Consider the following 72,089-nt stretch of genomic DNA (forward strand, 5'->3'; position numbering starts at 1 on the left):
CCTCAGGTCACGTGCGTCACACCTCACTCAACGCCTATATACAGTGGACCCCCGGTTAACGAACTTTTTTCATTCCAGTAGTATGTTCAGGTGCCAGTACTGACCGAATTTTTTCCCATAAGGAATATTGTGAAGTAGATTAGTCCATTTCAGACCCCCAAACATACACATACAAACGCACTTACATAAATACACTTACATAATTGGTCGCATTTGGAAGTGATCGTTAAGCGGGGGTCCACTGTATAATGTCTTTTTACCTCTGTATGTTAGAAGTGATCAAGGTCCCAGGACCGAAACGTTTTCTAATAAATATGTTATAGTGTTTGCTTACGTGTCTTTCTAAACCAACTTGTCGGTATTTATTACCAAGGTTTATACCACAAAAAATGTTATCTGTGGAGGCAAAGAAGGGAATGTATGAAAGTATAGCAGTACCAACACTTATATGGGCGTGAAGTTTGGGTTGTAAATGCTGCAGCGAGGAGGCGGTTGGAGGCAGTGGAGATGTCCTGTCTAAGGGCAATGTGTGGTGTAAATATTATGCAGAAAATTTGGAGTGTGGAAATTAGGAGAAGGTGTGGAGTTAATAAAAGTATTAGTCAGAGGGCTGAAGAGGGGTTGTTGAGGTGGTTTGGTCATTTAGAGAGAATGGATCAAAGTAGAATGACATGGAGAGCATATAAATCTGTAGGGGAAGGAAGGCGGGGTAGGGGTCATCCTCGAAAAGGTTGGAGGGAGGGGTTAAAGGAAGTTTTGTGGGCGAGGGGCATGGACTTCCAGCAAGCGTGCGTGAGCGTGTTAGGAGTGAATGGAGACGAATGGTATTTGGAACCTGACGAGCTGTTGGAGTGTGAGCAGGGTAATATTTAGTGAAGGGATTCAGGGAAACCAGTTATTTTATATAGCTGGACTTGAGTCCTGGAAATGGGAAGTACAATGCCTGCACTTTAAAGGAGGGGTTTGGGATATTGGCAGTTTGGAGGGATATGTTGTGTATCTTTATACATATATACTTCTAAACTGTTGTATTCTGAGTACCTCTGCAAAAACAGTGATGATGTGTGAGTGAGGTGAAAGTGTTGAATGATGAAAGTATTTTCTTTTTGGGGATTTTCTTTCTTTTTGGGTCACCCTGCCTCGGTGGGAGACGGCCGACTTGTTAAAATATAAACATACATATAATATATATATATATATATATATATATATATATATATATATATATATATATATATATATATATATATATATATATATATATATGTATATATAATATATATATACGCCGCATACTCCAATATGGGCCTAATGTACACAGTGTACAGGGTCCCGAACGATTCCTTATTAAGATGTCGGAATGCTGTTCTGAGGTTTGCCTGGCGCCCATATGCTGCAGCAGGTATCTGGTGTATATATATATATATATACAGTGGACCCCCGCTTAACGATCACCTCCAAATGCGACCAATTATGTAAGTGTATTTATGTAAGTGCGTTTGTACGTGTATGTTTGGGGGTCTGAAATGGACTAATCTACTTCACAATATTCCTTATGGGAAAAAATTCGGTCAGTACTGGCACCTGAACATACTACTGGAATGAAAAAAGTTCGTTAACCGGGGGTCCACTGTATATATATATATATATATTTTTTTTTTTTTTTTTTTTTCAAAAAGGCGGCCGGCTCCCACCGAGGCAGGGTGACCCAAAAAAAAAAGAAAGAAAATCCCCAAAAAGAAAATACTTTCATCCTCATTCAACACTTTCACCACACTCGCACATTATCACTGTTTTTGCAGAGGTGCTCAGAATACAACAGTCTAGAAGCATACACATATAAAGATACACAACATATCCCTCCAAACTGCCAATATCTATATATATATATCTATATATATCTATATATATATATATATATATATATATATATATATATATATATATATATATATATATATATATATATATATATATATATATATATATATATAGTCATGTGGTTTTAAATCAGAAAACTTTGATGCATAAGACTCAATCTGATGTGGTAGGTTGCTGACATTTACATGTCAGCAACATATCACATCAGTGTGTATATTAGTGTAGAATCCTACTCGTTACTCTCTCTCTTTCTGATACTTTATTCTTTACTTTCTTCTTTATTTTCAGGTACTCACTGATTCACTGGAGCTCTGCCTCAGTAGCCACAAACTAATTAATGTATAACCTCGTGATTTATGGAGGTCAGTTTCCTGGAGATGATGCAAATCCTGGAACTGCAGGTACCTGGAAAATTTGCTTATTCAAATAATTATTTTTTTGGGACATTTTTATATTACTATAATTGTTATTGTTATTATTACTCGGGTAAGTGCTAAATCCATATTCATTTTATTTCACGGGGAGAGTGCTAAACCTATAGGGGACATTCAGCACCCTGGTACATGGAAGAAATTCTATTCAAGGAAAGAGAATGTCTCCAGTTCTTTGGATCAAGAGCCCTTTCCTGCAGTAAGGCATACTTAGCTAAACCCATAGAGGTCATAAAGTGCCTGGGAAATAGGATAAGTTCAATTACTTCAATCAAGAGCCCCTTATCAGTATCAATTAACCTCCCTTGAGGGGAACATATTTCTTTAAATATTGCTATAAATTGCTTAATATTGACATACGTAAGAAAGAATGAACCAATTTTGAATGAATTACTGTAGTTAGCTTTCAATTTAGGGGTTGTGTACCTAGCAAAAACACACTGGATATCAAGGAAAATGTGAATAATTAAAAACACAGTGGGCACTAAGGAAAAAGTGAACATTTAAAGTTATCTACAAAATAAACTGTAAAAACCTTATACTGTATAACTGAATCAAGGGTATCACTAACCATGCAAATTCCAGAGTTCAGCTATATCAGTACAGGAGTCCTGATAACAGACTCAGACAATGTGCCAAAGGTAGGTTTTCTGAGCACAGTCAAAAACAAAATGGAGAAACTGGATATGGTGAAAGAAAAAGAGGTGGAAGAGTCAGCAGGAAGAAAAATAGCAGTATGACAGAGTGGAGCCACTTAATACATTTGAATTACTAACAAGAGTGGCAGGTTATGACTGTAGTGAAATTAGTGCTGTTGTGAAGCTCATCCACAACTGACCAATCAGTATCAAGGGCAGTAATGAAAGAATGACATAATTTGTTGATACAGTAACCAGTAAGAATGAGTCAGCATGGGTGACTGCATATCAGTCCAAGGAATGGGAAAATTCTTTAGACCAAAAGCCACCTTACCTGCACATCCTTTGAGGTAAAACAGCATAGCCAAGGATAAGAGGCCATACAATGTAACAAAGTTTTAGTTTCTTGCAAGTAGATGTATACAGGATGGAACTACAAGATCAACAGCTTTATCTAACTTCTCCTTGTACCTTGTACCTGAGGGAATGAAAAGCACTCAGGTTCACTCCGAGGGAAGAGCAGATCCAGTTCCCTGGATCAAGAGCCCTTCACCAGCATCAAGGAGAGGTGGAAGCAAAAGATGTACCAAGAGATCCACTAGGCACCATTGGTTACCTGGAGGTTATTCCGGGGATCAACACCCCAGCGGCCCGGTCCATGACCTTGGCACACTAAGAGAAAACACTATAAATGTCTGGGGCCCAAGACTTCAACAGCCCCCCACCATTCATAAGGAAAATTACCAATTAGCAATAGCTGCCTTCAAGAGGGAGCTGGACAGATACTTTAAAGTCGGTGCCAGATCAGCCGGGCTGTGGTTTGTACGTTGGACTAGGTGTGGCCAGCAATAACAGCTTGGTTGATCAGGCCCTGATCCACTGGGAGGCCTGGTTGTGGATGTGTTGATCCCCAGAATACCCTCCAGGTAGACTCCAGGTAGCAAGTAGGATAAGAGAACACAGGTGTGGATGTTAGAAAGGTATGTGGGCATTATATTAATATTCAGGAAAGTGCTAAACCTGTATTGATTTAGAACTGACAAGTCTCTTAGCTATGTTCATTGCCATAAGGTTGCCTGCCCATTATTTCACTTATCGATGTTGACCTGACACACCACATTGACTCCAAGGGTCTTAACTGTCATCCAGATCAGGCTGTTATATTGACTGGTTTACTTATTATTACTGTATTTATTTACAATAAAAGCACTAAACCTATAAGGTCAGAAATTATATGCCTAACTGTTCTTCACATAAGCCAGTAATCTGTGCTACCATCACATATGGACACAAGTATAAAATACTATGTATTATCATTTTACAATACAGTATACGGTACAGTCTTATAAAAGTTAATCTTCTTATTCCAAGAAAAATGAGAATACAGTATTAAGGCTAATAAAACTGTAAAATGTATAACAAATATTTATTTACAATATGGTATTTTACAAAGATACAACTTGACAATTACCCACTACAGCAGTGTCAATGAATATGATTAATAAAGTCACAATACCTTTATAAAAGTTTCTTTTTTGCTTATGTTCACATGTTACAATGAATCATTATCTCAAGGAAGAAGAGGTGTTTGACTAACCAGTGCCAAAAAACACCATATACACTAGTTATGCTGTCTGGCAACAGCTGATCAGAATACAGTATTTATTTATCTAGTAAATCCTTGGCTTCACTTAGTTTAGAGGAGATGTATGGGGAGCCTCCTCTATCTGGATGGTTAACCAGCATCATTCTCTTGTAAGCAGCCTGCAATGATTATTATTATTATCATTAGTATTATGAGGTTCACAGAATGCAAAAAATGAAAACATGAACAGAATAGTATGAATATAGTCATATTTAAATTTTATTTCATAATAAGGAGGAGATATGGAGTTACTAAAAATATTATTCAGAAGGCTGAGGAGGGGTTGTCGAGGTAGTTTGGTCAGTTAGAGAAGATGGAGCAAAATAGGATGACTTGGAGAGTGTATAAATCTGCAGTGGAGGGAAGGAGGGGTAGGGGTCATCCTAGGAAAGGATGGAGGGAAGTGTTGTGTGCAAGGGGCTAGGACATATAGCAGGCATGTGCGAGCATGTTAGATAGGAGTAGAGATGAATGGGTTTTGGAACTTGATGAGCTGTTATTGAATCTTTATAATGTAAAATATATTATCCAGAATGCTTAAATGAAAATAGAAATTTTTAAAAGGCATCACCAGGTAGCAAAATAGCACTAATGAAAAGTACTTTGGGTAAGTTAAAAAGTAAACTAGACAAATATATAAATAAGAATGGAGGGGTATGAGCAAGACCTGCCTAGCATGGGCCACTAGGCCTTCTGCACTGCCCCTTTATTCTCATGTTTTTAAAATGTCTGAGCCAAATGACATGACTAAAGTGACAAGATTTCAAGGCAAATAGGGTCAACAATTTTGACTTTACAAGTACACACTTTCTTATGAGTATTTAGATACTCACCTTGACTTTTTGAGAATTAGCATTTGGGGATACATTCAGGATGAGAGATGCTTCCCGTTTTGTCATCTTTGGTTCAAAACCACCTTTGTAATATTTACTGTTTGCCAGAGCCTGAAAAAAAGTTAGTCCATCTTAGTAACATAATACTTACTGACTGCTAATTAATGAGAAATTTAAGCAATTCTTTCAACACAAGCTCTTGTACAGTAATACAAATTATCTTACAACTAAAAAATAGATATAGTATTTGCTGTTCATGGGTCACTTACACTAGCACATACACACTCACATAAACATCTATACAAAAAATGATTTTACTGATATTTGTATATGTTTCTGTTAATAATAATTATAGGTAGTAGGTTGGTAGACAGCAACCACCCAGGGAAGTACTACTGTCCTGCCAGATAACTGTGAAACAGAAACCTGTAACTGTTTGGCATGATGGTAGGATTGCTGGTTTCTTTTTCTGTCTCATAAACACACTAGATAACAGGGATATCTTGCTACTCCTACTTACACTTTGGTCACACTTCAGACATGCACATGCATATATATATACATACATCTAGGTTTTTCTCCTTTTTCTAAATAACTCTTGTTCTTCTTTATTTCTTCTATTGTCCATGGGGAAGTGGAAAAGAATCTTTCCTCCTTAAGCCATGCGTGTCGTATGAGGCGACTAAAATGGCGGGAGCAAGGGGCTAGTAACCCCTTCTCCTGTAAACATTTACTAAAAAAGAGAAGAAAAACTTTATAAAACTGGGATGCTTGAATGTGCGTGGACGTAGTGCGGATGACAAGAAACAGATGATTGCTGATGTTATGAATGAAAAGAAGTTGGATGTCCTGGCCCTAAGCGAAACAAAGCTGAAGGGGGGTAGGGGAGTTTCGGTGGGGGGAAATAAATGGGATTAAATCGGGAGTATCTGAGAGAGTTAGAGCAAAGGAAGGGGTAGCAGTAATGTTGAATGATCAGTTATGGAAGGAGAAAAGAGAATATGAATGTGTAAATTCAAGAATTATGTGGATTAAAGTAAAGGTTGGATGTGAGAAGTGGGTCATAATAAGCGTGTAAGCACCTGGAGAAGAGAGGAATGCAGAGGAGAGAGAGAGATTTTGGGAGATGTTAAGTGAATGAATAGGAGCCTTTGAACGAAGTGAGAGAGTAATTGTGGTAGGGGACCTGAATGCTAAAGTAGGAGAAACTTTTAGAGAGGGTGTGGTAGGTAAGTTTGGGGTGCCAGGTGTAAATGATAATGGGAGCCCTTTGATTGAACTTTGTATAGAAAGGGGTTTAGTTATAGGTAATACATATTTTAAGAAAAAGAGGATAAATAAGTATACAAGATATGATGTAGGGCGAAATGACAGTAGTTTGTTGGATTATGTATTGGTAGATAAAAGACTGTTGAGTAGACTTCAGGATGTACATGTTTATAGAGGGGCCACAGATATATCAGATCACTTTCTAGTTGTAGCTACACTGAGAGTAAAAGGTAGATGGGATACAAGGAGAATAGAAGCATCAGGGAAGAGAGAGGTGAAGGTTTATAAACTAAAAGAGGAGGCAGTTAGGGTAAGATATAAACAGCTATTGGAGGATAGATGGGCTAATGAGAGCATAGGCAATGGGGTCGAAGAGGTATTGGGAAGGTTTAAAAATGTAGTGTTAGAGTTTTCAGCAGAAGTTTGTGGTTACAGGAAAGTGGGTGCAGGAGGGAAGAGGAGCGATTGGTGGAATGATGATGTAAAGAGAGTAGTAAGGGAGAAAAAGTTAGCATATGAGAAGTTTTTACAAAGTAGAAGTGATGCAAGGAGGGAAGAGTATATGGAGAAAAAGAGAGAGGTTAAGAGAGTGGTGAAGCAATGTAAAAAGAGAGCAAATGAGAGAGTGGGTGAGATGTTATCAACAAATTTTGTTGAAAATAAGAAAAAGTTTTGGAGTGAGATTAACAAGTTAAGAAAGCCTAGAGAACAAATGGATTTGTCAGTTAAAAATAGGAGAGGAGAGTTATTAAATGGAGAGTTAGAGGTATTGGGAAGATGGAGGAAATATTCGGAGGAATTGTTAAATGTTGATGAAGATAAGGAAGCTGTGATTTCGTGTATAGGGCAAGGAGGAATATCATCTTGTAGGAGTGAGGAAGAGCCAGTTGTGAGTGTGGGGGAAGTTCGTGAGGCAGTAGGTAAAATGAAAGGAGGTAAGGCAGCTGGGATTGATGGGATAAAGATAGAAATGTTAAAAGCAGGTGGGGATATAGTTTTGGAGTGGTTGGTGCAATTATTTAATAAATGTATGGAAGAGGGTAAGGTACCTAAGGGATTGGCAGAGAGCATGCATAGTTCCTTTGTATAAAGGCAAAGGGGATAAAAGAGAGTGCAAAAATTATAGGGGGATAAGTCTGTTGAGTATACCTGGTAAAGTGTATGGTAGAGTTATTATTGAAAGAATTAAGAGTAAGACGGAGAATAGGATAGCAGATGAACAAGGAGGCTTTAGGAAAGGTAGGGGGTGTGTGGACCAGGTGTTTACAGTGAAACATACAAGTGAACAGTATTTAGATAAGGCTAAAGAGGTCTTTGTGACATTTATGGATTTGGAAAAGGCGTATGACAGGGTGGATAGGGGGGCAATGTGGCAGATGTTGCAGGTGTATGGTGTAGGAGGTAGGTTACTGAAAGCAGTGAAGAGTTTTTACGAGGATAGTGAGGCTCAAGTTAGAGTAAGTAGGAAAGAGGGAAATTATTTCCCAGTAAAAGTAGGCCTTAGACAAGGATGTGTGATGTCACTGTGGTTGTTTAATATATTTATAGATGGGGCTTTAAGAGAAGTAAATGCGAGGGTCTTGGCAAGAGGCGTGGAGTTAAAAGATAAAGAATCACACATAAAGTGGGAGTTGTCACAGTTGCTCTTTTCTGATGACACTGTGCTCTTGGGAGATTCTGAAGAGAAGCTGCAGAGATTGGTGGATGAATTTGGTAGGGTGTGCAAAATTAGAAAATTGAAAGTGAATACAGGAAAGAGTAAGGTTATGAGGATAACAAAAAGATTAGGTGATGAAAGATTGGATATCAGATTGGAGGGAGAGAGTATGGAGGAGGTGAATGTATTCAGATATTTGGGAGTGGACATGTCAGCAGATGGGTCTATGAAAGATGAGGTGAATCATAGAATTGATGAGGGGAAAAGGGTGAGTGGTGCACTTAGGAGTCTGTGGAGACAAAGAACTTTGTCCTTGGAGGCAAAGAGGGGAATGTATGAGAGTATAGTTTTACCAACACTCTTATATGGGTGTGAAGCATGGGTGATGAATGCTGCAGCGAGGAGAAGGCTGGAGGCAGTGAAGATGTCATGTCTGAGGGCAATGTGTGGTGTGAATATAATGCAGAGAATTCGTAGTTTGGAAGTTAGGAGGAGGTGCGGGATTACCAAAACTGTTGTCCAGAGGGCTGAGGAAGTGTTGTTGAGGTGGTTCGGACATGTAGAGAGAATGGAGCGAAACAGAATGACTTCAAGAGTGTATCAGTCTGTAGTGGAAGGAAGGCGGGGTAGGGGTAGGCCTAGGAAAGGTTGGAGGGAGGGGGTAAAGGAGGTTTTGTGTGTGAGGGGCTTGGACTTCCAGCAGGCATGCGTGAGCGTGTTTGATAGGAGTGAATGGAGACAAATGGTTTTTAATACTTGACGTGCTGTTGGAGTGTGAGCAAAGTAACATTTTTTAAGGAAGGGGTTCAGGGAAACCGGCAGGCCGGACTTGAGTCCTGGAGATGGGAAGTACAGTGCCTGCACTCTGAAGGAGGGGTGTTAATGTTGCAGTTTAAAAACTGTAGTGTAAGGCACCCTTCTGGCAAGACAGTGATGGAGTGAATGATGGTGAAAGTTTTTCTTTTTCGGGCCACCCTGCCTTGGTGGGAATCGGCCAGTGTGATAAAAAAAAAAATAATAATAATAATAATAGTAATAATAATGACATCCTCTGCAATTCAAATGGCTGAAAAAGGCTCAGGCTTCCCAGTAAAAATGGTATTAGTATGATAAGTTCAATACAATATTACAATTTACAAACACACCTTGCCATCCAGTCTGGGCATGCCATTTACTGCATCTGCCATCTTCTTTCCCAAATTAGGTATAGTACGAAGAACAAAGCGAGCTCCAAAACCAAGAGTGGCCAACCCCAGGCCAGCAAGGATCACACCACTAGCCTGAAACAAAAATAACATAAAATGAGTTGGTATACCTTTGCTGTACTACATATGGTTAGGTTTTATATGTCTAGATTATACTTGATTAGATTATATCAGACTAATTATATTAAGGTAGAAGATATGAGGCAATGGGAAAAAAAAAACTAATGAACTTGCCAAATGTCACTTTTGAGAAGATTGCCTACAAATGTCTGCAACATGTTTGCAACAATATCTCAGTAACCAACCCTACAATTTTGATCAACATCTTTGTATACAAAACACAATTTTCACTAAGTACGTGTCACTCACTGGTGAAATTGTGTTTTCTTCTCAGTGCCTCATAGGTTATATTAGGTTATACTAAACTATGTTACATATATTAGGCTAAGTTGTACAGTAGCTACAGGATTAGGATATATCAGACTGAAGAACAAGATTTTATTCAGATTATTAACCTAGAGGGTCATTAATCTAAAATAACCCAAGAAAGCCTCTGTGGCTTATTTTCATTTGGGTCCTTTGACCCTCTGCTCCAGGATGTGACCCCTAACAGTTGACTGACACCCTAGTATTGTACCTACTTAATTCTAGGTGAAGAGGGGTAACAAGTGTAATGAAACATGCCCAACGTTTTTACTTTTCCCAAGGTTGAACCTAGGTCTTTCAGAAGTGAGCCAAAGCCCCCCCCCCACTTAAGCCACAAGCTCATGATCCTACCACTTCAACCATGAGCCACATTTTAGGTTATATTAGGGCAGGCTTTATTAGGTAACATGAAGGAAATGACAATTTTTTTTTGTGCAATTATTTTATTTCTTACATAATTTTTAATGATATTTGGATAAGTTACAGAGTTTTCAAAACACTAATGTCAGTGATTTTATTTAATTTAGGTTTATTTTAAGTTAGGTAGATTTGGTTATGCTATGTTAGCACTTGCCAATAATTTTATTAAATCTGAATATTGTAGAACCCTTGGCTGTAGGAAAATATCAGAAACTTCTGAACAATCGTTGACTTGGTAATGTCACCGAGATCACTGGCATCCTTATATTACACTCAGGGGGAACTGCAGAACTTGTAGGGGGCCATACAACACCTCAGGAATGGGAGACAAACATGTTTGCTCCCAGGAATGGGAAGGTAGGTTCAACTTCTTGGATCATGAGCCCTTCAAATTATCACTATATATATACGTATATATATGAAAGAAAATGATGGGCCAGGTCCCAGATTACACACAACCATAAAAGCACACTAGAGCAAAAGATATGGGAGGAAATGTAAAATAAACCCAAAGAAAGGCAGGGGCATCAGCTGCTCTGCAACTGCTTGGCTAAACATGCAATCAGTTGAAAAGCCTGTCTTAGGCCGAGTTGTGAGTAGAAAAACTCTCAAAACCAGTCAATTATACTGTGGGTATAGGAACAATAAGAGAACAAAATTAGCATGCTTGACTTATGCCCTAGAGATGGAACTGAATCCCCGTTATGAGGCTGAACATATGAGTAAGTGTCTTAACACTTACCACACCTGTTAGGTGGTAATGAATAAATACCTGGAAGTTGATAGATATTTGTGGGTTGCATCCTAGAGGAGGAACTGAACAAGGACCTCAATGGAAATAAGTTACAAAGGGTTAGGCTAAGTTATTAACTCTTTGGGGTTAATATGAATAGTCTTCTTTAATACCCTGAAACTGGTCACATGTGAGTCACTCTTCCCTTGAGGATGAAGTGTTTACAAACATCACAATATACTAGAGGAATAAGAAAATACTAAAACTTACCATACTTGGGCCGTGGATGACTACTTCTTTCTTCTCCTCCAGTGTGAATGATTAAACACGACTGCGTTGTATTATACGATAACTGTTGGGATCTCGAGCTTTCCATCCATTATTACACAGCGTGATAAAATTATTTTTTTCCTTTCTATTTTGTTGGGGTTTAGAGGGCGTCCACAACTTACGCCGTATTGAGTCCTATTTCCTAGCAGGTGAGACGCCGGGAGTTATTATAATGGGAGAGCGCTAAACCCGAAGGATTATACAGCGCATGTGGGGGGATGGAAGGTACTCAGGCTCAATTCAGGGAACCGGAGCACAGATCCAATTCCCTAAATCAAGAGCCCCTCACCAGTGTCAAGGAACCTCCTTTAAGGGGTAAACAGATTAGAGAGCATGAGAGGAGTAGAATGAAAAGCTTGAGAGTGACCTGGGACAACAAAAGAAGTACTTAGCATGAGGGAGTTGATGAAGAGCCTCTGAACAACTTCTGGAGGCCGGGTTCAGGAGAATGAGGTGTGAATTCTCTACACATATGTTGTTGTTTGATAATCTACGTAAATATTTGTATGTACCTGAATAAACTTACTAATTTACCTCCTCCTGGAATGAAGCAACTGGGGAAGGGGAACGAACCAGATAGAGAGCACTAGAGAAGAATGAAAATTGGAATAAGGGAGTTACGGAATGGCCTGCAGACGGTTTGGGTTCAGGATTTAAGGGTTTAAACTGCTCAGGTACTGTGTAACTTCAAATTTATTTATTTATTTATTTATTTAAAAATTTGAGCACACATACAGAGGTACAAAAAATACAGATAAGAGCAGCATGCCAAAGCCACTTATACTATGCATAGCATTACGGGCTGGCTTAAAATTAACTTAAGATGAACTAAGCAATGATGACATCAGTGATAAAACTTTAATGTATACAGATTACTATAAAGCACAAGTGAGTATTACAAAGACAGGTCATATGGTTGTATGCATTGTTGTACATTCAGTAGAATGGAGTATTCTGTTAGGTAGTGTATTTAAAAAATAATAAAGTTAGATTGGGTTTTAGGTTTATTCTCTATGAAGATTACACCCCTCAGGGAAGGTTCCTTGATGTTGGTGAGGGGCTCTTGATTTAGGGAATTGGATCTGTGCTCCAGTTCCCCGAATTAAGCCTGAATGCCTTCCACATCCCCCAAAGGCGCTGTATAATCCTACGGGTTTAGCGCTTCCCCTTGATTATAATAATAAACAGGCTAGATAACAGGGATATCTTGCTACTCCTACTTACACTTTGGTCACACTTCAGAGACACGCACATGCATATACATATACATACATCTAGGTTTTTCTCCTTTTTCTAAATAGCTCTTGTTCCTCTTTATTTCTTCTATTGTCCATGGGGAAGTGGAAAAGAATCTTTCCTCCGTAAGCCATGCGTGTCGTATGAGGCGACTAAAATGCCGGGAGCAATGGGCTAGTAACCCCTTCTCCTGTAGACATTTACTAAAAAAGAGAAGAAGAAAAACTTTATAAAACTGGGATGCTTAAATGTGCGTGGATGTAGTGCGGACGACAAGAAACAGATGATTGCTGATGTTAGGAATGAAAAGAAGTTGGATGTCCTGGCCCTAAGCAAAACAAAGCTGAAGGGGGTAGGGGAGTTTCTGTGGGGGGAAATAAATGGGATTAAATCTGGAGTATCTGAGAGAGTTAGAGCAAAGGAAGGGGTAGCAGTAATGTTGAATGATCAGTTATGGAAGGAGAAAAGAGAATATGAATGTGTAAATTCAAGAATTATGTGGATTAAAGTAAAGGTTGGATGCGAGAAGTGGGTCATAATAAGCGTGTATGCACCTGGAGAAGAGAGGAATGCAGAGAGAGAGAGATTTTGGGAGATGTTAAGTGAATGTATAGGAGCCTTTGAACCAAGTGAGAGAGTAATTGTGGTAGGGGACCTGAATGCTAAAGTAGGAGAAACTTTTAGAGAGGGTGTGGTAGGTAAGTTTGGGGTGCCAGGTGTAAATGATAATGGGAGCCCTTTGATTGAACTTTGTATAGAAAGGGTTTAGTTATAGGTAATACATATTTTAAGAAAAAGAGGATAAATAAGTATACAAGATATGATGTAGGGCAAAATGACAGTAGTTTGTTGGATTATGTATTGGTAGATAAAAGACTGTTGAGTAGACTTCAGGATGTACATATTTATAGAGGGGCCACAGATATATCAGATCACTTTGTAGTTGTAGCTACACTGAGAGTAAAAGGTAGATGGGATACAAGGAGAATAGAAGTATCAGGGAAGAGAGAGGTGAAGGTTTATAAACTAAAAGAGGAGGCAGTTAGGGTAAGATATAAACAGCTATTGGAGGATAGATGGGCTAATGAGAGCATAGGCAATGGGGTCGAAGAGGTATGGGGAAGGTTTAAAAATGTAGTGTTAGAGTGTTCAGCAGAAGTTTGTGGTTACAGGAAAGTGGGTGCGGGAGGGAAGAGGAGCGATTGGTGGAATGATGATGTGAAGAGAGTAGTAAGGGAGAAAAAGTTAGCATATGAGAAGTTTTTACAAAGTAGAAGTGATGCAATGAGGGAAGAGTATATGGAGAAAAAGAGAGAGGTTAAGAGAGTGGTGAAGCAATGTAAAAAGAGAGCAAATGAGAGAGTGGGTGAGATGTTATCAACAAATTTTGTTGAAAATAAGAAAAAGTTTTGGAGTGAGATTAACAAGTTAAGAAAGCCTAGGGAACAAATGGATTTGTCAGTTAAAAATAGGAGAGGAGAGTTATTAAATGGAGAGTTAGAGGTATTGGGAAGATGGAGGGAATATTTTGAGGAATTGTTAAATGTTGATGAAGATAGGGAAACTGTGATTTCGTGTATAGGGCAAGGAGGAATAACATCTTGTAGGAGTGAGGAAGAGCCAGTTGTGAGTGTGGGGGAAGTTCGTGAGGCAGTAGGTAAAATGAAAGGGAGTAAGGCAGCCGGGATTGATGGGATAAAGATAGAAATGTTAAAAGCAGGTGGGGATATAGTTTTGGAGTGGTTGGTGCAATTATTTAATAAATGTATGGAAGAGGGTAAGGTACCTAGGGATTGGCAGAGAGCATGCATAGTTCCTTTGTATAAAGGCAAAGGGGATAAAAGAGAGTGCAAAAATTATAGGGGGATAAGTCTGTTGAGTATACCTGGCAAAGTGTATGGTGAGTTATTATTGAAAGAATTAAGAGTAAGACGGAGAACAGGATAGCAGATGAACAAGGAGGCTTTAGGAAAGGTAGGGGGTGTGTGGACCAGGTGTTTACAGTGAAACATATAAGTGAACAGTATTTAGATAAGGCTAAAGAGGTCTTTGTGGCATTTATGGATTTGGAAAAGGCATATGACAGGGTGGATAGGGGGGCAATGTGGCAGATGTTGCAGGTGTATGGTGTAGGAGGTAGGTTACTGAAAGCAGTGAAGAGTTTTTACGAGGATAGTGAGGCTCAAGTTAGAGTATGTAGGAAAGAGGGAAATTATTTCCCAGTTAAGTAGGCCTTAGACAAGGATGTCTGATGTCACCGTGGTTGTTTAATATATTTATAGATGGGGTTGTAAGAGAAGTAGATGCGAGGGTCTTGGCAAGAGGCATGGAGTTAAAAGATAAAGAATCACACATAAAGTGGGAGTTGTCACAGTTGCTCTTTGCTGATGACACTGTGCTCTTGGGAGATTCTGAAGAGAAGTTGAAAAAATTGGTGGATGAATTTGGTAGGGTGTGCAAAATTAGAAAATTGAAAGTGAATACAGGAAAGAGTAAGGTTATGAGGATAACAAAAAGATTAGGTGATGAAAGATTGGATATCAGATTGGAGGGAGAGAGTATGGAGGAGGTGAATGTATTCAGATATTTGGGAGTGGACGTGTCAGTGGATGGGTCTATGAAAGATGAGGTGAATCATAGAAATGATGAGGGGAAAAGGGCGAGTGGTGCACTTAGGAGTCTGTGGAGACAAAGAACTTTTTCCTTGGAGGCAAAGAGGGGAATGTATGAGAGTATAGTTTTACCAACACTCTTATATGGGTGTGAAGCATGGGTGATGAATGCTGCAGCGAGGAGAAGGCTGGAGGGAGTGGAGATGTCATGTTTGAGGGCAATGTGTGGTGTGAATATAATGCAGAGAATTCGTAGTTTGGAAGTTAGGAGGAGGTGTGGGATTACCAAAACTGTTGTCCAGAGGGCTGAGGAAGGGTTGTTGAGGTGGTTCGGACATGTGGAGAGAATGGAGCGAAACAGAATAACTTCAAGAGTGTATCAGTCTGTAGTGGAAGGAAGGCGGGGTAGGGGTCGGCCTAGGAAAGGTCGGAGGGAGGGGGTAAAGGAGGTTTTGTGTGCGAGGGGCTTGGACTTCCAGCAGGCATGCGTGAGCGTGTTTGATAGGAGTAAATGGAGACAAATGGTTTTTAATACTTGACGTGCTGTTGGAGTGTGAGCAAAGTAACATTTATGAAGGGGTTCAGGGAAACCGGCAGGCCGGACTTGAGTCCTGGAGATGGGAAGTACAGTGCCTGCACTCTGAAGGAGGGGTGTTAATGTTGCAGTTTAAAAACTGTAGTGTAAAGCACCCTTCTGGCAAGACAGTGATGGAGTGAATGATGGTGAAAGTTTTTCTTTTTCGGGCCACCCTGCCTTGGTGGGAATCGGCCAGTGTGATAATAAAAAAAGAAAAATAATAATATGAAGATTACAATGTGGAGTTTACATTTTATAAAATACTAATTACAGAGAGGGCCACTATCGTGCTTAGCATGACTAGGCATTTCGGGCAGACTAAGAATAATTCAGACTATATTGATACAGGTTATGGAGTATATTGATATTAAGGCTAGGTAACTGCATTACAGTTTGTAAATTTAGCAATGAAAATGGTTTTGTCTTAGCTTGATACATAGTTTCTATTAAAGCTCCTATACTGTAGTGTCTCAGGCAAACTTGTGACTAGTTTAAGATACATTGGATTGAAGGCTTCATACTAGCCCCCTCAAGGAAGGTTCCTTGATGCTGGTGATGGGCTGTTGATTTAGGGAATTGGATCTGTTCTTCAGTTCCCTGAATTAAACTTGAATACCATCCACATTTCCCCCTCAGGTGATGTATAATCCTACGGGTTTAGCGTTTCCCCCTTGATTATAATAATAATAATAATTCATACTACCTAGGTGCTAAGTAAAAAGCATGTGAAATGGGTATCTTTATTCCCAAAAAGTTTCACCTACAGATTAGGCTCCTTTAGTCAGATACAGAAGTGACTAAATATGGAGACAGCAGAGGCAGTGGAAAAGTGAAGATGATGTGAGCAGGCGCTAAGCGTTGAAAAGATATCTGAGGTGGAGAAGTCCTTCAACCCTCTGGCTGGAGAAGACTTAAGCTTTTTGGCTTATCGATATTATATATCACCAGGGGCAGCACCATGGGGGGATGGGCTTGGGAGGCTTCATCCCCAAAATGAAATAGAATATATAATAACTGTTTCAAAACACAGCTAGCCCCATCCACTTCAAGCTAGATAGTCACTCCTAATCCCTCCCAAGCACAGAAATTTGGCACTGCCAAATTTAATATAGGTGAATTTAATATATTATACAGCCCAGGATCAATAAGACACTCATGACAAAATACAAGGTGTGTGGACAGAGAGAGGGCCATACATGAGTTTTATCTTAGTGTCCAAATCTCTAACCTGTCAAAGATGCCTCCATGCAAACCTTATAGGATATGGAAAAACACCTCATTGTTGTTTATAAGTTATCTGAAATCTTGATGTTGTATCCACGTTTTGTATTGATTAGATGTAAATACCAAACTGACAAATGTTTTATTGTTTTTATTTTTTAGTAGTAATAGATAATTTTCTGAGATTGTATTCTTACTGTACAGTGGTACCTCGGGATATGAACAACACAAAACTCAAACAATTATGTAAGGGTATTTATGTAAGTGTTTTTGTAAGTGTATTTTTGGGGGTCTTGGCTGTCCCAGATCTACAAAAGTTCTTAACATGAGGAAGAAGCTTGGTATTTCTAGTATCAGTGATAGGATTGTTGAGATTAACACTGTACTCTGTATTAGAATGTTGAGAAACGAACCAGACACTGTCACAATGAATCTTACCAAGTGTCTAGAGGTAAATACACACAGATCTAAATGGATTGTGAAAATGTGCAATTGCATTAAGTTTTATAACCTGCATGAACTGTATCACTATAGGCAACAAGAGCATTTCACCCCTCCGTGGAAGATGTGTTCATTTAATATCACATACCTACAAGTCCCTCCCAAGAAGCTCATTGCTAGTAATCCCTTCCTTAATTCTCTTGTTAGAGCAACTGCTCAAGAAGAAATTTCTCACCTAGCTGGTAGTAATAAGTTATCACAAGTTATATACACTGATGGATCTAAACAGGAGTCTTCTGGCAGGGCTGCATCTGCTCTTGTTGCCACCTCCCTAGTTAAGAACGATAATAAATTTGTTGAGTTAGGCATAAGAATTAACAACTGGGCATCTACACTGCAAACTGAATTGTTTGCAATCCTAATGGCGCTAAAGCTAACCTATGACACTGAGCTTGATTCTATCATCATTACTGATTCTATGTCATCATTGAAGGCTCTTGACTCATATAATGACTACAACAACATGCTCATTGGAGAAGCCAGGTATAGATACTCAAAAATTAGGGACAAAGGAATTAATGTACAATTGCTATGGATCCCATCACACATTGGATTACTCCTTCATGATAAAGTTGATATGTTAGCCAAGAAGAGTACCCAGAAGGAGAATGTAGAATATAACTTTGGTATAACTGTGTCTAGCATTAGGAATAATATTAGGAGAGAAGCAAATAATGAAAATGATTGTTATAGGAATGCAGTTAGAAGCCTGAGTAGATCTATAACCCACTATGATAACATGAATGTAGATAAGTATGTTTATGGAGCAACTTGCAATGTGAACAGACTGACTGATGTTGTAGTGGCCAGGCTTAGGCTTGGTTACAAGTACTTCTGGCAGTTTAGGAGACACACAGATGATGATCAAACTAAATGTAAATTATGTGATCAGGCATATGGTCACTCTCTTGAACACTATGTGCTTAATTGTCCACTTATTGAGGAATACAGAGACAGACAGTATAATAACCTATGTGACATGTCAAGATATCTTATTAATGAAAATAAGATACCAGATATACAAAGCAAATTTCCTAAATTTGCTTGTAACAGATAAGTGAACTATAGATATGTAGATATAAATCCATATGTATTCCTGTTAACCCTTTGGGGCCTAGTTCCTAGGCCTTTTGTGTATCCATATGCTCTCCCGCTACCTTCCACAGGATGGATATGGGGTGCACAATAAACTAGCCACTTCGGTGGCAAAATCTAATCTAATCTCTAATCTGAAACAGATTAATCTAATTTACATTATTCCTTATGGGAACAAATTCGTTCGGTATCGGCACTCGAACAACCTTCTGAAACGAATTAAGTTCGTATCCCGAGGTACCACTGTACTTTATAGAACAACTATACAAAGTAATTGTAAAATACAAAGTGACTAATAGTCCTTCCTAGTGATATAATAATGCTCAGTAGGGTCTGACAGACCCACTGTGACCTATAATCCTGCTTTTTTTTTTTCGCTACCACTCACAGGATGAGCATGGGGTGCACAATAACTAGCCGCTCAGGCAGTACATCTAATTAACTAACCTATAATACTGTTAAAGAATAAAAAGGCACAATACCATAACTGGAACAAACACAAATAATCCACACACAGGACTAGTTATTGGTCCAAGTCAGACCAAAACATCGTCATAAGTTTCATTCTCCTATGTGCGAGTTATTTGTGTACTATCATGTTATTGGCAGACTTGGATTTACACCACCCAGGTGCTGTATAGCTCTCACATTTTTGTTGTACTTGCAGATTTATACCACCCACATGCAGTTTAGCTATAAGGTACATAATGTTGGAGTTAAAGGTTTATACTGCCCTGGTGCTGTACAGCCCTCATGTGCTGGATTTAAGGGTTTACACAACCCAGATGCTGTATAACTCATATGTTTGTTGTATTTAATGATTTATACCACCCAGATAAAATATATCTATATGTTACGACACAGGTACCGGGCGATGTCCGAGATGCCTGGGTAGCCAGTTAAGCTTGTTGCACATTCCAGAAACATAAATGACGGTGTCAGTAAACTCTATTTTATCCGTTCATTTTTCACCCAGAATGTTACTCATGGTGCACTAAATAGGATAACAAGCCTAGTGAATTTGCTAGAATATAGCCAGAATGCAGCCAAGGTTCAAAGCAGGGAGACAATGCCCTGAAAGACAGTGGTTATATGGCATACTGCTGGCAGCTCGTGCATATGCCCCAGGGTATTATCCCAAGCATGCCTTGCAGCTTTAACAAGGCATTTTCAAGTAACAAGACATTGTTCAGCAACAGATACTCATAACCCAGCTGCCACTCACTGGTGTATAATAGCTGCAGCAGGTACCACCAGTGATGTTTCACCTAGCATCACAGCCTGCGTCAGGACACCAAGGGTCTATTCCCAAAAAGAGGTAATTTCAATTTGTCAAGCCCTAGTTTCCAAACCTGGAAAAATTTTGCATTGCACTGGGTGAAGCTCAATGAATGGTTACAGTTACATGCAGTAATGAATATCCCTGCATTGTGCCATCAGTTTTCAGAAAGCCATCAATGCCAAATTCCCAAACTGCAAGTGGATAACGTTACAGCTGGAATAAGCAGTGGATGCCGTAGGAGGCACTGTATGCAATGTTCCCTATGCTACTGTTATGTGGGATAAGTTTTTCAAAAGAATGCATTAGATTATGAATTTAGGTACCCCTCTTGTGATTACAGCATATCAGAATATATATATTGATGCATAAAATCATGATGGGCTTGAGCAAACCTATTTTGAATGGTAATAATGAGGCAGTTAATTTAAGTGCTAAACTTCTAAGGGTTGTACAGCACTGTGGGAAGTGATGGGAGAAAATAAGAATGTCATTGTAACTCAAACCCCAAAATGCATGATTTTATGGTAATTTGTTCGAAGACCATGGAAATGCAACTTTTACTGTACCTCGGACTTGGAATTGCCAGTGTGGTGGTGGGAAAAAGGATGGCGGAGGTTACTGGTTGGAAGGATAAGCTTCTTCTAACCACAGCTTCTTGGGAAAAAACTGTCCAGAGCTCTTTGTTTCTGGTGCTTTCTTCTAAAGCTTTTAAAATTGGATAAAACATTATCTTCAAAAAAACACAGGAAGTGAGTTCAGTCTTATGATTATTTTCTCACCTTCCCAATGAGTAAATAATTTTCCTGAATTTCTGCAATGTTATCCTATAGTCATCTTCCCCACTGTCCTTCTCTTCCAGCTTCCCTATTCTTGGCATTCCTCTGTTGTCAACTCCTGTGTGTGGTCCTACACAAACTCCTCCACATCCTCTTCACCAACTTCTAGCCCCACTGCCTCACCAAGGGCAACAATCTCCTGGTTTACATCCTCCTCAGATTCAAATCCTTCAAAGTCATAGGTGATTGAAGGCCACAAGTTCTTCCAGGCTGCACTGAGGCACCGAGTGGAAACTTCATTCTAGGAATTCACTATGAGCCTCACATAATCTTAAGATATTGAACTTAGTTTTCCAGAATTTCTTGAGGCTGATGACTCCATTTCCTGAAGTCTCTGAAAGCACTTAGCAAATATCTTGGTGTAAATCTTCTCAAAATTTGAAATCACTTGCTGGTCCACAGGCTGAAGCAGAGAAGTTGCACTGGGTAGGAAGAATTTAACTGTAACAAAGCTCAATTCTGCCTCTAGAGATTGAGCAAGTTGTGAATCATGTCATGTAACAGTGCCTTTAGAGGAAGTTCGTTGATCTGAAGGTAGCTCTTGACTGACAGACAAAACACTGAAGAATTGTCTTATCATCCAGGCCTTGCTGCAATGACCACTGTACACATATCTCAAATTTTTCATCGCAATTCAAAACTTGGTTCCTTTATGAGGGTAAATTGTAACTCAAAATTATCATTACTCAAGATCATTGTAACTCAAGGAACCACACATATCAATTCTTCCAACTGTTTACCACAATAATATATTCTTTTATTTTTTCACTGTTGTCCTGTTTCCTTAGACTGATATATTATATTTTGAATGAAGGCCCACTAACTCACAGTAAGAAATTAGAATTAATTACTAAGTACAATAGAATACCTTATTATATAAATTGTGCAAATAATACTGGATATTGAAATGGTAACCTTGTACTTGCAAGTCCAAGACTATGCTAACCTTAGTATATAAATTTTTATGTAGATAGTCTCAATTACTGCTCAACCAACTATATAACAGAAATCTAAACATCACACAGGCATCATGGATAAAATATCAGATCAATTGTCCATCAGTCCTATCTGTGATATCAATATATTCTCAGTTCAAGGACAGAGGTGATGGTCAACTGTACTCGGATCTTCATAGGCCCAATGCAGTGTGAAGTTTAAAAGGCTTATAAAATAAATTTACTAATGTCGTATAAAAGTCGTTACTGTACCTGCATTTATTTATTATGCTTTTTCTCCATTCCTCAATAAAGAACATATTTTTCATAATAGGCCTTACTACATAAAAACAATACTGCAAAATATAGAATACTTCATGGCTTTTAACACTTTTAGAAAAACTTGAACTACAAGCATAATCACAAAATTTAATACATACAAATTAAAAAGTTTTGTAAGTTTATCTAATTACTGTTTCTTTTTACCCACTGGAATAATAAAAGTTTTTTGGAGTGTGCTATCATAGGAACATGCTTGTTTGGAAAACCCTTCAAATGAATTATCATTACTTTTAAAAATAATCTGGTGTATTATCCGGGATGCTTCTACTAGTGCTTCAGTGATGTTTTCTCCACAATATTCTTCCAGAAGAGAGCATACAACATCCACAAACACTGAACCTAAATAGAATGAGACAATTTACATTAGGTTTTTTTTCATATGTAACTGTGCTATAATTATATTTACAAGAAAAAACAAAACTATGTACTTCTTTTTAAACCCATGGATATATAGTGTTAAGTGTTGAGTTAGTATGGTTGGGTGTGTGGAAATATTATTATTTTTGTTATTATTATTAAAGTTTTTTAAAAAATTACAGCTTAGAGGTAAGCCATATTTTGTAGCTTGGTTTATGTGTGGGATGACATGCAATATATGCTACTGCGGCTGCTACTATTACTTCTGCTGCCACCACCACTACACCTACTACTACTCCTACCATCACTACTACTGCTACTATTACCACCACCACCTCCACTAAAAGATAATGAACTGGATCATGCCCAGTTGAATTTGGTTTACAAAACTGTAGAACAGCCATTTTCACTGAAAAGGCAGGGCTCTGCATAACCAGATTTGATGTAGTCTTCAAAGAAAGGCAGTCACCAAAGGATTAAGTCTTGAAGCATAAGAACATATCTCATCTGGCTTTGCTGCAGTAGGCAGACACCCACATAAACCTGTGGCAAATTCAGTAATTGTAACAAGTGAAGTGTGGCAGCTTCCTGTAAAATCAACAGATAAATGATATACAGTGGTACCTGGGGATACGAAATTAATTCGTTCCAGAAGGCTGTTCGAGTGCCAATACCGAATAAATTTAGTCCCATAAGGAATAATGTAAATTAGATTAATCCGTTTCAGACCCCCAAAAATACACTTACAAAAGCACTTTCATAAATACACTTACATAATTGTTCGAGTTTTGAGCTGTTCATATCCCGAGGTACCACTGTACTTCTTAGTTCCAAGTTAGGCAGAAACATAGTTCTTCAGCCATTCCATGAGGATCTGCTTTTTCTATGCCAACAATGAGAAGCACAGGATCCAAGGTAAGTGAAAGTCTGCCTGCAAGCTTCTGTGCACATTTTCACACTGTGCTTACAGGAAAAGTGACCCAGAGATTGGAGACAAGCTTTCCAGCAGGTTTTCTGAGCATAGGCCAGTATGGTGGTACCAGTAGCTTCCTCAGGCAGCACTTGAGTCAGATTACTCAGTCACAGCCTAGAATTTACTGAGGCATGCATTTATGAATATGCACCTGGAGATGACTACAGTAAAAAAAAAAAAAAGGCTTAACTAAAATAAGTGAGCACAACAATGATGGAAGAATCTGAGAGGAGGTAAGAAAGAAAAGCATATTGCATAGAGAGAAGACATACTTTAACTACCATCGAGAATGGCAAAGTGATTAGCCAAAAAAAAAAAAAAAAAAAGTTATGACAATAGGATCACTACTGTGATGATTATCTACCAGTGTTTAGCTGACAACACACAAGATAAGTAGATAAGTGGAGGAGGAAACCAAGAAGCTGATGCAAGAATCTTTACAAGTCCTTACATACCCATGGGTCAAAACCCATGGGTATTTCTTGTGTTGTGCCCATGGGTATTTCTTCTTTTGTCCCCACAGGTCTTGCTGCAATCTTGTAGGGAGTCACATGTCATGGTTAGAATTACAGCTTAGGGCACTGTAGCTGTAGTGTACAATGAAATGTATGAAGCTCTTGCACATCTTATAGTTTTAGAAATATGAACAAAGATGGTGAGTGTTGTCTGAAACTGGAATTCACAAGGGTTTTGACTGCTGACTTTTGTTTAATATGAAGTTTGATGTAATTATTAATACTGTGAAAGGATAACTTATACAGTACTGCAGAGACAATAACACAAACTATTCACATGATTAGAATGGTCTTATGGTAACTAGTCAAGAAAACCTTTTAATAATGAGCATAAAAACTAAGGATTAGGCATTAATAAATTAGCGTGGAAATATTTGCAATAAATATGTCTCGGTATGGGTTATAATGTTACAGGTAAAAAGTTATTTATATCATATACAGTACTATAAACAAGTTATAATTACCTGGTATATAAAGTACTACATTACCTTCATCTTTGCTTCGAAAGGAATATCTTGTAGGAAGAGTTGCATTAACAACAAGACGGTCAACCTCATAGTGGACATTCTCAATGTCCAGAGAAGAGTCTGGAATTTTTATATTTGCGCGATGTTTTGCATCTGCACTTGATGGACGGCCACCTGTACATTATGAGTTACTTTAGTATTAGCCCTTCAGCAGAGTTTATTTGAGGCTTGTGAAGAACTCTTTATCCAAGGAATTGGAGCTATTCTCCCTTTTCCTGGATCAAATGTGATTATTTCCCATTTCCCAGATGCTTCATGAACCCTATGAGCTTAGCATTATCCCATATACAGTATACAGGTAATTAAAATAACAATAACATTCTTTTATTAATACATTGGCCGTTTCCCACTGCGGTAGGGTGATCAGAAAAAGAAGAAACACTTTCATGAAATCACAACTCTCCTATCTTCATCAACACTTAACACTTCCTCAAAATACTCCCTTCATCTTCTCGATACCTCCAACTCTCCATCTAATGATTCTCCTCTCCTATTTTTTAACTGGCAAATCCACTTGTTCCCTAGGCTTTCTTAATTTGTTACTCTCACTCCAAAACTTTTTCTTATTCTCAGTAAAATTTGTTGACAGCATCTCACCCACTCTCTCATTTGCTCTTCTTTTACATTCCTTCACCACTCTCTTAAACTCTCTTTTTATCTCCATATACTCTTTCCTCCCTACATCACTTATACTTTGTAAAAATCTCTCATATGCTAACTTTTTCTCTTTTACTACTCTCTTTTCCTCATCATTCCACCATTTTCTCTTCCCTTCTGCACCCATTTTCCTGTAACCGCATGCTTCTGATAAACACACTAACACTACATTTTTAAATCTATCACATACCTAATGCAACTGAATGAAAGATGATAAATGTGTTTTCATCTTCGGGTCACCCTGCCTTAGTGAGAGACAGCCATTTAAGTTAAAGAAAACTTTCCCAGTGATAATAATAATTTCCAATTTAAAGTAGGCCATAAACAAGGATGTGTGATATCACTATGGCTATTTAACATGTTTTTAGATGGGGTTGTCAAAGATGTGTGTTGGGGGAAGGTGTGGGATTAAAAAATAATGAAGCCAATACATGTGGGAGTTGCCATAGTTGCTCTTTGCTAATGATATAGTTCTTTTGGGAGATTCTGAAGAGAAGTTGTGAAGGTTGGTGGAGTAACTGAGAAGTATGTAAAGGAAGAAATTTAAAAGTGAACCTTTGAAAAAAAAAAAAAAGCAAGTTAATGAAAGTAATAAACAGTCTTGGCAGTGTAAGAGTTGATATCAGATTGGAGGAAAGAAGTATGGAGAAAATAAATGTACTGTATTCAGATCTTTGGAAGTGGACATGTTGGCAGATGAGTATGAAAGACAAGGTCAGCCATAGAAGAGGCAAAGGGGAAAAAGTAGTGAGTGTGCTGAAGAATCTGCGGAAAGAAAAAATGAAAAGTTTATCTATTGAGATGCAAAAAAAACAAAAAAAAAAAAAAACTTGCTCTAACTCCTTTGGGTTACCCTTTATAAGGAATAAGCTTTCTGTTTCTGACAGGGCCACTAAAGGCTGGCCATCAGGTAAATACATTATTTATTTATTTTTTTTTTTTTTTTTTTTTTTATTATCACACCGGCCGATTCCCACCAAGGCAGGGTGGCCCGAAAAAGAAAAACTTTCACCATCATTCACTCCATCACTGTCTTGCCAGAAGGGTGCTTTACACTACAGTTTTTAAACTGCAACATTAACACCCCTCCTTCAGAGTGCAGGCACTGTACTTCCCATCTCCAGGACTCAAGTCCGGCCTGCCGGTTTCCCTGAATCCCTTCATAAATGTTACTTTGCTCACACTCCAACAGCACGTCAAGTATTAAAAACCATTTGTCTCCATTCACTCCTATCAAACACGCTCACACATGCCTGCTGGAAGTCCAAGCCCCTCGCACACAAAACCTCCTTTACCCCCTCCCTCCAACCCTTCCTAGGCCGACCCCTACCCCGCCTTCCTTCCACTACAGACTGATACACTCTTGAAGTCATTCTGTTTCGCTCCATTCTCTCTACATGTCCGAACCACCTCAACAACCCTTCCTCAGCCCTCTGGACAACAGTTTTGGTAATCCCGCACCTCCTCCTAACTTCCAAACTACGAATTCTCTGCATTATATTCACACCACACATTGCCCTCAGGCATGACATCTCCACTGCCTCCAGCCTTCTCCTCGCTGCAACATTCATCACCCACGCTTCACACCCATATAAGAGCGTTGGTAAAACTATACTCTCATACATTCCCCTCTTTGCCTCCAAGGACAAAGTTCTTTGTCTCCACAGACTCCTAAGTGCACCACTCACTCTTTTTCCCTCATCAATTCAATAAAACCCATCCGCTGTTGCAAGCATTATACAGATACAATTAATAATAGTATAGCATTCTTCTATATACAGGGTGAATGGCCTTTAGTGGAGAACATCCTAAGTATTTCACCACACTCCAGGAGTTAAAAGCAGGGGGAACACCAAGGTGGGGCTTGGGAGGCTTCAGCCACAAAATAAAAATACATAGTGATAATAATGCTTTAAAACAAATCTTGTCCCCACTTCACACCAGATAGCCACCTCTAAGACCCCAGTACAGGAATTCTGGTGCCACCCTTGGTTAACAGACTCTTGAAATATATGAAAAATTTCATATCATATTTTGGCTATCACATGTAGTAGTGGCCACTTATTTGTGTGAAAAGATTTAAGATTTTTTTTTTTTCAACAAGTCGGCCATCTCCCACCGAGGCAGGGTGACCCAAAAAGAAAATACTTTCATCATCATTCAACACTTTCACCTCACTCACACATAATCACTGTTTTTGCAGAGGTGTTCAAAACACAACAGTTTAGAAGTATATACGTATAAAGATACACAACATATCCCTCCAAACTGCTAATATCCCGAACCCCTCCTTTAGAGTGCAGGCATTGTGCTTCCCATTTCCAGGACTCAAGTCCAGCTATATAAAAATAACCGGTTTCCCTGAATCCCTTCACTAAATATTACCCTGCTCACACTCCAACAGATCGTCAGGTCCCAAATACCATTCGTCTCCATTCACTCCTATCGAACACGCTCATGCACGCCTGCTGGAAGGCCAAGCCCCTCGCCCACAAAACCTAGCCTTACCCCTTCCTTCCAACCTTTTCGAGGACAACCCCTACCCCGCCTTCCTTCTACAGATTTAAATGCTCTCCATGTCATTCTACTTTGATCCATTCTCTCTAAATGACCAAACAACCTCAACAACCCCTCTTCAGCCCTCTGACTAATACTTTTATTAACTCCACACCTTCTCCTAATTTCTACACTCTGAATTTTCTGCATAATATTTACACCACACATTGCCCTTAGACAGGACATCTCCACTGCCTCCAACTGCCTCCTCGCTGCTGCATTCACAACCCAAGCTTCACACCCATATAAGAGTGTTGGTACTACTGTATTTTCATACATTCCCTTCTTTCCCTCCATAGATAACATTTTTTGCCTCCACATATTCCTCAACGCACCACTTACCTCACCTTTTTTCCCTCATCAATTCTATGATTAACCTCATCCTTCATAAATCCATCTGCCGACAAGTCAACTCCCAAATATCTGAAAACATTCACTTCTTCCATACTCCTCCCCAATTTGATATCCAATTTTTCTTTATCTAAATCATTTAATACCCTCATCACCTTACTCTTTTCTATGTTCACTTTCAACTTTCTACCTTTACACACACTCCCAAACTCATCCCCTAACCTTTGCAATTTTTCTTTAGAATCTCCCATAAGCACAGTATCATCAGCAAAAAGTAACTGTGTCAATTCCCATTTTGTATTTGATTCCCCATAATTTAATTAATCCCACCCCTCTCCCGAACACCCTAGCATTTACTTCTTTTACAACCCCATCTATAAATATATTAAACAACCATGGTGACATTACACATCCCTGTCTAAGACCTACTTTTACCGGGAAGTAGTCTCCCTCTCTTCTACACACCCTAACCTGAGCCTCACTATCCTCATAAAAACTCTTTACAGCATTTAGTAACTTACCACCTATTCCATATACTTGCAACATCTGCCACATTGCTCCCCTATCCACTCTATCATATGCCTTTTCTAAATCCATAAATGCAGTAAAAACTTCCCTACCTTTATCTAAATACTGTTCACATATATGCTTCAATGTAAACACTTGATCTACACATCCCCTACCCACTCTGAAACCTCCTTGCTCATCCGCAATCCTACATTTTGTCTTACCTCTAATTCTTTCAATAATAACCCCACCGTACACTTTTCCTGGTATACTCATTAAACTTATTCCTCTATAATTTTTACAATCTGTTTTGTCCCCCTTCCCTTTATATAAAGGGACTATACATGCTCTCCGCCAATCCCTAGGTACCTTCCCCTCTTTCATACATTTATTAAACAAAAGCACCAACCACTCCAACACTATATCCCCCCCCCTGCTTTTAACATTTCTGTCATGATCCCATCAGTTCCAGCTGCTTTACCCCCTTTCATTCTACATAATGCCTCAAGTACCTCCCCCACACTTACATATTTAATAAGCAAAAAAAAAATAAAATGAAAGTACAGTGGTACCCCGAGTTTCGTACTGCTCCCAACTCTAACAATTATGTAAGTGTATTATTGTAAGTGTATTTTTGGGGGTCTGAAACAAACTAATCTAATTTGCATTATTCCTTATGGGAACAAATTCGTTCGGTAACGGCACTTGAACAGCCTTCTGGAGCGAATTATGTACGAAACTCTAGGTAGCACTGTACTGCATAACAAGAAAAGAAGAAAAAAGAGAGAAACATAGCTAAACCTTTACTCTTACAGTAAGTTTCTTGCTGCCAGTGATGGTCTCTCAATCCAAGGAACTGAACCTTTCCTTCCCTTCCTTGGATTGAACCTGTATACTTCCTGTGTAATCCCTACAGGTTACTTGCTCCCCCATGAATGTAATGATAATCTAATAGTTAAACCCTTACCTTTTTTAACTACAGGAATGGTCTTTTCTCCTCGGCAAGCTGCCATGAAGAAAATTTTAGGTTTTTTGATGAAGTTGGCTGGCTTTGAAAAATTATCAATAAATTCTTCCCTTAAGTATATCTCATCATTAGGAAGTTTTAGTTCAGTTTCATTGCCATGACTAACAAACCAGTACACAATGGAGTCATAATAACGATACTTTGGCTTCTGTAGTTCTAATTCGTAAGATTCAATGGTCTTCACACTAGGATTTTCCTCAATTTTGACTGTGAAACCAAGAATATTTTCAAATAATTTTTTTATCTTGGCTATTTCACTGCTAGCTCCTTCTCTGTTTTCACTAACACAAAAGACAATGCATAATCCAGAAGGATGGCATTCTCCTGGATAGTTTCTTAGCTTGTATAACAAGCTGGTGATTATCTGTTTCTCTTCCTTGGTGCTGTTTTGATTAAGTTCTTTGAAAGCGTCTTTCAGTTTATCTGTGTACAAACGGTTCAGCATATTACCGTCTTCCATCAACCTAATTATGAAGAAGAACAGTGCTTCTTTCAGTCCTTCATGTGTCAGTTGGTCTATTGTAATGCTGGCAAGTAAGTCCTTGTCAATGCCACTAGAAAAACTTTTGTTAGTTTTCATTATATTTAACAATTTAAAAACAAGTGTAGGTGTCAAACTATCACACATGTGAATCATAAACAAATTTTCTGCATATATAAAAAATGTACCATTTCTTTCATCTTGAGTAAGCAATGCTTTATCTTGAACCTTCTTTAGTTTCTCGTCTAGACACTGGTATTCAATTCCCAAGTAATGACAGGCCTGTGTCAAGGTAAGAAGATCCTCATCTGCCTTTCTTAAACCTCTACTCGAAGATGCTGTACCACTTGGAAGAGCCAGTGTGGGATAATCTCTGCACTGCTCACCACGTTTCAGCAAAATATTAATAATCTGATGATGACCCTTTTCTTTGTCTTTCAGAATGGACAGGAAAACATTTTTTGCTTCCTGTGCAGCTTCTGTGTTTTGCTCCTGAAACTCTTCTGTTGCTCCTGTGCTCCTGTCACCATTGTCTAAAAGAAATAGTAATTTAGCTAATTTTCCAAGTGGAGTAGTTTTGAGTTTCAATACCTTGATTTTATCTGAAATAGAAAAAAGGTTTATCAAGTATTGCAATAGATTAAATGGACATTAGGAATAATTTTGTCTTCTTTATTGCATTTTCCAATATCAGAAAAATTAAAATATTTTTTATTATAAATTAAAATACCATAGTCATTATTCAGTTCTAGAGTAAGATTATAAATGTGCACCCTCTATAAACTATCAAGACCATGATGATGGTTCTCTGAACTATGATGATGGTTCTCTGAACCATTTATCTACATATCAAGGCCATTCATGCATTTTTTGTTGAGGTTTTGTTAACCACAAACCTCAAGTGTCTGCACATTTTTATTACACTGTTTGCCATATTTATTTTCAACTGTATCTGCCCTTCTTTCTAATAGAAATTGCCCTGAAATATGCCCTTGTCTTACAGCTCATCTATAAGGATATATGCTGTAAATATTATGCAGAGAAATTGGAACAAAGAAATCAGATGGTGTGGGGTTACCTAGGTATAATTCAGAGGGCTGATGAGGGCTACTGACGTGTTTTGGACATTTGGAGAGGACATAACAAACTAGCATGACCAAGAAAGTTTATAAATTGGGGGTTGAAGGAAGGAGAGGTAGAAATCGTCCCTGGAAGGGCTGGAGGGAGGGGATAAGGGAGATTTGAGTGCTAGGGGCTTAGCATCCACCAGGTGTGTGTGTGTGTTAGAATGATCAGAGACAAGTGGTGTGTATTGCTTAACACTGCTGGTGTGTGAACAAGGTAATATTTATGAAGGGATTCAGGGGCAACCGGTAAACCGGATATGAGTCCTGGAGGTGACAAGAACAGTATCTATACTCTGAGGGACAGGTGGGACTGTTGTAATTCAGGTTCTTTAAACTGGAGACAAATGGTTTTTAATACTTGACGTGCTGTTGGAGTGTGAGCAAAGTAACATTTATGAAGGGGTTCAGGGAAACCGGCAGGCCGGACTTGAGTCCTGGAGATGGGAAGTACAGTGCCTGCACTCTGAAGGAGGGGTGTTAATGTTGCAGTTTAAAAACTGTAGTGTAAAGCACCCTTCTGGCAAGACAGTGATGGAGTGAATGATGGTGAAAGTTTTTCTTTTTCGGGCCACCCTGCCTTGGTGGGAATCGGCCAGTGTGATTAAAAAAAAAAAAAAAAAAAAAAATTCTACACTATAATTCAGAAACTACAAAGTATCTCCACCCCTTCTTCAGAGTACAGTCACTACACTTCCAATCTCCAGGACTCAAGCCCAGCTAATAGGTTTCCCTGAATCTCTTCATAAATGTTACTTTGCTAGCACTCCTTTTTCTGAAGGTGAGGGAGAGATGGCAAATGGGTAAAAAAAGAAATGTATATATATGGTGCTTGTCTTTCTTCATTTATTGACAGAAAGGTATCTTGAGATAGGCCGTACTCCTAGAGTAACCCACTCAGTGGGCTCTCTAATATCTGTGCTTCTGATTGTGAATTTGGTACTGGTGAAATAAACACATATGACTAGTGCAAGTCAGAGGGTGAACTTATACATGTAACACTCAGAAATATCAGGTGATTTGAAAGGGTCCCCATGATAAGATAAGAACTTGTTCACCTTGCTTTTGAATTATGCCCAGACAAGGTTTTTCACGATCAGAAATGCCTTACAACTTGATTTTTAACCAATCAGAGATTACACTACTTATTTGTAGGTAAAGGCAAAACTATCCTCACAATGCACCATCTTCATTCTTAATCTGTCATATTTTTTTTAAATTTTCCAGTAGTTGCACCCTATTAACTTCTGATATGATTCCAGTAAGATACCATAAGAGTAGTTTTATTATTATTATTATATTAGTGGGAAGCCCAAAGTCTGTCAGGGTCACAAAGTCCCTGTGAAATGGGAAGTAATCAGGTTTGTAGGGTGGGCTGAGGTTATGTAAAAAATTATCAATATCCACTATTCTAATAAATCATATTGTTAAAGTCATTATGATCTCTCAAAGCTTAACTTATTTCTCTATCAGGGTAATATTTAGTGAAGGAATTCAGGGAAACCAGTTATTTTTACATAGCCAGACTTGACTTCTGGAAATGGGAAGTACAATGACTGCACTTTAAAGGAGGGGTTTAGGATATAGGCAGTTTGGAGGGATGTGTAATAGGATGGTATATATATATATAACTGGGGCCCTGATATTACATTCTATATGGAGTTTATTATATTATTTCAGTTCACTTTTTATATTGTATTTTTATATATGCTTCTAAGCTGTTGTATCTGGGCCCCTCTGCAAAAACAGTGATAATGTATGAGTGAGGTGAAAGTGTTGAATGATGAAAGTATTTTCGTTTTGGGGATTTTCTTTCTTTTTGGATCACCCTGCCTAAATGGGAGACAGCTGACTTGTTGAAATTTACAACCCAAGCTTCACACCCAAATAAGAGTGTTGGTACTACTATACTTTCATACATTCCCTTCTTTGCCTCCATAGATAACGTTTTTTTGTCTCCACATATACCTCAACGCACCACTTGCCTTTTTTCCCTCATCAATTCTATGATTAACCTCATCCTTCATAGATCCACCGACACGTCAACTCCCAAATATCTGAAAACATTCACGCCTTCCATACTCCTTCTCCCCAATTTGATATCCAATTTTTCTTTATCTAAATAATTTGATATCCTCATCAACTTACTCTTTTCTATGTTCACTTTCAACTTTCTACCTTTACACACACTCCCAAACTTGTTCACTAACTTTTGCAATTTTTGTTTAGAATCTCCCATAAACACAGTATCATCAGCAAAAAGTAACTGTTTCAATTCCCATTTTGTATTTGATTCCCCATAATTTAATCCCCCCCCCTCTCCCAAACACCCTAGCATTTACTTCTTTTACAACCCCATCTATAAATATATTAACCCTTTTAGGGTCCAAGGCCAAAATCTGAAGTGGTGCCCCAGTGTCCAAGAATTTAAAAAAAGAAAATTGTTATTTTTTCTTATGAAATGTTAGAGAATCTTTTTGTGAAGGTAATAAAACAAAAAGTACGAAATTTGATGGAAAATTGACGAAATTATGCTCTCGCGAATTTTGATGTGTCAGCGATATTTATGAATCGGCGATTTTGCCGACTTTGACTCCCATTTTAGGCCAATTACATTATTCCAGTCGACCAAATTCTTAGCTATTTCACTAGTATTACTTCTATTCTATAGATTGAGCACAAGAAATCGCCAAGTCAACTGTTTTAACTACAAAATAAAGTGATCGGAAATTGGTAATTTGGCCAATTTAACACAAAGTTCAAAATATTCCAATTTCAAAATTGGGTCCAGAATAAACAATGTAAATATTCCTGGCACTAAACTAACATTTCCTCTGTTCATTAGTTATGTTTTGAGAATTTACAAATAAATTCCATTTTGATTTTTTATTCACATAATGAATTTTTATTCACACCAAAAAATAGAAGATTTACTGTTATGCAATATTGTAATAATTGTATAAATATCATCATCACATTTGTGAATGTATATTAGACCCACCAGCTGGCGTGTATTAGACGTGTGAGGTCGTTTGTTTCCTCTTGAATATTGGCAAAAATTTAACATTTCCGCTACTTTGAGCTCAGTTTCAAGCCATTTCCAGTGCTAAAACCAAACAAAATCATCTCTATTTCTGTAATATGTCTTCCATTCTATCAAATGAGACCAAGAAATCGCAAATACAACTATAAAAAACATAGAAAAAAACACTGCAAAGTCGCTGTTTTAATCGAAAATTAAGGTCTCAGTTTTTTTTCTCTCATTATACACAGTGTGCTGCAGGATTTGTTTTATGTGGTGCACACATACCACATATCTAGGCCCAAATTTACCACTCAGTTTATCAGAGTGAGCTGAGCTCATGGTGTAGATCTACTGTTTGGACCCTGAACGTAAAGCCGTAGATCTACGGGACAGACCCTGAAAGGGTTAAACAACCATGGTGACATTACACATCCCTGTCTAAGACCTACTTTTACCGGGAAGTAGTCTCCCTCTCTCCTACACACCCTAACCTGAGCCTCACTATCCTCATAAAAACTCTTTACAGCATTTAGTAACTTACCACCTATTCCATATACAGTGGACCCCCACTTAACGATCACTTCCCAATGCGACCAATTATGTATGTGTATTTATGTAAGTGCGTTTGTATGTGTATGTTTGGGGGTCTGAAATGGACTAATCTACTTCACAATATTCCTTATGGGAACAAATTCGGTCAGTACTGGCACCTGAACATACTTCTGGAATGAAAAAATATTGTTAACCAGGGGTCCACTGTACTTGCAACATCTGCCACATTGCTCCCCTATCCACTCTACCATATGCCTTTTCTAAATCCATAAATGCAATAAAAACTTCCCTACCTTTATCTAAATACTGTTCACATATATGCTTCAATGTAAACACTTGATCTACACATCCCCTACCCACTCTGAAACCTCCTTGCTCATCCGCAATCCTACAGTCTGTCTTACCTCTAATTCTTTCAATAATAACCCTACCGTACACTTTTCCTGGTATACTCAGTAAACTTATTCCTCTATAATTTTTACAATCTCTTTTGTCCCCCTTCCTTTTATATAAAGGGACTATACATGCTCTCCACCAATCCCTAGGTACCTTCCCCTCTTTCATACATTTATTAAACAAAAATACCAACCACTCCAATACTATATCTCCCCCTGCTTTTAACATTTCTGTCATGATCCCGTCAGTTCCAGCTGCTTTACCCCCTTTCATTCTACGTAATGCCTCACGCACCTTCCCCATACTCACATCCTGTTCTTCTTCACTCCTAAAAGATGGTATACCTTCCTGGCCAGTGCATGAAATTACCGCCTCCCTTTCTTCGTCGACATTTAAAAGTTCCTCAAAATATTCTCGCCATCTACCCAATACCTCCATCTCCCGATCTACTAACTCCCCTACTCTGTTTTTAACTGACAAATCCATTTGTTCCCTAGGCTTTCTTAACTTACCACACCACGGGTGGGGTTTGATCCCGTGGTCAGAGAGTCTCTCTGACCCCGGGCATATGACAGGGTGGATAGGGGGGCAATGTGGCAGATGTTGCAAGTGTATGGTGTAGGAGGTAGGTTACTGAAAGCAGTGAAGAGTTTTTACGAGGATAGTTAGGCTCAAGTTAGAGTATGTAGGAAAGAGGGAAATTTTTTCCCAGTAAAAGTAGGCCTTAGACAGGGATGTGTGATGTCACCGTGGTTGTTTAATATATTTATAGATGGGGTTGTAAGAGAAGTAAATGTGAGGGTCTTGGCAAGAGGCATGGAGTTAAAAGATAAAAAATCACACACAAAGTGGGAGTTGTCACAGCTGCTCTTTGCTGATGACACTGTGCTCTTGGGAGATTCTGAAGAGAAGTTGCAGAGATTGGTGGATGAATTTGGTAGGGTGTGCAAAAGAAGAAAATTAAAGGTGAATACAGGAAAGAGTAAGGTTATGAGGATAACAAAAAGATTAGGTGATGAAAGATTGAATATCAGATTGGAGGGAGAGAGTATGGAGGAGGTGAACGTATTCAGATATTTGGGAGTGGACGTGTCAGCGGATGGGTCTATGAAAGATGAGGTGAATCATAGAATTGATGAGGGAAAAAGAGTGAGTGGTGCACTTAGGAGTCTGTGGAGACAAAGAACTTTGTCCTTGGAGGCAAAGAGGGGAATGTATGAGAGTATAGTTTTACCAACGCTCTTATATGGGTGTGAAGCGTGGGTGATGAATGTTGCAGCGAGGAGAAGGCTGGAGGCAGTGGAGATGTCATGTCTGAGGGCAATGTGTGGTGTGAATATAATGCAGAGAATTCGTAGTTTGGAAGTTAGGAGGAGGTGCGGGATTACCAAAACTGTTGTCCAGAGGGCTGAGGAAGGATGGTTGAGGTGGTTCGGACATGTAGAGAGAATGGAGCGAAACAGAATGACTTCAAGAGTGTATCAGTCTGTAGTGGAAGGAAGGCGGGGTAGGGGTCGGCCTAGGAAAGGTTGGAGGGAGGGGGTAAAGGAGGTTTTGTGTGCGAGGGGCTTCGACTTCCAGCAGGCATGCATGAGCGTGTTTGATAGGAGTGAATGGAGACAAATGGTTTTTAATACTTGACGTGCTGTTGGAGTGTGAGCAAAGTAACATTTATGAAGGGATTCAGGGAAACCGGCAGGCCGGACTTGAGTCCTGGAGATGGGAAGTACAGTGCCTGCACTCTGAAGGAGGGGTGTTAATGTTGCAGTTTAAAAACTGTAGTGTAAAGCACCCTTCTGGCAAGACAGTGATGGAGTGAATGATGGTGAAAGTTTTTCTTTTTCGGGCCACCCTGCCTTGGTGGGAATCGGCCAGTGTGATAATAAAAAAAATAAATATATATATATACTTATATACATATATATACTTATATATACTTATTTATATATATATATGTATATATATATATGTATACATATATTATATATATATAATATATATATATTTATATATATATATATATATATATCATTTACATTATCATTTACACCTGGCACCCCAAACTTACCTACCACACCCTCTCTAAAAGTTTCTCCTACTTTAGCATTCAGGTCCCCTACCACAATTACTCTCTCACTTGGTTCAAAGGCTCCTATACATTCACTTAACATCTCCCAAAATCTCTCTCTCTCCTCTGCATTCCTCTCTTCTCCAGGTGCATACACGCTTATTATGACCCACTTCTCGCATCCAACCTTTACTTTAATCCACATAATTCTTGAATTTACATATATATATATATATATATATATATATATATGTGTGTATATATATATATATATATATATATATATATATATATATATATATATATATATATATATATATATATATATATATATATATATATATATATATATACAGTGGAACCTCAAATGTCGAACTTTCTTCAGTCCAGAAGCCTGTTCGAGAGCCTTTACCGAATGAATTTATTCCCATCAGGAACAATGTAAATCAGATTAGTCCATTTCAGACCCTCAAAAATACACTTATAAAAGCACTTACAAAAATACACTTATAAAAGCACTTACAAAAATACACTTACATAATTTGTTGTGTTGGGAGCAGTTCGATTTTTGAGATTCCACTGTATGTATGTATGTATGTATGTATGTATGTATGTATGTATGTATATATGTATATATATATATATATATATATCTAGGTAGTAGGTTGGTAGACAGCAACCGCCCAGGGAAGTACTACCGTCCTGCCAAGTGAGTGTAAAACGAAAGCCTGTAATTGTTTTACATGATGGTAGGATTGCTGGTGTCCTTTTTTCTGTCTCATGAACATGCAAGATTTCAGGTACGTCTTGCTACTTCTACTTACACTTAGGTCACACTACACATACATGTACAAGCACATATATACACACCCCTCTGGGTTTTCTTCTATTTTCTTTCTAGTTCTTATTCTTGTTTATTTCCTCTTATCTCCATGGGGAAGTGGAACAGAATTCTTCCTCCGTAAGCCATGCGTGTTGTAAGAGGCAACTAAAATGCCGGGAGCAAGGGGCTAGTAACCTCTTCTCCTGTATATATTACTAAATGTAAAAGGAGAAACTTTCGTTTTTCCTTTTGGGCCACCCCACCTCGGTGGGATACGGCCGGTGTGTTGAAAGAAAGAAAGATATATATATATATATATATATATATATATATATATATATATATATATATATATATATATAGGATGTATAGGAGCCTTTGAACCGAGTGAGAGAGTAATTGTGGTATGGGACCTGAATGCTAAAGTAGGAGAAACTTTTAGAGAGGGTGTGGTAGGTAAGTTTGGGGTGCCAGGTGTAAATGATAATGGGAGCCCTTTGATTGAACTTTGTATAGAGGGGGGTTTAGTTATAGGTAATACATATTTTAAGAAAAAGAGGATAAATAAGTATACAAGATATGATGTAGGGCGAAATGACAGTAGTTTGTTGGATTATGTATTGGTAGATAAAAGACTGTTGAGTAGACTTCAGGATGTACATGTTTATAGAGGGGCCACAGATATATCAGATCACTTTCTAGTTGTAGCTACACTGAGAGTAAAAGGTAGATGGGATACAAGGAGAATAGAAGCATCAGGGAAGAGAGAGGTGAAGGTTTATAAACTAAAAGAGGAGGCTGTTAGGGTAAGATATAAACAGCTATTGGAGGATAGATGGGCTAATGAGAGCATAGGCAATGGGGTCGAAGAGGTATGGGGTAGGTTTAAAAATGTAGTGTTAGAGTGTTCAGCAGAAGTTTGTGGTTACAGGAAAGTGGGTGCGGGAGGGAAGAGGAGCGATTGGTGGAATGATGATGTAAAGAGAGTAGTAAGGGAGAAAAAGTTAGCATATGAGAAGTTTTTACAAAGTAGAAGTGATGCAAGGAGGGAAGAGTATATGGAGAAAAAGAGAGAGGTTAAGAGAGTGGTGAAGCAATGTAAAAAGAGAGCAAATGAGAGAGTGGGTGAGATGTTATCAACAAATTTTGTTGAAAATAAGAAAAAGTTTTGGAGTGAGATTAACAAGTTAAGAAAGCCTAGAGAACAAATGGATTTGTCAGTTAAAAATAGGAGAGGAGAGTTATTAAATGGAGAGTCAGAGGTATTGGGAAGATGGAGGGAATATTTTGAGGAATTGTTAAATGTTGATGAAGGTAGGGAAGCTGTGATTTCGTGTATAGGGCAAGGAGGAATAACATCTTGTAGGAGTGAGGAAGAGCCAGTTGTGAGTGTGGGGGAAGTTCGTGAGGCAGTAGGTAAAATGAAAGGGGGTAAGGCAGCCGGGATTCATGGGATAAAGATAGAAATGTTAAAAGCAGGTGGGGATATAGTTTTGGAGTGGTTGGTGCAATTATTTAATAAATGTATAGAAGAGGGTAAGGTACCTAGGGATTGGCAGAGAGCATGCATAGTTCCTTTGTATAAAGGCAAAGTGGATAAAAGAGAGTGCAAAAATTATAGGGGGATAAGTCTGCTGAGTATACCTGGTAAAGTGTATGGTAGAGTTATTATTGAAAGAATTAAGAGTAAGACGGAGAATAGGATAGCAGATGAACAAGGAGGCTTTAGGAAAGGTAGGGGGTGTGTGGACCAGGTGTTTACAGTGAAACATATAAGTGAACAGTATTTAGATAAGGCTAAAGAGGTCTTTGTGGCATTTATGGATTTGGAAAAGGCATATGACAGGGTGGATAGGGGGGCAATGTGGCAGATGTTGCAAGTGTATGGTGTAGGAGGTAGGTTACTGAAAGCAGTGAAGAGTTTTTATGAGGATAGTGAGGCTCAAGTTAGAGTATGTAGGAAAGAGGGAAATTATTTCCCAGTAAAAGTAGGCCTTAGACAAGGATGTGTGATGTCACCGTGGTTGTTTAATATATTTATAGATGGGGTTGTAAGAGAAGTAAATGCGAGGGTCTTGACAAGAGGCGTGGAGTTAAAAGATAAAGAATCACACACAAAGTGGGAGTTGTCACAGCTGCTCTTTGCTGATGACACTGTGCTCTTGGGAGATTCTGAAGAGAAGTTGCAGAGATTGGTGGATGAATTTGGTAGGGTGTGCAAAAGAAGAAAATTAAAGGTGAATACAGGAAAGAGTAAGGTTATGAGGATAACAAAAAGATTAGGTGATGAAAGATTGAATATCAGATTGGAGGGAGAGAGTATGGAGGAGGTGAATGTATTCAGATATTTGGGAGTGGACGTGTCAGCGGATGGGTCTATGAAAGATGAGGTGAATCATAGAATTGATGAGGGAAAAAGAGTGAGTGGTGCACTTAGGAGTCTGTGGAGACAAAGAACTTTGTCCTTGGAGGCAAAGAGGGGAATGTATGAGAGTATAGTTTTACCAACGCTCTTATATGGGTGTGAAGCGTGGGTGATGAATATTGCAGCGAGGAGAAGGCTGGAGGCAGTGGAGATGTCATGTCTGAGGGCAATGTGTGGTGTGAATATAATGCAGAGAATTCGTAGTTTGGAAGTTAGGAGGAGGTGCGGGATTACCAAAACTGTTGTCCAGAGGGCTGAGGAAGGGTTGTTGAGGTGGTTTGGACATGTAGAGAGAATGGAGCGAAACAGAATGACTTCAAGAGTGCATCAGTCTGTAGTGGAAGGAAGGCGGGGTAGGGGTCGGCCTAGGAAAGGTTGGAGAGAGGGGGTAAAGGAGGTTTTGTGTGCGAGGGGCTTGGACTTCCAGCAGGTATGCATGAGCGTGTTTGATAGGAGTGAATGGAGACAAATGGTTTTTAATACTTGACGTGCTGTTGGAGTGTGAGCAAAGTAACATTTATGAAGGGGTTCAGGGAAACCGGCAGGCCGGACTTGAGTCCTGGAGATGGGAAGTACAGTGCCTGCACTCTGAAGGAGGGGTGTTAATGTTGCAGTTTAAAAACTGTAGTGTAAAGCACCCTTCTGGCAAGACAGTGATGGAGTGAATGATGGTGAAAGCTTTTCTTTTTCGGGCCACCCTGCCTTGGTGGGAATCGGCCAGTGTGATAATAATAATAATAAAAATAATAGGACCAGCTTGAGAGTCACTGGACCTCTGTCGCACAACATATCTGTCCATAGAGGCCTGTACCTCCTGTTCCTTTATGACATTCCTAAAGTGTTTCACAACATTGTCAGTGTCACAATTAAACACTTGTTCAGTTTTCAATTCTTCACTGTCTATGTACTCCTTGAATTCCTGCACATATTTTTCAGCTGCTTTTTGGTCCGAACTGGCAGCCTCACCATGCCTTATTACACTATGTATGCCACTACGATTCTTAAATCTCTCAAACCAACTTTTGCTGGCCTTAAATTCACTAACATCACCACTAGTTGCAGGTATTTTTCTAATTAAATGGTCATGCAACTTCCTAGCCTTTTCACTCACATATGATTGCTTGAGAGATGCTATCTCCTGCTATCTGTTTTTCGTTTATCCACACCAATAACAGTCTCTCAACATCTTCTATCACTTGCGATCTCAGTTTCGAAAACATAGTTGCACCTTTGGCAAGAACAGCTTCCTTGATTGCCGTTTTCTTGGCCACAATAGTAGCGATGGTTGATTGGGGTTTTGTGTACAACCTGGCCAGCTCGGAGTCACGCACTCCACTTTCATACTTAGCAATGATATCTTTCTTCATATCCACAGTAATTCTCACCCTTTTTGCTGTAGGGTTGGCACTAGAAGCTTTCTTGGGGCCCATGGTGACTTATTTTGCATGTGCAATCACTAAAAATGCTGTGATAATATGAAATGTTCCGATTGTATGTTTGGATGGGACCGCGGTGGCTAGCTGGCTTGTAAACACTGGCCACAAGTGGACGTGTCTCGAATGGAACGAATCGTGTTGGTCGAGTTTTTAAGCGCTAGTCGAGGCAAAATTTTTGCGTTAAAATGTATCGCTAGTCGGATTTAACGTTAGACGATGCCATCGTTGGTTGAGGGTCCACTGTATATCTTTAACTGACCATTATTGGAATATTGGTTTTATTTTTATTTTGAACGTGTGAAGAAAAATTCCTAACCAGTACATCAAGAGCAGTATGGCTGCTTAAGTTTTTTCTATTTATAATTTTTCTGTTTGTTAGCTTTTCTTTACTGCAATACCTGAGTTCCTTTAAGCAGTTCAGCACCTTTGTTTTATGGTAGATGCTTTTATAGTCATTTTGGTGCTGGACCTCCTCTTGTTGATTCTGATTTTTATATTGGATTCCCTTTAAGGAGAAAGGCTTAATAAAGGCGAGGTGCTCATGATGCTAGGAACTGTAACTATCCTCCCCTTTTCTCCACTCAAACTGGATTATTCCCTTTCCTTCCCATTTTATCACCCAAATGGGTTTAGTGGTTTCTACATGTGCAAAATAATAATAATAATATGACAAAAATACACATCTCATGAAAATTGCATATCAAAACACCCTTTAAAAATGAAGAAAAAAGTTGGCAATAAAAAGCTTTCAGAATCACTAAGGATCCTTCATCAGTGCCAAATTTGGAAAAATGGGTCTTTGATATACAGTATAATAATAACAATATATGTATAATGGTTTAATATGACCATGAAGATATGTCTAGTTAAGTTTCTTTGGTATATTCACACTTTATTCATGTAATGAACAAATGTTCATACATTTATCTTGTTCATAAGTGTAGAAGAAAATCACTGGCAATATTATGTAAAAGTGAAGTGCTCCACCTGTGTGGGTCATACAGCATCATTAAGCATCAAAAGCTGAAGTTTTTCAGTACAAAACAGCTATCTAGCAGCACTAGGCACAGATAAATAAGACACATGTGCAACATGTGTGTATCTTTATTATGGAGGCAGTTCACCAACAAGTGGCTCTATCAGTCCAATACAGAGAATAATAATAAAGATGGTGGAAGATATGAAGTAGCAGTTCGAGGTGATCAGTCCCTCAGCCTTGATTATTCTGTTGGGGAGAGTCATCAAAATCAATGATGATACCCAAGTGTTGAACACCTATCTTATTCATCTACATATCTAGTTTATACATCATGAATATACAGTGCAGCAATAGACATTTTCTATGCAAGGATTGTTCCTAACTGTTTCAATTTCTGCATGTATTATGGATAACATTACTGCCTTAATTACAGCTGCACTTGAATAACAAAGTATAAGTATATAAACAAAACACAATGTATGTTAAAGAATCTATCTTATGGATAAGAAATATATCTTAACACAATCCATATGCAGAGGAGGAGGATGTGGTTGTAAATAAGGAAGAGAAGACAGAAATGATACTACAAAATTCTTCACAAACTGGTAGAACAATGTTATAATAAAGAAGGTAGAAAGTGCTACAACAACTGGCAAAAGCAAACGATAGAAAAATTACTAGATAACACTCTTGATCATAGCTCTGTATCAGTGACTCATCAAATGTCACCTATAATCTTTAGCTAATAGCTATTGCTGATGACACAGTCTACATCTTATCATGCTCTGAGCCCTAAGACATTTTATCATGATCTGAACCCTAAAACTTTCAAAGCTACAGTTAATGATGAACTACAAAACAGTTACACTTGGATGATAGCAAATATACTTGCCCTTAATAAAGAAAAAAGCATTCAATATAACTTTTGGGAAAAAAACATGTCCACAATCAGATATCATAATTAGTAAATCAAAAGTACTGTAGAGTAAAGGGATGAGGATAAGTTCCTAGGTCTGCTAGCAGATAATAAATTAAAATTTAATATAATATAATGGTTTTTGAGACTTGACAAGCTGTTGGAGTGTGAGCAGGGTAATATTTTGTGAAGAGATTCAATGAAACCAGTTAGCTGGACTTGAGTCCTGGAGGTGGGAAGTACAATGCTTGCACTTTAAAGGAAGGGTTTGGGATATTGGCTGTTTGGAGTGACATCTAAACTGTCATATTTGGGCACCTCTGCAAGGACAGTGATTATGTGTGAATGATGGTGAGAGTGTTGAATGATAGTTAAAGAGCTTCTTTTTTGGGTCACCCTGTTTTGATGGGAGACAGCCGGTACGTTGAAAAAAAAAAAATTCAGCCAATTAAGAAGAATCAAAAACTGTAGCTTCAGCTTTTTATTGGGGCTCAGTCTGACCAGTTTTGAATCAGCAGAGTCTAGTCAGGTTCGTATTATGAGTTTTTTTTTAATATACAGTACAGATTTAAAAGTGGAATGTAACAAATACTTAAAAAAAGTTATCAGTCATCTAATTTGCATATATTTCAAGTTACTATAAATATTCTGAAAACGAAATGTCACGGTAAATACTGTACAGAATTTTTTCACGCACTTTAAACAGGTACAGTGTCAGATAAGCCAAGTTCTGTGGCTATGTTGGCCTGCAGGCCACCTAGCAGTAATAGCCTGGGTGACCAGGAAGTTAACAAAGTCTGGTCTCAAGATGAGCTTTGAGAGAATACCTCTTGAAGTCGGTCACCAATACTGATCATTACTTTTAACATTACACGTATAACTAACCTGGAAAATACACATTTTATTACTGAATAATTAAAACAACTATTGTTAAATTTATCTTTAATCTATGTCCCCTTATATCTAACATTCCACAGCTTATATATTCTCTCTTTTACCATTTCTTCATAGTAAATAAAACAATTTCACTGGTAAATGTGGTTCCCTCTTTGGGTTCATTCTGCTTTGGTAGGAAGAACTAGTTAGAAAAGTACACGTATTTCAGTTGCTGTGTGATCAAAATACAGTGGACCCTCGACCAACGATGGCATTGTCTAACGTTAAATTCGACTAAAGATACATGTTAACGCTAACATGTTGCCTCAACTAACGATAAAAAAACTCGACTAACGATATTCGTTCTCGGGTACCAATTAATATCGTTAGTCGAGGGTCCACTGTACAAGACACATAGCAGACCTAGGAGTTACAAGTCAACACCCATTTTTCCACAAGCATCCTCAAACATTGCTGTGCAAATGAAAAAATAATTCTCTCTACATTTGAAGAGTGAAATAAAACTAAAACACCTATTTGCTATACAAAACTGAGACAACTGTCTGTTAATACCATATTAAGACAGTAATGATACATGTACAAACCTTTTGTAAGTAGTATAGCCTTGCAGTTTTTTAAACCCTCTAAGAACTCAAGATTATCTGGTGCCAATTTAAGAGCTTCTTCTAGATCATCTAATGCTTTCTGAAGGTAACCTGTAAAAAAAAACATATTTGTTTTTTTACAAATAAAGTACAGTACTGTATTAATATAAATGATATATTATTTTCCAATTATACAGTAAGTGATTAGTTCCTGGCTTTCCAAAACTGTAACTAACAGGCTACTCATACATACACACTTCTGTACATATACAGTACTGTAGACAGTAGAATGACAAACAACAGCCATTTAATGAAGTACTAATTTTCGGTCATACAAACAAGAAGAAAAGGATCCCTAGGAAATGTTCTGCACTTTACCCAAATTATTTGCCTTTTATTTGTTACATGAACATCAATATGACTGGTAAATCTTACCTACATATACTTTTAATCAGTATGTACTTTGTGTTCATTACATTATTTTGTAATCCTGTAATGTTCCCTTTCCATTAACATGGGAAAGTGGGACAGAATTCTTCCCCGATTCCTGGATGCTACTGTGCAGTAATTCATTGTTTATTTGGGTGGAAAAAACTATCATATGATGTGATCATTAATTTTGTATGGGGTAGACAAGCAAGTGAAAGCGCTCAGTCAAATGGCCTATTGAGAGTGTCATCATATGACTGAGACAAGCATAAATAAAAAATTTCTCCTGACAAATAAAATAACACTGCCCTCCCCAGTTGCTGTGCATGTCAAAAGTGAATAAAATGTCTGAATGAAAAAGCTGGTTTCCTCTTATTCTTGCAATTAATTACTAAAAAAGAAAAAGGAAAACTCAAAGATGAGTTATTTGAACGTGCATGGATATACTAGTACAGAATATATAAACAAAAAAGGTGTTTATATTTTGAATGAAAGAATGCTCAATTAAATTTAATTAAAAAAGTTGGTAAAGTCTGAATAGGAAGGACTAAAAGGCATTAAGTGTATTTGAGAGAATGTGAGCTAAAGTAGGTGTACAAAAATTATGCCAAATCTGATGAGAAGGAATTCCCATGACATGGCTGTTGGGAATTATTACTTAGAAGGGCAGATTCATATTTATATTGAACTCTGAAGGATTTATGGTAACTGATGGGTTCTCTCTCATTGTTTTTTTCTTCAAGACTGACCCCTGGAAGTACATAGCCAATCACAGATCTTATATTATGTATGAAAAGTAAGGAAATTTCTATCTCCACAATGTGTCATAGCAATAAGGCAAAGGTTCAAATCATTTACTGGACAAAAAGTGGAATTGTTTAAATGTGGACTGTATATAGAGAGGACATAGACTGGGACACTGATTACTCTAATAATTAGGGCTTAGAACTTATGATTTCATGTACAGGCAAAAATGCTCACACAATGAAAAATATGAAGAACTACATACTGTACTAAATATCAGTACTTACATTTTTTGGGCTTGAAGTCAAGCAGAGTAATGCCAACCCTAGCCACTAGGTATTCCTAGACTAAAGAGCTTTCTTATCTTCTAGCAAACACCTGTACCAAGTTGGGGACTTCTGACTCTGTGAGGGCAGTGATAATGATGAAATGTTGATGAGGGATGGGTCAGAATTCAGAAGATGACGTACTGCTAATAAATGTAGAGTTTAGCAACAAGTTACTGATGGTTCAAAACCTTCCAGATTACAGAGGGATATTGTCTGAGATCATGTGCAGAATAAGGAAAATATTGTCATATATCTTGCTGTGACCCATGCACAACCTAACAGAACCAATTTACTCTGCTGACTCATGTACAGCAAGTTACATCATTTGACAGGTGTTATATTGTCTGTGATTTTTCACAAAAGATTAAACTATGTCATTATTTATCATGGCATGAACTATGCAATGCACAACCATTTTGAAATCTCACTCCTGCATGGCTGACACCCCACACCTCCTGGTGGCAAGGTGCACACTCCTTCAATGTTCCCATAGTAACATTTATTTTGCAATAATACACATTACTAACATAATATTTACAGGCTATATTTCTATTTATAACTACTGTGTAGGTAATGGTTTTGTATCTGGAGATAAAATTTTTATCCCTGAAAATGCACTAGATACAGCCTCTCCTCACTTAACAGGGATCCATTCCTAAGAGTAGGTCATTAAGTGAACTGGTCGTTAAGCGAGGAGCATACTGTGCTGGTACATAGTGTGTTGGTGCCAACCGTCTTCAGATATTTTTTTAATGTCAATTTTGTGCCATTTATAACATTTTTAGTACATTTTTAAATGTTTATACAGTAGTGTACTGTATATTCCTAATAAACAGAATACAAGAAATCAGCTCTTACATGTATTTCTTAGGTTTGCATATTGGTTGGAGAGCTGGTAGTAAGTCTGAGTGGTCGGTAAACGAGTACATCACTAAGTGAGGAGAGGCTGTATATTAATTTATATTAATGGTGTTATAAAATCAAATTAAGGAATCCATCTGTCATCAGGCTACAATTAATACTGTACATATACTTAATAATACTTTAACTAATGATTACCCCTTTGAGGGTCAGTCACATACATATACATCTTAACAGCCAGGGTTAGTCACATACTTATATGCGTAAATTCTAGAGCCTCACATAGTACTCGGGTGGATAACTTCCAGTAGATCCTTCATGTGTTAGCCCAAATCACCGACCAGTATGTTTTAAATAAGTGACCCACTGATCAAATCAGACTGGTTCCGAACCCTCGACTGGTCCGAACCCTCGACCGATTTCAAACGGTTTCGTTGGACAATAAAGCAGACTGTAAACGGATGGGGTTGTAGGCGTCCTTATAAACACAAACAATAAATAAAAAAACAGGAGCGTACTCCGGTAAGCTGTCCTAACATACAAGCACAGTTAGAAATAGAAATACAAATAGCTAGAGCTTTACTTTAAGGAGGTTATTAATAGAGTATTCAAGAGGTTGCTAGTAGAATTACAGTAATTCAACCATTCAAATCATTATGAAGCCCTGTGTAGTCTGCAATCAATCAAACAAACGGGCTTCCACATGGATAAATTGTCATTTTTGTGGAAATTGGTGTCATGCCCCTTGTGCAAATATCCAAGAACTAGCTACAAGAAGTATTAAAACAGGGAAGTGTTTTTGGGTATGTCCAAATGAGATAAATCTGTAGACTAATATCACATTGGTACTAAAAGAGGATAACATCAAAGCTGCTTTCATAGAGAACCTGGAAGCTTTCTACAACAGATGGGAACATAAAAAGTCTGGGCTGGATGGTACTGCCCTTGATGCTGGTCATGTAGACAGAAACTGTAAGGCTGGAGGTGATGTCCTGGTTGTCAGTAAATGTGGGGCTGATAGTGCTGTCCTGGTAGACAGTAATGGTGAAGCTGGAGGTGCTGTCCTGGGAGACAGTAATGGTGAAGCTGGAGATTTTGTCCAGGTAGTCGGGAATTGTACGCAGGATGGAATGCATATAAATGACCTCATGGGAGACAGGAGCCGTAGTGGGGAATCAAGTGTTGTCAAAGATAAGATAAAACCAATATTGCAAACTAGAAATACCACAGGAAATAGCAAACAAGAGGACTCCACTAGCAATAGTGAGGATATATTACCAAAAACAACTGGTGGGAGCTCCTTTGTTGGTGCTAGGGAGGACAGGAATAAGACAGGTAAACACGCACCAACAGGGAATACAGTCACAGAAACCCAAGGCAAACATGCACCAACAGGGAATAGTGTCACAGAAATCCAAGGCAAATGGAAACCAAGCCTGTGCACATACTATGCACTTGGTATCTGCAGGCATGGGAAATCTGGAAAAACAGATGGGATGTGCAACTATGACCACCCTAGAAAATGCTGTGCCCATATGACAACAGGAAAATGCAAACTCCCTTCCTGTAAGCTTTTTCACCCTGAAATGTGTCCCTCTTCAGTACAGGAAAGACTGTGTTATAACTTAAATTGCCAGGCACACCATCTAAAGGGTACAAAAAGATACAAAACATCCAGGCCATGGGAAAACCTGGGTAGCCACAGCCACTCAAGAGGGAGAGGTTTTTTAGTGCCAGGAAGAAAAAAAAACTGGCAGGAAATGGCAGAAATCGTACACCAAATCCAGTCATTCCTGGAGTGGAACCACAGTTGATGGCCTCCACTCCAAACCAACAGATACAGATACTAATGCCGGAAACCCCCACCCAGTACCAACAATACCACCAGTCCGATGACATTCTTCTTTGCAAATATACAGGGTCTAAAGCCAGCAACAAACAACAAAATACCTTTCATCCGTGGACTGCTTGCAGAGGCAAAGGCAATGTTCGCAGCTTTCACTGAGACCCACATAAAGGATCACTTGGAAAACGAAATATGGATCCCAGGTTACAACCTATACAGATGCGACAGAGTGAACAGGCAAAAGGGGGGGGGGGGGGTTGGCCTGTACATTGCAGAGTCACTTGTGTGCACAGAACTGCTGAATGCCTCAAATGATGTAGTGGAAGTTTTAGCAGTAAAGATCGAGAACCAAAACCTAGTCATTGTGGTAGTCTACAAGCCTCCGGATGCAACATCCCAGCAATTCCAGGAACGGCTGTTAAAAATTGACCACTGTCTGGAAAATCTGCCAGCTCCTGCACCCAACATCTTGCTCCTGGGGGATTTCAACTTAAGGCACCTAAAATGGAGGAATATAGCAAATAATATTGTTGCAGTAATAACACCAGGAGGCAGCTCTGATGAAAACTCACACTCACACGAGCTTTTAAATCTTTGCACAAAATTCAACTTAAACCAGCAAATAATAGAGCCTACTAGACTGGAGAATACACTAGACCTCATCTTCACTAACAATGATGATCTGATATGAAATGTCACCATATCAAAAACAATATACTCAGATCACAACATAATTGAGGTTCAGACATGTATGCGCGGAGCCCCAGACCGACATAATGAGATTAGTCACGAGGGAGCATTCACCAACTTCAACTTTAATAACAAAAACATAAAGTGGGACCAAGTAAACCGAATCCTAACTGATATAAGCTGGGAAGATATACTAAGCAACACAGACCCCAACTTATGCCTAGAACAGATTAACTCGGTGGCGCTCGATGTATGCACAAGGCTTATTCCTCTAAGAAAAAGGAGGAGTAGATGTAAAATAGAAAGGGACAGGCGCTCCCTTTACAGGCAATGGAAAAGAATAACAGAGCGGCTAAAAGAGGTCAATATATCTGAAAGGCATAGGGAGACACTGGTCAGAGAAATAGCAAGCATCGAACTTAAGCTAAAGGAATCTTACAGGAGTCAGGAATCGAGGGAAGAACTAAAAGCCATAAATGAAATCGAAAGAAACCCAAAGTATTTCTTCTCCTATGCCAAATCAAAGTCGAGAACAACGTCCAGTATTGGGCCCCTACTTAAACAAGATGGGTCCTACACAGATAACAGCAAGGAAATGAGTGAGCTACTCAAGTCCCAACATGACTCAGTTTTTAGCAAGCCGCTAACCAGACTGAGAGTCGAAGATCAAAATGAATTTTTTATGAGAGAGCCACAGAATTTGGTTAACACAAGCCTATCTGATGTTATCCTGACGCCAAATGACTTCGAACAGGCGATAAATGACATGCCCATGCACTCTGCCCCAGGGCCAGACTCATGGAACTCCGTGTTCATCAAGAACTGCAAGAAGCCCCTATCACGAGCTTTTACAATCCTATGGAGAGGGAGCATGGACACGGGGGTCGTCCCACAGTTACTAAAAACAACAGACATAGCCCCACTCCACAAAGGGGGCAGTAAAGCAACAGCAAAGAACTACAGACCGATAGCACTCACATCCCATATCATAAAAATCTTTGAAAGGGTCCTAAGAAGCAAGATCACCACCCATCTAGAAACCCATCAATTACACAACCCAGGGCAACATGGGTTTAGAATAGGTCGCTTCTGTCTGTCTCAACTATTGGATCACTACGACAAGGTCCTAGATGCACTAGAAGACAAAAAGAATGCAGATGTAATATATACAGACTTTGTAAAAGCCTTCGACAAGTGTGACCATGGCGTAATAGCGCACAAAATGCGTGCTAAAGGAATAACGGGAAAAGTCGGTCGATGGATCTATAATTTCTTCACTAACAGAACACAGAGAGTAGTAGTCAACAGAGTAAAGTCCGAGGCAGCTACGGTGAAAAGCTCTGTTCCACAAGGAACAGTACTTGCTCCCATCTTGTTCCTCATCCTCATATCTGACATAGACAAGGATGTCAGCCACAGCACCGTGTCTTCCTTTGCAGATGACACCCGAATCTGCATGACAGTGTCTTCCATTGCAGACGCTGCAAGGCTCCAGGCAGACATCAATCAAATCTTTCAGTGGGCTGCAGAAAACAATATGAAGTTTAACGATGAGAAATTTCAATTACTCAGATATGGCAAACACGAGGAAATTAAATTGTCATCAGAGTACAAAACAAATTCTGGCCACAAAATAGAGCGAAACACCAATGTCAAAGACCTGGGAGTGATCATGTCGGAGGATCTCACCTTCAAGGACCATAACATTGTATCAATCGCATCTGCTAGAAAAATGACAGGATGGATAATGAGAACCTTCAAAACTAGGTATGCCAAGCCAATGATGACACTCTTCAGGTCACTTGTTCTATCTAGGCTGGAATATTGCTGCACACTAACAGCACCTTTCAAGGCAGGTGAAATTGCTGACCTAGAAAATGTACAGAGAACCTTCACGGCGCGCATAACGGAGATAAAACACCTCAATTACCGGGAGCGCTTGAGGTTCCTGAACCTGTATTCCCTGGAATGCAGGCGGGAGAGATACATGATTATATACACCTGGAAAATCCTAGAGGGACTAGTACCGAACTTGCACACGAAAATCACTCACTATGAAAGCAAAAAACTTGGCAGACGATGCAACATCCCCCCAATGAAAAGCAGGGGTGTCACTAGCACGTTAAGAGACCATACAATAAGTGTCAGGGGCCCGAGACTGTTCAACTGCCTCCCAGCATACATAAGGGGGATTACCAACAGACCCCTGGCAGTCTTCAAGATGGCACTGGACAAGCACCTAAAATCGGTTCCTGACCAGCCGGGCTGTGGCTCGTACGTTGGTTTGCGTGCATCCAACAGTAACAGCCTGGTTGATCAGGCTCTGATCCACGAGGATGCCTGGTCACAGACCGGGCCGCGGGGGCGTTGACCTACGGAACTCTCTCCAGGTAAACTCCAATCTGGTGGAAGAAAGCTGGTAGGCCCACATATGAAAGAATGGGTCTGCGTGGTCAGTATGGTCAGTATAAAAAAAAATCCTGAAGCACGCTGTGCAAAATGCGAAAAATAAAACTCCGACCATGTTTTTGGTTTATAGCAGCGACTTTGCAGTGCATTTTCATATGGTATTACTGGTTGTATTTTCATTTTCGTGGTCTCATTTGACAGAATGGAAGATATATTACAGAAATAGAGATGATTTTGATTGGTTTCAGAATGAAAAGCACCTTGAAATTGAGCTCAAAATAGCGGAAATGTTTGATTTTTGCCGATGTTCAAGAGTAAACAAATCACGCCATGCACCTAATACATGTCAACAGGCGAGTCTAATATTCTTTCACAAGTGTGCTGATATTATTTAAACCATTTTTACAATAATGCAGTAGTCTGCATAACAGTAAATCTTCTATTTTTTGTGAGAATAAAGATTCAAAATGGAAAGCAAGGGTAATATAAGAGGGGCCTGAAGACATGACTAATGTACAGAGAAAATGTTATTTTAATGCCAGGAATGTCTGTCTTGTTTATTCTGGACCCTGTTTTAAAATTGGCAACTTGTGAAATTTGTGTGAAACTGGCCAAATTGCCAATTTCTGACCACTTTATTGGGTAGTTAAAATCAGTAAATGAGCAGTTTCTTATACTCAATCGATAGAACAAATGGAGTTCTAGCGAAATAGCTATGGTTTTAGTTGACTGGCACATTGGAATTGGCCGAAAATAGGGCTCAAAGTGGGCGAAATCGCCGATGCGTAAACATTGCTGAGACCACTAACTTCATGAGAACATAATTCTGTAAGTTTTTCATCAAATTTCATAATTTTGGTATTATTATGATCGAGAAAAGATTCTCTATCATTTCACGTGAAATTTTTTTTTTTTCTTTTGAATATTTTTCAACCCCCAGTAGGAGTTCAGGATCGAGGCTCTTGACCTTCGAAGGGTTAATAACAAATACAATTCTTGTACATATTGGTGGAAATGAAATCTATATATCCGTAAGCCATATGACCCTTGTGGGTTTAACGCTTAGGCATGATTATAATAATTATAATATATATCCCTACGGATATTAAATGCTTGGAAAGAAGAGACAGATGTGTGTTTAAATTCAGGTGTATTTTGAAGGAAAAATGGGACATAAGAAATGGGTGATAATGTGTATATACATTTAGAACTGAAAGAAGTGTAGAGACATGCTAGTGAATATTTATGGATGTACTAATGAATATTTAATGAATTTTTAGCCACGTAAGAGAATAACTGTTTTTGGAGACATAAATAAAATAAAAAACACTGTTGTGGAAGGTGTAGCAGAAAAGTTTTAATGCCTGGTGTAAATGACAACAGGGAACCTCTTATTTAATTATGTTTACAAAAAGTTTTGGCAATAGGAAATACATGTTTAAAAATAAAATGAAAAATAAGAAGTGACTCTCTATCCATTAATGACTTACTTAATGATTAGTTTTAGTGGAATGCATTTCAGATATATAACAAAGATTTGAGTACAAGAGTATTTGGTTTAAATGTACTTGAATGTAACTAAAGTAATATATACCTGTCTACATACCAGGACTAATTATTTGTGCTAAATATTAAAAATTCACTAAAGAGTTTAGGATAAATGTAGTGCTTATGAAGGAAATACTCACTTTGCATCTCACCAGTCTCCTGAGGCATTCCAGCACATAGTCTATAATAAATTGTTCCTCTATTGTAGTAAGCAACTGCCAGTGTAGGGTCCAGCTTTATGGCCTCAGTATAGTCTGTGACAGCCTCATCAAAGTACACTTGCATGTACCTGCACTGGCCTCTGTCATTGTAGACCAATGCTATTTGCTCCTTCCTATAAAGAGATTAATTGAATTTAATATCATTAACTGTTAGATACTGTAATACAAAACTTCAATGAAAATTTCAAATGTACAATACAACCATATGAGAAGTTAACACACAATATATGTATGTATATTAAATAATAACACCACTACTGTAAAACCAATATGGTAATAATAAATAAATATATAAAAGCTGGTGTGAAACAGTGTCAAATCAACATAGAAAACCTGGCCTACAGTAAGCTTATACAGCAAAGTCTTGATTAGTGTGAAATTCGATTGAGTGACAGTGGAAGTGTTTCCTTCTTTGTTGGTTCACCCTATCTCAGTGGGAGATAGCCAGGGTTAAAAAAAGTTTAAGTTACCCAATTCCCATCTTGGTGGCATCTGTCATAAGATTACAGAGGCACATCATAATAAGTCCAGAGACTTGACCCCAATATTTTCTTAGAAAAACAAGCTACAGTAGTAATGAACAATTACAAAATTTATCATCAGTAATGTTATAAAGTAGTACCTCGGTACTCGAACAACTCCCAACTTGAACAATTCGGTATTCAAATACTTTGTTCGGTAAAAAAAATCACTTGGTAGTCGACCACTTGCTCAGCAATCGACCAAACAAATACATGTACTACCTTTTTTTGTGTGTGTGTGTTTCTTTAAATTATTTGTATAAATAAGTCACCATAGGGCCTAAGAAGATTAGTGATAACAGCCAACCAAAAACAAAATTGCTTAGAATCATAGCAGAAATGAAAAAAGAACTCATAGCGAAAAATGAAAGCGGTGCCCAGGTGTCTGATGTTGGTACTGAGTTTCGTATGGAGAAATTTATGATACTAAAAAATAAAGAGACCATTAAAAAGGCTGATGTTGCAAAAGGAGTGAAAGCACTTACAAAACAAAGACCTTCCTCACCATCTTCACATGCACCATCAACTCTCCAGTTATGGGTAAAGTGAGAATAAATTTGCATTTAAGTCATCTATTCATTGTTTAGTTTTTTCTTTTATAGATTTGTGCATGCTAGGCTTGTAAACTTCATGTTAAAATGCTTTTGTAAGAGTATTTTTGGGGGGTCTGAAATGGATTAATCTAATTTACATTATTCCGTATTAGAAAAATTCATTCGCTACGCAAACAGATTGACAGTCAAATGGCCTTCTGGAATGAATTAAGCTCGAGTACTGAGGTACTACTGTACTATTAATGAATACAGTCACAAAACATTTTGCATATTTAGTAATTACAGACACACATGGAATGGGCATAAGTGTTATGTTGATCAAACAAGTTACAATAACTATGATCTATTTAGAATGCCAGTGATCTCACTGATGTTACCAAGTCACCAATCAGTCAGAAGAAACTCTCTGCATTTTCCTACTGCCAAAGTTCTCCCATATATAAATTTTGAAAATTATCAGCAAGCACTAGCCTAACATAAAATAAACCTAGATTATGTTGCTAGATAACTCATGGTTGTATCTTAACAAGTCACTGAACCTGCCATCTAGATAACACACTGACATGGGCGAGTTGAAAACTCTGGTTTTTACACTAATCAAAGCGCAAGTATTTTTCTTTAGTATCATTATATACAAAAACATGTGCTGAACCCATATGGGTCAAGCAGTGGGCAATTTTAGAGTTTCTAGTCATATGCCATAAAATATTTAATTGTTAATGGAATTTAAAGCCTGTCAGCTACACTTAGAGTCATTAATTAAGGCTGCACTGTAACTGCTTCACCACCAGACAAGCATAGTACATGTACTTTAATCGCTAAAATGGGGATTAAAGTAAACTCTCAGCAAATATACACTAAGATATACACCTCTTGGTGTATATATCTTATGCCATAAAATAGAGATTTGTTAAATAAACTAAGTATAAATGGTGAGCAGATGGAGTCACAACTGATGTAAATTACTCGGTCAATAATCTGTAGGATTATCACACTAAAATACTCTATCTTAATCTGTCGCACATACCTGCCGTTCTAGTCAACTTATTACAATGTGTAATAAGACCACTTTATTTAAAAAGAAGACACATTAGTTACAATACATATTTACCACAAATGTTTACATGTATGCAGTTGAAGATTATTTTATTATTATTATTATTATTATTATTATTATTATTATTATTATTATTATAATCAAAACTAAGTGTTAAACTCATAAGGATCATACAGGCCTGCACTTATTAACCCAGAAGATATGTTTCCTAATACATGTCAACCCCTGTTCACCTAGCAGTAAGTAGGTACACCAGTATTTTATTATTATGGGTGGGGGACTGCTAAACCCCTAGGGGTCAAACTCAAACAATGCCTGAGAGAATGGGAGGCAATCAAGTTCAGTCCAAAGAGGAGAACAGGTCAATTCCTTAGATCAAGAACCCCTCATTAGCATCAAGAAATCTTCCTTGCGGGGAAAGTGACTAGTGCGAGTAATCCTGGTGAAGATGATTAAAGGACCCAAATAGAAATAAGCCAAACATAGGTTATCCTGCATTACTAACCCTCTGTATTAATAATCTGAATAAAATATGTCTTCTTCAACCTTGGATAACCCATAAGTCTGGTATTTTCATCTGGCTCCTTAACTCTCCAGTCTGGTGTTTTATTTATTACATTAGGTGTTCTGTAGCTTAGTTAGTAGCACACTCAGCTTACGCACTGAGGTTTGTGGTTTGATCCCCGGTAAGGTGGAAACATTTGGGTGTGTTTCCTTAAGATATCTACTGTCCCTGTTCAGCTAGCAGTAAACAGGTACCTGGGTGTAAGCCAACTGGTGTGGGTCGCATCCTGGAGACAAAATTAACCTAATTTGCCCAAAATGCTCTGCATAACCAGGGGCTTTCTATATAGTGTCACTGATGTCAGCTATGCTCTGTGTAAGTTGTGTCATGTACTTGTATAAATAAAGATGATTATCATCATTAATGGAAAAAAGCTAAACCCATAAGGATCATACAGAGCATAGGATAACTGGAGGCAATCAGGTTCGATCCAAGGAAGGAGAAAACAGGTCAAATTTCTTGCATCTAGATTATTATTATTATAATCAAGGGGGAAGCGCTAAACCCGGAGGATTATACAGCGCCTGCTGCTTTCCCGGACACACACATCTCTCCTCACTTCTATTACAAGTGTCTTACCTCAGTGGTAGTGTGTTGGGGTCGAGGCCACTGGACTCCATCAGCCTCAAGACTTCAGAGAATAAATCTTCAGCCTCTTTAAATCGTCCTGATTTGTGCAACTTCTGGGCATTTTGTTTAATGTCACTTAGTGTTTGCTCCATGTTGTTGTTGTTGTTATGAGGTTGTTAAGGGCCACTATGGGGCCTAGTGTGTGGACAGAGACAGTGCCAGACACTGGGGCCAAGTGTGTGGACAGAGACAGTGCCAGACACTGGGGCCTAGTGTGTGGACAGAGACAGTGCCAGACACTGGGGCCTAGTGTGTGGACAGAGACAGTGCCAGACACTGGGGCCTAGTGTGTGGACAGAGACAGTGCCAGACACTGGGGCCTAGTGTGTGGACAGAGACAGTGCCAGACACTGGGGCCTAGTGTGTGAACAGAGACAGTGCCAGACACTGGGGCCTAGTGTGTGGACAGAGACAGTGCCAGACACTGGGGTCTAGTGTGGACAGAGACAGTGCCAGACACTGGGGCCAAGTGTGTGGACAGAGACAGTGCCAGACACTGGAGCATTATACGTATCTTCATGCAAACTCTACAGGATATGACAAAACACTTCTTTGTTAATGACTGGGGCATTATACGTATCTTCATGCAAACCCTACAGGATATGACAAAACACTTCTTTGTTAATGATAAGATATGTGAAGTGTCGAGATCCAGCAAAATAAGCAGACTCTTGGATGTCACTACTGCCCGGCTCCGGCTGGGTTACAAGTATCTATGGCAGTATCACCACCACCAGATGTAGACCAAACGAAATGTAAACTTTGCCAGATAGACTATTGTCACACCTTGCGTCATTATGTACTGGAGTGTGATAAAATTAATGAATTTAGAAACAACTCGCTCAGAAATGTTCAAGAAATGGCAAAGTACTTTATCCACAGTGGTATATTGCAGACCATTCTGGAGAAATATCCTGACTTTGTTAGCTGTAAATAAAGCATTACCACATGTGTGCATGTGTGTGTGTGTGTACTCACCTAGTTGAGGTTGCGGGGGTCGAGTCCGAGCTCCTGTGTACTCACCTATTTGTACTCACCTATTTGTCGTTGCAGGGGTCGATTCATAGCTCCTGGCCCCGCCTCTTCGCTGATTGCTACTAGGTCCTCTCTCTCCCTGCCCCATGAGCTTTATCATACCTCGCCTTAAAACTATGTATGGTTCCCGCCTCGACTTACCTGGAGAGAGTTTACCTGGAGAGAGTTTCGGGGGTCAACGCCCCCGCGGCCCGGTCTGTGACCAGGCCTCCTGGTGGATCAGCGCCTGATCAACCAGGCTGTTGCTGCTGGCTGCACGCAAACCAACGTACGAGCCACAGCCCGGCTGATCAGGAACTGACTTTAGTTGCTTGTCCAGTGCCAGCTTGAAGACTGCCAGGGGTCTGTTGGTAATCCCCCTTATGTGTGCTGGGAGGCAGTTGAACAGTCTCGGGCCCCTGACACTTATTGTATGGTCTCTTAACGTGCTAGTGACACCCCTGCTTTTCATTGGGGGGATGGTGCATCGTCTGCCAAGTCTTTTGCTTTCGTAGTGAGTGATTTTCGTGTGCAAGTTTGGTACTAGTCCCTCTAGGATTTTCCAGGTGTATATAATCATGTATCTCTCCCTCCTGCGTTCCAGGGAATACAGGTTTAGAAACCTCAAGCGCTCCCAGTAATTGAGGTGTTTTATCTCCGTTATGCGCGCCGTGAAAGTTCTCTGTACATTTTCTAGGTCGGCAATTTCACCTGCCTTGAAAGGTGCTGTTAGAGTGCAGCAATATTCCAGCCTAGATAGAACAAGTGACCTGAAGAGTGTCATCATGGGCTTGGCCTCCCTAGTTTTGAAGGTTCTCATTATCCATCCTGTCATTTTTCTAGCAGATGCGATTGATACAATGTTATGGTCCTTGAAGGTGAGATCCTCCGACATAATCACTCCTAGGTCTTTGACGTTGGTGTTTCGCTCTATTTTGTGGCCAGAATTTGTTTTGTACTCTGATGAAGATTTAATTTCCTCATGTTTACCATATCTGAGTAATTGAAATTTCTCATCGTTGAACTTCATATTGTTTTCTGCAGCCCACTGAAAGATTTGGTTGATGTCCGCCTGGAGCCTTTCAGTGTCTGCAATGGAAGACACTGTCATGCAGATTCGGGTGTCATCTGCAAAGGAAGACACGGTGCTGTGGCTGACATCCTTGTCTATGTCGGATATGAGGATGAGGAACAAGATGGGAGCTAGTACTGTGCCTTGTGGGACAGAGCTTTTCACCGTAGCTGCCTCGGACTTTACTCTGTTGACGACTACTCTCTGTGTTCTGTTAGTGAGGAAATTATAGATCCATCGACCGACTTTTCCTGTTATTCCTTTAGCGCGCATTTTGTGCGCTATTACGCCATGGTCACACTTGTCGAAGGCTTTTGCAAAGTCTGTATATATTACATCTGCATTCTTTTTGTCTTCTAGTGCATTTAGGACCTTGTCGTAGTGATCCAGTAGTTGAGACAGACAGGAGCGACCTGTTCTAAACCCATGTTGCCCTGGGTTGTGTAACTGATGGGTTTCTAGATGGGTGGTGATCTTGCTTCTTAGGACCCTTTCAAAGATTTTTATGATATGGGATGTTAGTGCTATTGGTCTGTAGTTCTTTGCTGTTGCTTTACTGCCCCCTTTGTGGAGTGGGGCTATGTCTGTTGTTTTTAGTAACTGAGGGACGACCCCCGTGTCCATGCTCCCTCTCCATAGGATGGAAAAGGCTCGTGATAGGGGCTTCTTGCAGTTCTTGATGAACACAGAGTTCCATGAGTCTGGCCCTGGGGCAGAGTGCATGGGCATGTCATTTATCGCCTGTTCGAAGTCATTTGGCGTCAGGATAACATCGGATAGGCTTGTGTTAGTCAAATTTTGTGGCTCTCTCATAAAAAATTCATTTTGGTCTTCGACTCTCAGTCTGGTTAGCGGCTTGCTAAAAACTGAGTCATATTGGGACTTGAGTAGCTCACTCATTTCCTTGCTGTCATCTGTGTAGGACCCATCTTGTTTAAGTAGGGGCCCAATACTGGACGTTGTTCTCGATTTTGATTTGGCATAGGAGAAGAAATACTTTGGGTTTCTTTCGATTTCATTTATGGCTTTTAGTTCTTCCCGCGATTCCTGACTCCTAAAGGATTCTTTTAGCTTAAGTTCGATGCTTGCTATTTCTCTGACCAGTGTCTCCCTGCGCATTTCAGATATATTGACCTCTTTTAGCCGCTCTGTTATTCTTTTCCGTCGCCTGTAAAGGGAGCGCCTGTCTCTTTCTATTTTACATCTACTCCTCCTTTTTCTTAGAGGAATAAGCCTTGTGCATACATCGAGTGCCACCGAGTTAATCTGTTCTAGGCATAAGTTTGGGTCTGTGTTGCTTAGTATATCTTCCCAGCTTATATCGGTTAGGACTTGGTTTACTTGGTCACTTTCTAGGCTATTCCACTTCCTGACTACTCTATGACTGAAGAAATACTTCCTAACATCCCTTTGATTCATCTGAGTCTTCAACTTCCAATTGTGACCTCTTGTGTCTGTGTCCCATCTCTGGAACATCCCGTTTTTGTCCACCTTGTCTATTCCACGCAGTATTTTATATGTCGTTATCATGTCTCCCCTGACCCTCCTGTCCTCCAGTGTCGTCAGGCCGATTTCCATCAACCTTTCTTCGTAGGACAATCCCCGTGTGTGTGTGTGTGTGTGCGTGTGTGTACTCACCTATTTGTACTCACCTATTTGTGGTTGCAGGGGTCGAGTCACAGCTCCTGGCCCCGCCTCTTCGCTGATTGCTACTAGGTCCTCTCTCTCCCTGCCCTATGAGCTCTATCATACCTCGCCTTAAAACTATGTATGGTTCCTGCCTCCACCACATAACTTTCTAGGCTATTCCACGGCCTGACTACTCTATGACTGAAGAAATACTTCCTAACATCCCTTTGATTCATCTGAGTCTTCAACTTCCAATTGTGACCTCTTGTATGGAAAATTTTCTAGGGTGCTTACCTGTATGTACCTCAACATTATATACATACCAGTAATCTCATTGGGAGACAACCATATTGTTTACCGTAGTCACCCCGTGTAGACATGTGAGAAAACTTAACCACCCCTGGTCGCGGCAAGTGGTTCCTTCGACCTCACAATCTTATCCATATCTATCCGAGACCAGTATGGATTGGATAACACCCACAAGTACGGTGCTACTAATTAATTGTGGACTGTATAGATTATATTAGTTTAGCTGAATGAAGGGGGGGGGGGGGGTAGGATACGCCTGGATACATCCATCAAGGAAAAACATTTGTACATAATCCCACCACTTACCAGATGTTCTCTGGTGGTCACTTGATGTAGCTGGATCACCCATAACCTATCCAATCACAACATACCTAACTGGCCAGCATCAGTCTGTTATAACTAGAAGGGTTACTTAACTGTGGGTGATTGATACTCCTTATTTCCTCCATTCACCATCTCATTTCGATGTCCTGCTACCCGACACGGTTCTCATTCCAGCAGGACGAGGTATCCGTTGGGTTGTCTCGCTTTAGAAGTCGTGACTCAATGAATTTCACTTTCCTCGCCTCGGGAACAACGAGGTCTAATGTGTTCACTCGGAGCAAGGCGACTTATTTCACTTCACGCATTATCTTAACTTAGCGTTATTAGCATTAATTACATTACAATTCACAAGACGATTTAATGTCTCATAATTATTATACACATTAGAGATCACTCCATTAAGATCTGAGACCGATGAGTGATGATTAAACCAAGGGTAATTTTCCCCAGGACACAGTCCATAGTGATGCGCCAGTCACCCGGTCCTACCCTTATTCACTCATTTTACCACTTTATTACGGTGGTCCTGTAAATCACGTTCCCTCACTCTCCACCAGAAACAGTTACGACACTTCCTATTATGAAATGAGGCCTATATTAATCCTTAGGCCGCCGTGAATGCCAATTTCGTGGTTCCATGCTTTCCCAGCCTCCTCACCACATTCAAAACACTCCCGCCTGTCAAGGCCTGCGTCCACCTATCCCCCCCGCACATCCGCGCATGCGCAAAGGGAACTCTTGGTTCTACTCTATTTTCAAATACATTTTTGACCCATATAGACACATTAAACACCTATTAGGCACTATAGTTTCGGAAAATTAAAATATTTTCCACATCTTGTGTCTGTGTCCCATCTCTGGAACATCCCGTCTTTGTCCACCTCGTCTATTCCGTGCAGTATTTTATATGTCGTTATCATGTCTCCCCTGACCCTCCTGGCCTCCAGTGTCGTCAGGCCGATTTCCCTCAACCTTTCTTCATAGGACAATCCCGGTAGCTCTGGGACTAGTCTTGTTGCAAACCTTTGCACTTTCTCTAATTTCTTGACGTGCTTGACTAGGTGTGGATTCCAAACTGGTGCTGCATACTCCAGTATGGGCCTGACGTAGATGGTATACAGAGTCTTAAACGAATCCTTACTGAGGTATCGGAACGCTATCCGTAGGTTTGCCAGGCGCCCGTATGCTGCAGCAGTTATCTGATTGATGTGCGCCTCAGGAGATATGCTCGGTGTTATACTCACCCCCAGATCTTTTTCCTTGAGTGAGGTTTGCAGTCTTTGGCCATCTAAACTATATTGTGTCTGCGGTCTTCTTTGCCCTTCCCCAATCTTCATAACTTTGCATTTGGCAGGGTTAAATTCAAGGAGCCAGTTGCTGGACCAGGCTTGTAGCCTGTCCAGGTCTCTTTGTAGTCCTGCCTGATCCTCGTCTGATTTGATTCTTCTCATTAACTTCACATCATCTGCAAACAAGGACACTTCTGAGTCTATCCCTTCCGTTATGTCGTTCACGTATACCAAGAACAGCACAGGTCCTAGGACTGACCCCTGTGGAACCCCGCTTGTCACAGGCGCCCACTCTGACACCTTGTCGCGTACCATGACTCGTTGTTGCCTCCCTGTCAGATATTCTCTGATCCATTGCAGTGCCTTTCCTGTTATGTGTGCCTGGTCCTCTAGCTTTTGCAGTAACCTCTTGTGAGGAACTGTGTCGAAGGCCTTCTTGCAGTCCAAAAATACGCAGTCGATCCACCCCTCTCTCTCTTGTCTTACTTCTGTCACCTTGTCATAAAACTCTAGTAGGTTTGTGACACAGGATTTTCCTTCCCTGAAACCGTGCTGGTTGTCAATTATACACTTGTTTCTTTCCAGGTGCCCCACCACTCTCCTCCTGATGATCTTCTCCATGACCTTGCATACTATACACGTTAGTGATACAGGTCTGTAGTTTAGTGCCTCATGTCTGTCTCCCTTTTTAAAAATTGGGACTACATTTGCCATTTTCCATACCTCAGGGAGTTGCCCAGTTTCAAGTGATGTGTTGAAGATCTTTGTTAATGGCTCACACAATATCTCTGCTCCTTCTTTAAGGACCCATGGAGAGATGTTGTCTGGTCCCACCGCCTTTGAGGTGTCAAGTTAGCATTGCAGCTTCTTCACCTCCTCCTTGGTTATATGTACCTCATCCAGCACTTGCAGGTGTGCCCCCCTGTTCTGATTTCCTGGAGTCCTACTGGGTTCCACTGTAAATACCTCTTTAAATCTTGTGTTGAGCTCCTGACATACCTCTTGGTCATTTCTTGTGAATTCCCCATCACCCTTCCTCAGTCTGATTACCTGGTCCTTGACTGTTGTTTTCCTCCTGATGTGGCTGTACAACAGCTTCGGGTCAGTCTTTACTTTTGATGCTATGTCATTTTCATATTGTCTCTGAGCCTCCCTTCTTATCTGTGCATATTCGTTTCTGGCTCTTCGGCTGATTTCTTTATTTTCCTGAGTTCTCTGTCTTCTGTACCTTTTCCATTCTCTAGTACACCTAGTTTTTGCCTCCCTACACCTTTGGGTGAACCAAGGACTCGTTCTGTTCTTCCCATTATTTCTGTTTCCCTTGGGAACAAACCTCTCCTCTGCCTCCTTGCATTTTGTTGCTACATAGTCCATCATTTCTTGTACTGGTTTTCCTGTCAGTTCCCTCTCCCACTGAATGTCTTGAAGGAAGTTCCTCATGCCTGAGTAATTTCCCCTTTTGTAGTTTGGTTTTTCCCAGCCTATTCCTGCTACTCTCTCCACTTGGAGCTCAATTATGTAGTCGAAGCACAGAACCACATGATCACTAGCTCCCAGAGGCCTTTCATACATGATACCCTCGATGTCCGAACTACTCATGGTGAATACAAGGTCCAGTCTTGCTGGTTCATCCTCTCCTCTCTCTCTGGTAGTGTCTTTAACATGTTGATGCATGAGGTTTTCCAGTACCACATCCATCATCTTAGCTCTCCATGTTTCGGGACCCCCATGGGGCTCCAGGTTTTCCCAGTCAATCTCCTTGTGATTGAAATCACCCATAACTAGTAACTTTGCTCCTCCCATGTGTGCTCTCCTGGCCACCTCGGCTAGTGTGTCGATCATTGCTCTGTTGCTCTCATCATATTCTTCTCTTGGCCTCCTGCAGTTCTGTGGTGGGTTGTACATTACTGCAATTATCACCTTATGTCCCTCAGACTGGATTGTTCCTACTAAGTAGTCCCTTTCGCCCATGCCATCCATTCCTTCCATTTTCTCAAAATCCCACTGGTTTTTAATGAGCAGTGCAACTCCTCCTCCCCCTCTCCTCCCTCTGTCTTTCCTGAGGATTTGGTATCCGGATGGAAAGATTGAATCTGTTATTATTCTGGTGAGTTTTGTTTCTGTGAGTGCTATTATGTCTGGGGATGTCTCTTTGATTCTTTTGTGCCACTCCTCATACTTGTTTGTTATTCCATCTGCATTTGTATACCACACCTTCAACTTTTTTTCTAAGACTGTGGTCTGGGAGGTATATTGGGGTTGGGGAAGTGGGAGACCTGGTAAGGAACTATGGGTTGTTGCTGTAGGGGTGGAGTTTGTAATGTAGTGGGTGGGGGCATTGGATGTGGCATGGGTGTTTTGATTTAGAGTGTTTGGTTGCACTGGGGTTGACCTGGTTGGGAGGTTTCTATAGGAAGTTGTGAGGGAGGCTGTATTTGATCTTCTTCCTGGGTCTGGGATCTCCTGTCTGTCTTCTCCATCCCCTCTCTTTCCTCCTTTCGCCTTTGTAACATCTCTCTCAGTTTCTGCCTTTCTTCTTGTGATCTGTCGCGGTCGAGATACACCTTCCTGTATGCCGGCATGTCCCTTAATCGTGCTTTCTCCTGCAGGATCCTGGTCCGAGTCACTTCTGCCTTGAAGGTCACTTTCACTGGCCGGGTTCTTTTTTTTACAAACCCCCCTATTCTCCGAAAATTTTCCAGCTGGGTCATGTCGTCTTCTCCTATTGCTTTCATGATGCTTTCAATTGTTTTTTTTCCCCTTGTTTTCTTGCTTCATATGTTTCCCCTTCAGCTTCCTGGAGCCCATACACGAAGACTGACCTCACCCTTTCATTCTCCCACTGCTTATCCCTGTGTATCCCCTCATTTAATTTGGTTTCCTGCACTGCAGCTTTCCTTTCTTCAGTTTCACTGGCTAATGTACTTGGGCTCAGTGGCCTGTCATTTTCCCTTCTCGGCTTTCCTTGGGCTCTGTTGTTGTCTGTTAGGGCCTCCACATAAAGCTTAGCTCTTTCATTTACTACAGTCTCCTCTGATAGAGCCTCCCCATGCAGTTGTGCCCCTTCTTTCCCTACAGTCCCCTTATTTGTGGCTAAGGTAGCAGTCTCTGTTGTCAATCCCAGAATGTTCTTTAGTTCTTTAGGCTGTTTCAGATTTTTCAGTTCCTCTTCTAAACTCTGTATCCTAGCCTCTGCTGCTTTGACATGCACCTCCCACTTCCTGCTTTCCATATCTATCCTCTCTTCCATTCTCATGCTAAGTTCTTCTAGTTTCTTTTCCCATTCATGATCCCTTTTTATGAGCTCTGCTGCCCAATCTTCCTTTGCAGCTTCCTCCTCCTGTCCCTTGGTTTTTCTTGTTGCTCTCTGACAACCCATTTTTGTTTTATCCTGATTGCCTCAGAGTGGGAAACCTATGTAGTTCTGTATGTTAGGTTAGTAGTGTGTATGTCAGAGTGTGGGTGGGGGGAGGTAGTGGAGGAACTGTGGCTATGTGGGAGAGGAGTGGGGAGGGATCGTGAGGGTCTGGGTTAACGGGGGAGGGGAAGGTGAACGAGGGAGGGGAGGGATCAGGGGAAGAAGTGAGTCGGTGGTGAGGGGGGGGGGGAGTGTATGTGTGAGTCTGGATATGTGTGTGTGTGTGTGTGTGTGTGTGTGTGTGTGTAATCTTGTGTGGAATTATGTGTGGGTTTATTATGTACTGAAAGGTAGGTGGCTTGTGGGTTGTAGTGTAGTCTCAGTGGTCCTTTCTGCCCACAACTTCTTGTGACCTGACCCCCAACCTCCTGGGGCTTGACCGGCACGTACTTACAGTGTGTGTGTGTGTGGGGGGGGGAGGTATGCGGGGAGATACTGTTAATACATACAGTAATTCTGGGTTATAAAAAGCGATAATTGCTACTAGGGTCTAAAGCTTCAATAAGTGTCTGCCCTTGTGTGTGTGTGTGAGGGAGGGATGGTTAGGGGGGGGGGTAGATCCGTTATACCTCTCTGTTCTGTCTTTCCTAGAAATGCTACACTCTTCGCTTATTGTCCTTTCTGGATTTAAGTATCAATTATTGCTGTTATTATCCTATTCCTTGTTCACGTTTAGAGAGGACTTCCTAAGTATTCTTACTACTAATAACTACTGTAATAGCTTGCAGGAGTGAGTGAGCAGTATCTAACAGTGATGCAAGGCCAAGCCAAGCCACGCATGCGACATGCAAACCACAATATAGGTGATACTTGCGCTGGCAACGGTCGTGCCAAGTTGCCAGATGCTGATGACGTAGTCGTACGTAGCCTAAATCCCTATTTTGGAGATCCTTCATCCGCGATGATTATAACCACATGTACTCATACATCCCTCGTTCCTCACGCGATTTCACTTTTCACTTATGATATTATACACTTCACATTATATACACTTCACTTTATATGTATAATGGCACACAACTTGTCGTGACAAAAAGAATGCAGATGTAATATATACAGACTTTGCAAAAGCCTTCGACAAGTGTGACCATGGCGTAATAGCGCACAAAATGCGTGCTAAAGAAATAACAGGAAAAGTCGGTCGATGGATCTATAATTTCCTCACTAACAGAACACAGAGAGTAGTCGTCAACAGAGTAAAGTCCGAGGCAGCTACGGTGAAAAGCTCTGTTCCACAAGGCACAGTACTAGCTCCCATCTTGTTCCTCATCCTCATATCCGACATAGACAAGGACGTCAGCCACAGCACCGTGTCTTCCTTTGCAGATGACACCCGAATCTGCATGACAGTGTCTTCCATTGCAGACACTGCAAGGCTCCAGGCGGACATCAACCAAATCTTTCAGTGGGCTGCAGAAAACAATATGAAGTTCAACGATGAGAAATTTCAATTACTCAGATATGGTAAACATGAGGAAATTAAATCTTCATCAGAGTACAAAACAAATTCTGGCCACAAAATAGAGCGAAACACCAACGTCAAAGACCTGGGAGTGATTATGTCGGAGGATCTCACCTTCAAGGACCATAACATTGTATCAATCGCATCTGCTAGAAAAATGACAGGATGGATAATGAGAACCTTCAAAACTAGGGAGGCCAAGCCCATGATGACACTCTTCAGGTCACTTGTTCTATCTAGGCTGGAATATTGCTGCACTCTAACAGCACCTTTCAAGGCAGGTGAAATTGCCGACCTAGAAAATGTACAGAGAACTTTCACGGCGCGCATAACGGAGATAAAACACCTCAATTACTGGGAGCGCTTGAGGTTTCTAAACCTGTATTCCCTGGAACGCAGGAGGGAGAGATACATGATTATATACACCTGGAAAATCCTAGAGGGACTAGTACCGAACTTGCACACGAAAATCACTCACTACGAAAGCAAAAGACTTGGCAGACGATGCACCATCCCCCCAATGAAAAGCAGGGGTGTCACTAGCACGTTAAGAGACCATACAATAAGTGTCAGGGGCCCGAGACTTTTCAACTGCCTCCCAGCACACATAAGGGGGATTACCAACAGACCCCTGGCAGTCTTCAAGCTGGCACTGGACAAGCACCTAAAGTCAGTTCCTGATCAGCCGGGCTGTGGCTCGTACGTTGGTTTGCGTGCAGCCAGCAGCAACAGCCTGGTTGATCAGGCGCTGATCCACCAGGAGGCCTGGTCACAGACCGGGCCGCGGGGGCGTTGACCCCCGAAACTCTCTCCAGGTAAACTCCAGGTAAACGTCACTGCTTCAGGCCTACCGCTGCCTAGTAGACCAAAACGTTTGGATAATTTTGGATAATGGATAATTTCAGGCTTTCTCACGACTTTTTCTAACTAATAACTTTAGCTATCACTCGTATTATTGCTCACTGACGATGTCACTACCACTGATTACTGTTAGCAGTCACTGCAGCCTTAAAAACACTAGGATTCTCGGAGCCTTGTGTGCCCACGTCTGCACCCACGGACCCACGCGTTGTGTACTCACCTAGTTGTACTCACCTAGTTGAGGTTGCGGGGGTCGAGTCCGAGCTCCTGGCCCCGCCTCTTCACTGATCGCTACTAGGTCACTCTCCCTGAGCCGTGAGCTTTATCATACCTCTGCTTAAAGCACCTAAAATGGAGGAATATAGCAAATAATATTGTTGCAGTAATAACACCAGGAGGCAGCTCTGATGAAAACTCACACTCACACGAGCTTTTAAATCTCTGCACAAAATTCAATTTAAACCAGCAAATAATAGAGCCTACTAGACTGGAGAATACACTAGACCTCATCTTCACTAACAATGATCTGATAAGAAATGTCACCATATCAAAAACAATATACTCAGATCACAACATAATTGAGGTTCAGACATGTATGCGTGGAGCCCCAGACCGACAAAATGAGACTAGTCACGAGGGAGCATTCACCAAATTCAACTTCAATAACAAAAACATAAAGTGGGACCAAGTAAACCAAGTCCTAACCGATATAAGCTGGGAAGATATACTAAGCAACACAGACCCAAACTTATGCCTAGAACAGATTAACTCGGTGGCACTCGATGTATGCACAAGGCTTATTCCTCTAAGAAAAAGGAGGAGTAGATGTAAAATAGAAAGAGACAGGCGCTCCCTTTACAGGCGACGGAAAAGAATAACAGAGCGGCTAAAAGAGGTCAATATATCTGAAATGCGCAGGGAGACACTGGTCAGAGAAATAGCAAGCATCGAACTTAAGCTAAAAGAATCCTTTAGGAGTCAGGAATCGCGGGAAGAACTAAAAGCCATAAATGAAATCGAAAGAAACCCAAAGTATTTCTTCTCCTATGCCAAATCAAAATCGAGAACAACGTCCAGTATTGGGACCCTACTTAAACAAGATGGGTCCTACACAGATGACAGCAAGGAAATGAGTGAGCTACTCAAGTCCCAATATGACTCAGTTTTTAGCAAGCCGCTAACCAGACTGAGAGTCGAAGATCAAAATGAATTTTTTATGAGAGAGCCATAAAATTTGATTAACACAAGCCTATCCGATGTTATCCTGACGCCAAATGACTTCGAACAGGCGATAAATGACATGCCCATGCACTCTGCCCCAGGGCCAGACTCATGGAACTCTGTGTTCATCAAGAACTGCAAGAAGCCCCTATCACGAGCCTTTTCCATCCTATGGAGAGGGAGCATGGACACGGGGGTCGTCCCTCAGTTACTAAAAACAACAGACATAGCCCCACTCCACAAAGGGGGCAGTAAAGCAACAGCAAAGAACTACAGACCAATAGCACTAACATCCCATATCATAAAAATCTTTGAAAGGGTCCTAAGAAGCAAGATCACCACCCATCTAGAAACCCATCAGTTACACAACCCAGGGCAACATGGGTTTAGAACAGGTCGCTCCTGTCTGTCTCAACTACTGGATCACTACGACAAGGTCCTAAATGCACTAGAAGACAAAAAGAATGCAGATGTAATATATACAGACTTTGCAAAAGCCTTCGACAAGTGTGACCATGGCGTAATAGGGCACAAAATGCGCGCTAAAGGAATAACAGGAAAAGTCGGTCGATGGATCTATAATTTCCTCACTAACAGAACACAGAGAGTAGTCGTCAACAGAGTAAAGTCCGAGGCAGCTACGGTGAAAAGCTCTGTTCCACAAGGCACAGTACTAGCTCCCATCTTGTTCCTCATCCTCATATCCGACATAGACAAGGATGTCAGCCACAGCACCGTGTCTTCCTTTGCAGATGACACCCGAATCTGCATGACAGTGTCTTCCATTGCAGACACTGCAAGGCTCCAGGCGGACATCAACCAAATCTTTCAGTGGGCTGCAGAAAACAATATGAAGTTCAACGATGAGAAATTTCAATTACTCAGATATGGTAAACATGAGGAAATTAAATCTTCATCAGAGTACAAAACAAATTCTGGACACAAAATAGAGCGAAACACCAACGTCAAAGACCTGGGAGTGATTATGTCGGAGGATCTCAACTTCAAGGACCATAACATTGTATCAATCGCATCTGCTAGAAAAATGACAGGATGGATAATGAGAACCTTCAAAACTAGGGAGGCCAAGCCCATGATGACACTCTTCAGGTCACTTGTTCTATCTAGGCTGGAATATTGCTGCACTCTAACAGCACCTTTCAAGGCAGGTGAAATTGCCGACCTAGAAAATGTACAGAGAACTTTCACGGCGCGCATAACGGAGATAAAACACCTCAATTACTGGGAGCGCTTGAGGTTTCTAAACCTGTATTCCCTGGAACGCAGGAGGGAGAGATACATGATTATATACACCTGGAAAATCCTAGAGGGACTAGTACCGAACTTGCACACGAAAATCACTCACTACGAAAGCAAAAGACTTGGCAGACGATGCACCATCCCCCCAATGAAAAGCAGGGGTGTCACTAGCACGTTAAGAGACCATACAATAAGTGTCAGGGGCCCGAGACTGTTCAACTGCCTCCCAGCACACATAAGGGGGATTACCAACAGACCCCTGGCAGTCTTCAAGCTGGCACTGGACAAGCACCTAAAGTCAGTTCCTGATCAGCCGGGCTGTGGCTCGTACGTTGGTTTGCGTGCAGCCAGCAGCAACAGCCTGGTTGATCAGGCGCTGATCCACCAGGAGGCCTGGTCACAGACCGGGCCGCGGGGGCGTTGACCCCCGAAACTCTCTCCAGGTAAACTCCAGGTAAACTCCAGGTATGTATGGATCCTGCCTCCACTACATCGCTTCCCAAACTATTCCACTTACTGACTACTCTGTGGCTGAAGAAATACTT

General features: G+C 40.0%; 2 protein-coding genes across 6 annotated transcripts; both read right to left on the bottom strand.

Annotated features, from left to right (window-relative positions):
- Positions 1 to 4,362: 4,362 nt before the first annotated feature.
- Positions 4,363 to 12,009, bottom strand: LOC128702582 (mitochondrial import inner membrane translocase subunit TIM14). Of its 2 annotated transcripts, XM_070091887.1 has the most exons (5): positions 11,995 to 12,009; positions 11,409 to 11,610; positions 9,500 to 9,634; positions 5,429 to 5,539; positions 4,363 to 4,714 (listed from the first exon to the last, which is right to left on the bottom strand). In XM_070091887.1, the coding sequence occupies exons 2-5, from the start codon at positions 11,409 to 11,411 to the stop codon at positions 4,613 to 4,615; spliced, it is 351 nt and encodes a 116-aa protein (XP_069947988.1). In that variant the 5' UTR covers positions 11,412 to 11,610; positions 11,995 to 12,009; the 3' UTR covers positions 4,363 to 4,612. The 2 variants fall into 2 exon arrangements, with proteins under 2 accessions (XP_069947988.1, XP_069947987.1); XM_070091886.1 differs by lacking the exon at positions 11,995 to 12,009 and having other exon boundaries at positions 11,409 to 11,922.
- A 4,610-nt stretch (positions 12,010 to 16,619) lies between these two features.
- Positions 16,620 to 58,454, bottom strand: LOC128704105 (uncharacterized). 4 transcript variants are annotated; one of them, XR_011392858.1, is made up of 7 exons: positions 57,635 to 58,451; positions 54,278 to 54,471; positions 45,282 to 45,392; positions 29,516 to 30,658; positions 24,439 to 24,591; positions 20,559 to 22,444; positions 16,620 to 17,886 (listed from the first exon to the last, which is right to left on the bottom strand). XR_011392858.1 is itself a non-coding variant. In XM_070091889.1 (6 exons), the coding sequence occupies exons 1-6, from the start codon at positions 57,775 to 57,777 to the stop codon at positions 22,233 to 22,235; spliced, it is 1,887 nt and encodes a 628-aa protein (XP_069947990.1). In that variant the 5' UTR covers positions 57,778 to 58,452; the 3' UTR covers positions 16,620 to 22,232. The 4 variants fall into 4 exon arrangements, 3 of the variants coding, with proteins under 3 accessions (XP_069947990.1, XP_069947989.1, XP_069947991.1); XM_070091889.1 differs by having other exon boundaries at positions 16,620 to 22,444; positions 29,516 to 30,589; positions 57,635 to 58,452; XM_070091888.1 differs by having other exon boundaries at positions 16,620 to 22,444.
- Between the last annotated feature and the right edge of the window lie 13,635 nt (positions 58,455 to 72,089).

Source organism: Cherax quadricarinatus, chromosome 37, assembly GCF_038502225.1.
Source record: "Cherax quadricarinatus isolate ZL_2023a chromosome 37, ASM3850222v1, whole genome shotgun sequence".
Taxonomy (NCBI): domain Eukaryota; kingdom Metazoa; phylum Arthropoda; class Malacostraca; order Decapoda; family Parastacidae; genus Cherax; species Cherax quadricarinatus.

Coding starts and splice junctions, on each gene's coding strand:
- LOC128704105 (XM_070091888.1), bottom strand. CDS start 57,777: ATGGAGCAAACACTAAGTGACATTAAACAAAATGCCCAGAAGTTGCAC. Junction 24,592..29,515: donor CATTCCTGTAGTTAAAAAAG/GTAAGGGTTTAA, acceptor CATAATGTACAG/GTGGCCGTCCATCAAGTGCA. Junction 22,445..24,438: donor CTTTCGAAGCAAAGATGAAG/GTAATGTAGTAC, acceptor CATTCTATTTAG/GTTCAGTGTTTGTGGATGTT.
- LOC128702582 (XM_070091887.1), bottom strand. Junction 5,540..9,499: donor TGCCCAGACTGGATGGCAAG/GTGTGTTTGTAA, acceptor ACTTTTTTTCAG/GCTCTGGCAAACAGTAAATA. Junction 4,715..5,428: donor CTAATTCTCAAAAAGTCAAG/GTGAGTATCTAA, acceptor TAATCATTGCAG/GCTGCTTACAAGAGAATGAT.